At 35.3% G+C, this 72,089-nt stretch overlaps 3 protein-coding genes, 1 long non-coding RNA gene and 1 pseudogene across 4 annotated transcripts; 1 reads left to right on the top strand and 4 right to left on the bottom strand.

The window, feature by feature from the left end:
• Window positions 1-21,832: 21,832 nt before the first annotated feature.
• LOC145799431 (uncharacterized) lies at window positions 21,833-22,423 on the bottom strand. Its single transcript, XM_082889012.1, has one exon. The coding sequence runs from the start codon at window positions 22,421-22,423 to the stop codon at window positions 21,833-21,835; it is 591 nt and encodes a 196-aa protein (XP_082745138.1).
• A 9,936-nt stretch (window positions 22,424-32,359) lies between these two features.
• On the top strand, window positions 32,360-33,132 carry LOC145799091 (uncharacterized). The gene is made up of 4 exons (XR_014341093.1): window positions 32,360-32,399; window positions 32,523-32,774; window positions 32,890-33,029; window positions 33,110-33,132. It is a non-coding gene; the product is annotated as an uncharacterized LOC145799091 (long non-coding RNA).
• A 1,120-nt stretch (window positions 33,133-34,252) lies between these two features.
• LOC145798595 (uncharacterized) lies at window positions 34,253-37,155 on the bottom strand. Its single transcript, XM_082886818.1, has 2 exons — window positions 36,005-37,155; window positions 34,253-35,431 (listed from the first exon to the last, which is right to left on the bottom strand). The coding sequence occupies exons 1-2, from the start codon at window positions 37,092-37,094 to the stop codon at window positions 34,380-34,382; spliced, it is 2,142 nt and encodes a 713-aa protein (XP_082742944.1). The 5' UTR covers window positions 37,095-37,155; the 3' UTR covers window positions 34,253-34,379.
• A 6,033-nt stretch (window positions 37,156-43,188) lies between these two features.
• LOC145799430 (L-type lectin-domain containing receptor kinase S.4 pseudogene) lies at window positions 43,189-45,687 on the bottom strand (annotated as a pseudogene).
• Window positions 45,419-49,665, bottom strand: LOC114317877 (G-type lectin S-receptor-like serine/threonine-protein kinase SD1-1). The gene is made up of 7 exons (XM_028264665.2): window positions 49,161-49,665; window positions 47,673-47,813; window positions 47,209-47,366; window positions 46,871-47,081; window positions 46,439-46,676; window positions 46,189-46,339; window positions 45,419-46,081 (listed from the first exon to the last, which is right to left on the bottom strand). Exons 2-7 carry the CDS (start codon window positions 47,773-47,775, stop codon window positions 45,773-45,775), a joined length of 1,170 nt encoding a protein of 389 aa, XP_028120466.2. The 5' UTR covers window positions 47,776-47,813; window positions 49,161-49,665; the 3' UTR covers window positions 45,419-45,772.
• Window positions 49,666-72,089: the final 22,424 nt, after the last annotated feature.

Genomic DNA, 72,089 nt, shown 5'->3' with positions numbered 1-72,089 from the left:
TTTGTAAAACTGATGAGCCTTAAATGTGTGAGTTATATACACATTTATGAGGTAATTTCTCATTCAACCATTTTTCTCCAACAATAATTAGTGAAATTCAGTTTACATATATATCAAACAAAATCTAAAATTATAATACAAAATAAAAATTGAACCAACTGTATCAGTTAAATATTATTTTTATTGCATAATTAGGCCTAGTTTGGGAACTTTAAAAAAAGTCAAAAAGTTAACAAGTTATCACTATTTACCCAAAAAAAATATAAAAAAAATTAATATACATAATATTAAAATACAAATCAACTTCACGCCACTCTAGATACTGACGTGAAAGCAAAGGCAGTGAAAGAGAAAAAAAATTACATGTGTATATTCACTAAGTTGGATGGTAAAGTTGGGCCCGTGGGGCCCCACCATGGGTCATGTTTTGATAATCTGAACCATTAATATGTAGAACTCGTCTAGTACTATATGCATGTAAAAAATCACATCTATCGGATATCGCTAACTACATAATCAAATCAATTTTGTATAAAAAATAGATAGTGCTATAGTTAACAGTTGACAAAAAAAATAACACGATCAGATAGCTATCGATATTCAATCAACGTGATTTTTTACAAGCATATAGTACTTGAAGAGTTCTATACATTGACGGTTTCGATTAGAAAAATAGGACCCGTGATGGGCCCTCACGGGCCGAACAATACCATCAAATTAAAGCCCGAAAAAAGAGGCAACTTTTCTCATCTTCTACCCAGCCGACTGCACTGCCCAACCTGTACAGCCTACTTCACTAGCTTCTCCTACATACTTATTTATATAATTTTTTAATACACATTTTTTTTTTATAAAAAGTCAAAAAGTTAACACAAACATCTATATTTTTTTCTCAACTTTTTAGTCCAAAACGACAAAAAGTATACTTATTTAGAATAACCCAAACAACCCCTTAAATGTATATTACCTATTAAGTATAATTTAGCTTATGTATTGTATTGTTTTCAAGAGAAAATTGACTAATTCATTTAATTAATTATTTATTTATTTATGACGTAGTTTTGGCTGTTTAGAAAACTTCTAGATAAGTCTAATTTTTCCTTCTTTTTTTTTTAATCTTTAGTAACATTTTTTCAAAGTTATGTCAATTTTTCTTTTTCTTTTTTTTATATTTTTGTTTAATCTTGTGTAGACAAATCTAAAAAGTACAAATTTTGTGAAACGTTCCAAAAAAATATATATTTAAAAGCAAAAATAAGCCAAAAATATTTTTGGCTTAATTTTGTCTAGAACCCAGGAGTGGGTGACATTGTGGTCAAGGCTTGAGGTTTAAGCCCCAAGGTCACAGGTTCAATTCTTTTCCCTTTGGATCAATCTTCTAGGCGAAGCACAGTTGGTTAGGAGGTTGAACCTCAAGTTGTCTAATCAGCACTTGGTGTGGGTTAAATGCTCCCTCGCTGTGCGAGTCCTGATTTAAGTGGAGCTTGTCTTGGGAGGTCGGGGCAAGTTCCCAGGTATAGTCTCCTCACTCGGAACGGCTAACAGGACATCCTGGTGATCTGTGCAAGGGGCGCTGCCTTGGACCTGCGAGAGGATAGAAAGGATTTTCCTGTAACAAAAAAAAAAATTTGACTAGAAATCTAAAGTTTTTTGAAAATTTAAAAAAAAGAAAGAAAAAAAAAAAAGAGAAGAAACTCGCTAAAGACGAAAATAAGCAAATGAAAAAAGCACCCAAAAAAAATAAGCAAATGAAAAAAGGCACAACAACAACAACAAAACAAATAAATAAATAATTTTAAAAAAAAAAGAAAGAAAGAAGCAAACCCCAAACATCCAACAACTTCAACTTCAAAAAATAAATAAATAAATAAATAAAATTATTCCGTTGCATTGGATTGTAGTATAGTTAGATAAATTGTTTAGGTTTGGGTTTTTGATGACTTCTTTTGTTAGCTTATTTTCGTCTCTAGTAAATATTTTTGTTAAAAAAATTAAAAAATTTTAAACTTTTAGATTTTACTAGACAAGATGAATAAAAAAAAATTAAAAAATCTAGAAAAGACAAAAATAAGTAAAAAAAATAATTTTTTTTGGACTTATTTTAACTATTTTAGTTTTTTTTTAAAAAAAATTAGACTCGTCTACATAAGATGAACCAAAAAAGTAAAAAAAAAAAAAAATCACATAATTTAAAAAAAACAATTACTAAAAACAAAACAAAAAAAAAAATCAGGAAAAGCGGTGACTTATTTCTAACTTTCAAAAATGATTGAAATTATCTGGGCCCTAACTTATATTAAAATTCGGGCCCATGGCAGGACACCTATCCTTAGGGCCCACCCTGATTAAAAACTAGGAAAAAGTGGTGAATAGTTTAATGCCTAGATCCTTTTCGAATAATATTAGGTATCATAAAAAAAAAAGTATTATGAAATATATCATGAATATTTTTTATCTTTTAATTAGTATGAAATGTTTTATTGTATATATAATTCAAAGATAGAAAACCTTTCATTATCATCTTTATAATATTTTTTTTTATGACCCCTAGTATTACTCATTGTTTTGTGGTGAAGGTCCAAACTTGCACCTTTGTTGGCTAGGATTGTAAATGAACAAAGTTGTTCGTGAACAGGTTTGAACTCAACTCGGTAAGAGCTTATACGAACTCGGTTCGTTAATTTTCTTTTTTTTACGTTTGAGCTTGAGCTCGTTAAATTTTTAATAAATAAGCCAAAACATTCTAAATCTTAGCTCATAAACTCGGCTCGTTAGCTGACTCGTTTAATATTTATTATTTATATATTAAATAATATAAAAAAATAAGATAAATATGTTATTTATATATTTAAAAAATATAAATGTAAATAATAATTAACTATAGATAGTACATTTATATAATAATGGTAGTATATATTATTTTGATAAAATATTGACTTTTTTTAGAATGTTTATATATATTGTATATATAATTGTATAATCAAAATTTTAATTATAACTTTAGTCTCATACGGAAGTATGAATTTATAAATTCTTGGGCTCGTTAAAACTCGTGAATAAACTCGAACTCGAGTCAAACCTAAGTCAACTCGGTTTAAGCTCGGTTCGTTAAATTTTTATTGAGCTCAAACTCGAGTTCGAATTCGTTAAAATCTTAATAAACAACCCAAACATACTTCGGCTCGACTCGTTTGCAACCCTAGCTATAAGACACACATCAATTAAGTCCAAATATATGTCTATCAATTAGTTATCTTCTTAACATATCACTAAATTTAAAAAGTAAGTCCAACTTTTGGACTTGAATAGTAGACTATTTTTGATATATTCGCCTCTTAAACTATAAAAACATACCAATAGACTCTTACACAAAACTATAAAAACATACCAATAGACTATTTTTGTATTGTATTAGAAAATGGTTATTTACACAAAGAATTCCTAAATTATTGACAATTATCATTTTAACTCTTAAACTATAAAAATGTACAAATAGACTCCTTAAATTATTGAGAAGTATCATTTTGACCTCATAAATTATAAAAGTGTATAAATTGATCTCTTAAACTATAAAAACATACCAATTGAACCCTCTAATGAAAGGGGTCAAAGTGAAATATGTCAATAGTTTAGGTGATCCATTTCTATGTTTCTATAATTTAAGGGACAAAATGATATTTCACAATAATTTATGAGGTTTATTTATATGTTTGTATAGTTAAAAGGGTTAAAATAATACTTTTCAATAGTTTAGAGAGTTTCCATATAAATAACTTTTTTAGAAAACTCTAAAATGTCATAACTCTAACGACATAAATTCATTTTTTTAAGATATTTAAAATAATATCTATATTAAATATGGAATTCCAATTAAAAATTCAACAGAAAAGACCTATCTATCTAATTTTCAAATTAATTTTAGGCAAGCTAAGGCAAGGAAGCTATGTATTTGATATCCTCCAAAGTATGATTCAGCATATTAGAACTGGAATTTCGCCATCACGTGGACCAAATGACATGGTTTTTGATCTCGTGTTTCATGATTTATGCAAAAAAGAATAAATTGAGAGCCAAAATAGTCTCTCTTTTTTGGTGAACTTTACAATGCAAAATCACTTTGGAAATTTTAAATGAATGGATCTAAAAATTAAAAAAAAAAAAAAATACATGAAATCAAGTTACGATCAGTTGAAGTTTCAACACCATATATATAAATATAATTCAATCTCCATTTTTTAATTTCTAAAATAGACTCATATATGTTTGTATCCCATTTTTAAACTTAAAAAATATTTAAAAACGCACGAATAGCACATATTGCACAAATAGTGCACAGATAATGCGCGCGCACACACATATATATATTTTTTATTTTTCAATTTAATAGCAGACAAATATTTTTATTTATCCTCATTTTTAATTTTAAAGTGTTTTAAATGTATACAAATAGATCTATCTTTCTTCATTTTTTTTAATTTAAAAATGTACAAATTATACAAACTTTAATACACCAATCAAGAAATCAATCCTAAATTAATTACAAAAAAGATGAAATTTTTTAGATAAATGATAAAAGTACCCCTTTTCTTCTCTCAATCCTTCTCCCTCTTTTTTTTTTTTTTTATCATTTTTAATTTAAAAGTGATTTAAAAGTGCATAGATAAACCCTTATATGTCCCAATTTTATTTTATTTATTTAAAATGCACAAATAGACCCTATCTATTGCCATTTTTTTAAAATTTAAAGCATCAAGAGACACAATGCCAAGGGATATGAGGGTACATCAAAGCATCACGAGATGCAACACCAATGGGCATGGAGAAACATCAAAATGCTAAGAGACGTCAAACCAAGGGAGGGGCGTGGAGACACAATGTTGAGGGGAGGCCAAATACAACAAAACATCAAGTGATGCAATATCAAGAGAGGTGTAGAGACACATCAAGTATCAAGAGATCCAATTAAGAGAGAGAATTTTTATCTTCTTACTAAAGATGTAACCATGGCCACAAAAATTGGTGGTTAGGGGAGAAAACAAAATAATCTTTATATTTTGTATTAAGGCTGCAAAATGATCTAAACTATTTAAGTCGACTCCTGTTCGGCTCATTAAAAGTTTATTTGATTGACTCGTTATGTAAGCAGGCCAATTTTTAACATATTTCAAAGATCGTTAAGTTTTCAAGTCAAATTTTAATGACTTATTACCAAGCTCGATAAGCATATATACACTACAAAAAACTAAACCACTTGCGTTTGACTCATTTTCAACTTGTTAAAAACTTGTTCGTGATTAACTTGTTTTTAAAACCAAAACACGTTTTGAAACTCGTTAAGTCTTTTAGTCAAACTTAAACAATCTACTACTCGACTTGACTTGACCTATTTGCACCACACATTGTGATTTCTTTTGTTGGTGTGAACACAAATTACGAACGAATAGACTAGTATCTATTAATGACTAACCTAAATGTTGTAACAATCTTCTATGTAAATAAAATAAATTGAAATAATTCAAACAAAATAAATAAATAACATACCGAATTTATTTATCGAACCAAATTAAAAATAAAAGACCAAGTCGAGTTTGTGACACTCTGTCCTTAAGACAGATTCGCCCCACTACGGTGCTTACGGTTGAGTGGCGTCTATCTCCCAGGATACAATGATCTTCACAAATTGTAGTAGCACTCCAAACAATTTGTTCAGTGAACCAAACTTGTGTTCTAACTCTCTGAAATTTATTCTAAAACTAAAATGAAGAATAATGCACAAAATAAATACTGGACAGCAAAGAGACAATTTTTCAGACTATTTTCGGACCCCCAAAATTGCTGAAAATGGTTTGAATTTATAAGCATTCCAAACTGACCCGAACAGGTGCTAAATGGAAGTGAACATGTGTGAAACTATTTTGAACAGATTTGATTCAAAAAACCAAACAGATCTGCAAACGTTTGAACAGATTGGCAGTTAGGAAACTGTCCATATTTGAACATGAAACTGCCTGGACAGTTTAGAAATGAATCTGTCCGAAAAAACAGATTGAAAAACTAGACTGAAATTGGACAGAAATATTATATTCATAAAAGAATTAATTTTGGAAAAAATTCAAATGAATTTGCTCCGAAAAATTAATATAAGAACCGACCCACAACCCACACCCGCGCCCGACACAGCGGCGGCGGCGCGCACGTGTAGTGGTTTGGGCTAAAGTTCACTTTTTTCATAACTCCTCCCTTTTACAAACTTGGGGTGCCCCTTGGAGCCCAACCCAAGTATTTTAGGCTAGAGCTTATAAACACAAATAAACTCTCCTAAAGTTTCAATGTGGGACAACCCTTTCCAAAGAAACCTACATTTACTTCCTTAAATTTCCTATTCTACAAACTCGAAAATGACGTCATATTCCCATTCACTCATAAATGGTTTTGACGAACCGTCTTCACCGTGTGACTTGCCACGCGACAAGGAACACTTCACCTCTTCAGACCCGCCCCAAAAGACGTTCGGGGCCCACTCAATTTTGGGCTCAAAGTTCGCCTAAAATATGCCTATATAAACCAATTTTTCCAACAATCCCCCACGTGAATGGAATTTGATGGAGAGAAAATGCAACAACATGATCTAAATACAGAGGGTACAGAAATTGGAAATATTCTGCAAAGGATAGGTAGTTTTTGGCTTTGAACCTTCCCTTGTGAGACACTATCGGATTTACTAGCTAACCAGTGAACATGATGTCTTGAACTGTTCAGCCGTTTGTGTAAACCAAGACAATAGAACTCACACAATATATCCCCAAACACAGTTTAGTTCTCACTATTGTGTTCATTTTTGCCCTGAACAACCTGGTTTTTCATGAGTGTTCTAGAGAATTGTAACCCTTCACAATTCTCATAGAACTGGCCCAGTTCACACTCATATAGGCGATTCTTATGAAGAGTATCCTGTCATACTCCACTAGGTTTACCTAGATATAAGAATCATTAAAAGTATTACTTAACCTAAAACGCTGCAAACATCACTATTTCATCATAGAAATGGATAGGAGTTATACTCTCCAGTGATCTTTCTGAGTCATTCACAACTCGGTTGTCCCTTTGAACCTAGATCTTGGGATCTCCAGTCAACTAGGTTGGGTTGCCGTTGTGGTAACTCTTATTTAATAGGCTTTAGTCTCATTCCCCTCGATGAATTCTCAACTAACTCTCTTGTTAACCCTTTGGTTAGTGGATCCGCTATGTTGTCTTTAGACTTCACATAATCAATGGAAATAATTCCATTAGAGAGTAGTTGTCTTAGGGTATTATGTCGACGACGAATATGTCGAGACTTACCGTTATACATATGACTCTGTGCTCTACCTATTGTAGATTGACTATCGCAATGTATGCATATAGCAGGCACCAGTTTTGGCCATATTGGAATATCTTCAAGGAAGTGACGAAGCCATTCTGTTTCTTTCCCTGCTTTGTCTAAAGCTATGAATTCTGATTCCATAGTAGATCTAGCAATACAAGTCTGTTTGGAAGATTTCCAAGATATAGCCGCACCACCAAGAGTAAAGACATACCCACAGGTGGACTTCTAGTCTCTAGTATCCGATATCCAATTTGCATCACAGTATCTTTCAAGTACTGCTAGATATCTAGTAAAATTCAACCCAATATTACGAGTAAATCGAAGATATCTTAGAACCCTTATAATTGCTTTCTAATGTTCTACTTCTGGGTTACTCGTATATTTATTTAATTTATACATTAAGCTTCCAATAATTTGGGCATACTTTAATTGAGAAATACTTTCCTGTACATTTTTAGAAAGATACAAATTAACATCTACAGGTGTTCTAGCAAGATGATCATCATCTTTGCTGAATTTGTCAAGTATTTTCTCAATGTAATGAGATTGTGACAAAGCATATCCTTCTGATATTTTAGTAATTTTTATACCAAGAATTATATCAGCAATGCCCATGTCCTTCATGTCAAAATGTTTATTCAACATTTTCTTGGTACTTTTAATCATGTCATTATAACTACCTATGATGAGCATATCATCTACATAAAGACATACAATGACATAACCTTTGTCTGTGTTTTTAATATAAACACATTTGTCACACTCATTAATTTTAAATCCATTTGACATCATTGCCTTGTCAATTTTCTCATGCCATTGCTTTGGTACCTGTTTTAAACCATATAATGATTTAACCAATTTACACACTTTCTTTTCTTTTCTTGGAACAGAAAAACCTTCTGGTTGTTTCATGTAAATTTCTTCATTTAACTCACCATTTAAGAAAGCGGTTTTCACATCCATTTGATGAATTTCTAGATTGTATAAAGATGCAATGACAATTAGCATTCTAATAGATGTTATTCTAGTAACCGGTGAGTATGTGTCAAAGTAATCTAGACCTTCTTTTTGTCTAAATCCTTTAACTACAAGTCTTGCCTTGTATTTGTCAATTGATCCATCCGCTTTCAATTTTGTTTTGAAAATCCACTTGTACCCAAGAGGTTTACAACCTGGTGGCAAATCTACCAATTCCCAAGTGTGATTTTGTAAGATGGATTCAATTTCACTATTGATAGCTTCTTTCCATAAAGGAGTTTCAGGATTGGACATAGCCTCTTTAAAAGTTAAAGGCATATTTTCTAACAAAAAGGTTAGGAAATCTGGACCAAAAGATTTTGAGGTTCTAGCACGTTTACTACGCCTAGGATCTTCTTCCTCATTTTGATCCTGACTAGTAATAGTATCATGAGATCTCTTATTGTTACTAGTCTCTTGTCTAGTTTTATTTGGAAATACATGTTCAAAGAATGATGCATTCCGAGACTCAATAATAGTATTTACATGCATTTCGGTATGTTCTGATTTATGAATCAAAAACCCATATGCACTACTATTCTTAGCATAACCAATGAAAATGCAATCAATGGTCTTAGGACCTATCTTAGTCTTTTTAGGAGTAGGAATAGCCACTTTAGCCAAACACCCCCACACTTTTAAGTATTTGTAGGATGGTACTCTACCATGCCACATTTCATAAGGTTTTTGATTCACTTTCTTTCGGGGTACTTTATTTAAAATATAATTAGCAGAAAGTATTGCTTCCCCCCCACAAGTTCTGAGGTAATCCAAAATTTATTAACATGGCATTCATCATATCTTTTAAAGTCTTATTTTTCCTTTCAGCAATTCCATTTTGCTGAGGTGAGTAAGGAGCGGTGGTTTGATGAATTATTCCATGTTCTTTACAAAATTCACCAAAAGGTGATTCATATTCACCACCTCTATCACTTCTTAGTTTTTTGATTTTCTTACCAAGTTGATTTCCAACTTCATTCTTATATTGAATGAAAGTTTCCAAAGCTTCATCCTTGGTTCGAATTAAATAAACATAACTAGTATAGTCATCTATAAAAGTGATAAAATACTTTTTCCCACCTCTAGTTTGAATTGATTTAAAATCACAAATGTCACTATAAATTAATTCAAGTGGTTCCGTACTTCTTTCAATTGAATGAAAATGAGTTTTAGATAATTTTGTCTCAACACAAATTTCACATTTATGATTTGAATCAATGTCAAATTTAGTTAAACATTCCATATTAATTAATGTACGCAAAGATCCATAATTAACATGTCCTAGTCTACCATGTCATAAATTTGAAGACTCAAGCAAGTAAGAAGAAGATGTATTTTAATTAATGACTGACGGTACAACGATCATTACATTCATCTTGAAAAGGCCATCAGAGATGTAACATTTTTCTACATATATCCCGTTTTTGGTAAGTACAAACTTTTCACTTTCAAAAAACTAGCCTAAACCCATTCTTACTCAACAAAGATCCGAAAACTAAATTCTTGTGAATGTCCGGTACATGCAGCACATTATTGAGAGTGAGTTCCTTTCTTGATGTCATCTTTAGTACAATCTTTCCTTGTCCTTCAACTTTGGAAGTTGAGGAGTTGCACATAAAAAGTTGTTCACCATTGTCCACTTTAGAATAAGATGTGAACATCTTTTTATCGGCACAGATATAGCGAGTAGCACCAGTGTCCACCCACCATTCTTTAGGATTTCCGACAAGATTTGCCTCGGAAACAACTGTAGAAAGATTTATGACATCTACACTATTGAAAATTTCATCCATTTCGGTCATTTTGGCTTTAGCAACCTTCTTACTTGATCTTCCTTTGCCTTTACGTTTGTAACGGCGATCTTTGGCCCGATGTCCCTTTTTGTTACAAATGTAACACATGCCATTAAACTTGTATTTCTTAGTTTCCCCTCCTTTAGATAGCATTCTCTTCTGCCATCTTTTAAAAACAGTTCTTAAGAACCTCTCTGGTTTTTCACCATGATTCACTGGCACAGTCCCAACATAAGGAGAGGTTGGCGTAATGGCAATCACCATACCAGTACAGGTTTGAACATAAGTTTGACCAGTTTTAGTAGCCATAAATTCAAAATTATAAAATAAAATTATAATTAAAATTTTATACTGCACAAAAAACTAAAACCAAAAACCACAGAATTTTAAATTCTGTAAAAATAAAGAAAACAAGAATTGTAACTTTTATTTCCAATTAATTTGAAAATAAAATAAAATTTTATTTAAACAAATTAAACCAAAACTACAGAAATAAATTCTGTTAAAATAAAAGAAACAAAACAAAATGTAACTTTTATTTTCAATTAATTTGGAAATAAAATAAAATAAAATTTTATTTAACCAAATTAATTCCACACAGAAAACTCATCCAAATTCACAGAATTAAATTCTGTAAAAATAAAAGAAACAAGAATGTAACTTGTATTTTCCAATTAATTTAGAAATAAAATAAAATTTTATTTAACCAAATTAATTCCACACAGAAAATTAAATTTCTGTCACACTTCAATAATTAAAATACTGAAACAGAATTTTAATTAATGAAAACTCGTAAAATAATTTTTAAAAACCAAAATTAATTTTCTGACAAAATTCTACAAAAATATATTCTGAATTGTTAATGACACCAGTATCATACTACTAGTTGTCAAAGAAAATAGACAGTATATTACTACTATCTGTCAAATAGCATATAATCACTATTTGTTTTTCCAACCAGAATATTATTTTGTAAATCCACAGAAAATAATTTTCTTAAAAGAAGAAATAGAAAAGGAAACAAACGAAAAATTCTGTAAACAGAATAATTCGAATCTGTCTTAAGATTGTTGAAACAATCTTCTGTGTAAATGAAATAAATTGAAATAATTCAAACAAAATAAATAAATAACATACCGAATTTATTTATCGAACCGAATTAAAAATAAAAGACCAAGTCGAGTGTGTGACACTCTGTCCTTAAGACAGATTCGCCCCGCTACGGTGCTTATGGTTGAGTGGCGTCTATCTCGCAAGATACAATGATCTTCACAAATTGTAGTAGCACTCCAAACAATTTGTTCGGCGAACCAAACTTGTGTTCTAACTCTCTGAAATTTATTCTAAAACTAAAATGAAGAATAATGCACAAAATAAATACTGGACAGCAAAGAGACAATTTTTCAGACAATTTTCAGACCCCCAAAATTGCTGAAAATGGTATGAATTTATAGGCATTCCAAACTGACCCGAACAGGTGCTAAATGGAAGTGAACAGGTATGAAACTATTTTGAACAGATTTGATTGCAAACGTTTGAACAGATTGGCAGTTAGGAAACTGTCTAGATTTGAACATGAAACTGCCTGGACAGTTTAGAAACGAATCTGTCCGAAAAAACAGATTGAAAAACTGGACTGAAATTGGACTGAAATATTATATTCATAAAAGAATTAATTTTGGAAAAAATTCAAATGAATTTTCTCCAAAAAATTAATATAAGAACCGACCCACAACCCACACCCGCGCTCGGCACAGCGGCGGCGCGCACGTGTGGTGGTTTGGGCTAAGGTTCACTTTTTCCATAACTCCTCCCTTCTACAAACTTGGGGTGCCCTTTGAGACCCAACCGAAGTATTGTAGGTTAGAGCTTATAAACACAAATAAACTCTCCTAAAGTTTCAATTTGGGACAACCCTTTCTAAAGAAACCCATATTTACTTCCTTAAATTTCCTATTCCACGAACCCGAAAACGACGTCATGTTCCCATTCACTCATAAATGGTTTTGACGAATCGTCTTCACCGTGTGACTTGCCACGTGGCAAGGAACACTTCACCTCTTCAGACCCGCCCCAAAAGACGTTTGGGGCCCACTCAATTTTGGGCTCAAAGTTGGCTCAAAATATGCCTATATAAACCAATTTTTCCAACAGTAAACAGATAGACTAGTTCTCGCTCTTTACTTGTCTAGACTTAACATTTTGTTTTTGTTTTTCTTGTTTTCATTTTTTTTGTTTTAAAAAAATAAAACAATGAAAAGTTTGAAAATAAATAAATAAATTTTATTTATTTTTGTGCAAAAATAAATTTTAAAATCAAAAATAATTTTTTAGAATTTACTAAAAAGTGAATTGTTTTTAGAAAATTTTCTCAACACTGTTTTTTAAAACAATTGGCCAAATAGGAAGGGCTACTAGGTTTGGCTGAAATTTCCCAGTTTTGTATTTTCTTCAAGTAGTGTGTTGCTACTTTGTAGTATAAAAAAGTTATGAGTGGTTTGGGTATGACTTATTTATTGACTTTTTTGTTTATTACAAATAGACGGATAAAAAAGTAAAGAGTTAATGTGATAGATATAAGTCAATAAGTTAATAAACAACTTATTTAGCTTGTTGCCAAACTTCTATGAGAACTTTTATCTTCTTACTAAAGATGTAACCATGCCACAAAAAATTGTGGTGGGTGTCTTAGGGAATAAAACAAATAATCTTTATACACAACAACAAATTATACTTTTGGCGACTAAATTTTTAATCGCCAAAAGTCATTTTTTTAGTCGCCAAATATTTTTACCGACTAAAATTCTTGGTCACCCATTTGGTTGTTGACAGATTGTTGGCAAAAGAATTGGCAACTAATTTTTTTTAATTGTCGAAAGTTGCCAATTAGCGACTAAAAATTTTGTCGCTCAAAAGAAAATATTTAGTCGTAAAAAAAAAAATCATTTTCAGCTTTTTAGCTACCAATTTTTTAGTCGCTAAAAACTTCACTCCTTTTTGGCTATCAATTTTTTAGTCGCCAAAAACATAGCTCTTTTGTTTGGCTACCAATTTTTTAGTCGCTAAAATCATGATACTTCCTTTCAACTACTAATTTTTTAGTAACCAAAAACCTTTTCTTTTTTTTTGGCTACTAACTATTTAGTCGCTAATAAGTTTCCTTTTTATTTTTTGGCTACTAAATATTTAGTTTCCAAAAGCTCTATTTATTAATTTTTTTTAAATGCACAAATTGAATATTTTTCATGAATTTCTAAATTAAATGCATTCCATTATCAATGCAACCTGTAACCTGTACATATACAGAATAATACATCTATCAATTATAATCTAAATTTATTATCAATAATACCCATTTCATTATCAACTATCCAAAAACTTTAACTTGTAACATCTTATTCCAAGTATCATATAAATCCATTCCAACCAAGTATAATCCATCTAAATTAAATATTACATACAGAAACAATGTATTTCCAAAACAGAGAATTGTACAAAAATAGATGTCTTCCATATACAGAATAAATGTTCTTCGTACACAAAAATAAATATCCGCAATAGCCCACGCAAAAGCAATCTGTTAAAAAAAAAAAAAAACTATTAGCACTTATTCAATAAAATTGACATTTCAAATTATAACAATTATAAAATTAATAATTCTGATATATTATACTCTAGAAATTATAACAATTATGACAAGCCCAAATGAAGTCAAAAAAATCATATTTTTCTTCTCTTTCTGAAACAGTTGACGATAACACTAAACAGTAATTATAAAGGTGCACATTTAATTATTAATATATATGTAGCAATGTATTTAATTCTTCCAAGAAAACATTTGGGGGGAAACATTGTATTAAACGAATTTGTTGATTGTGCATTGTCATTCCAAAATGGTATCCATGAATGTCTCATCAAGTGCAACGATCTTATGCGTAATTTCAAAAGGATATTCCACAATATAACCATTATTCTCAAGTTTGGTCCTATTTGCCAACCAAAAAAAATATTTGTAATAGAAAAGAGGAAAAATTTATGGAGAGGTAGCAGAAGTTGAGGGGTTCAGCATTAAAATGGGCCTCAATGCATGATTAACATGTTCAGGAAGCAGCTGAAACTGAAAACCACTAGTACAAGGCTCACCAGGAACCAAAAATTTACAGAGAACCGACAGTAGATGATATAAGCTGAAGAATTCATAGAGCACCAAAAAAGAGAAGATGCATTAACATAAAGTAAATCCCATAGCCTAGCAGAAACACAAAGATGTTTGAACAAAGACTCAACATTACAACTAGGTCAAAGTACCTTGTAAACCAATTGAAAGCAAGCGAGGGGTATATGTAAGGATTCCCTACACATGATTAAGACTCAATTGTAAACAACATGACATGAATGCAATCTGTACAAAACTTTACAACTGTGAAGAAAGTCATCAAAATCAAAATCACTGGATATTGAATTAGCAAACTACTGGTGCATGTCTGATAAACTTGAAGAAAAATACCACAATGAACAATTAAATATGTAAATTAGAGAACAGACAATGTTATACCCATTACACAAGAGAACAGACAATGGTAAAGAAGGAAGGAAAATAATTGCCTACAATGTATCAGAGAGGCATGGCCCTAAACAGAGCTGAATGGTAGAAGATGATTCTGTAACCCCAAGGACTTGGAATTGAGGCTTTATCAAATTGAATAATGCAACCTCACCAACATAATAACAGTGCAAGAAAGGATAAAGAAATCCACCATGTGTATAGCCAACAAAATTAAATAATCAACCTAGAAATTTATTTTAATTTTCAAATAAATGTACCAATTTATGCAAATGCTCCCGTAGATTGCAAGAACATAATGTCAAAATTCCCACCTGTTGTGTTTCACCAGTACGGTATAGCACATCCATATTAAGACTTTGATTTTTAAAGACTGCATCACTCTGAGGGTCCTCAGCCAATCCAAGCAATTCATCCTTCAATATTACACACAGCCAGTCAATATTTTATTTAATATTGTATTTGCAAGAAAAACAACACGACATAATAATTGTAGCAAAATATGTAAACACGTGTCTACATAACTTCAACATGTAAATCAAGATTTGATGCAACATATCTAACAAGAACCACAGACCAGTTTATAAGTTTAACATAGAGGAAAGACTTGCTGCCTCCTAATAGCCAGAAGGGCAAGAGAAAAATATTTGAGAGCCTCATGTGTAGTGTAGAGAATGTGAATGAAAGGATAAACATAAGGAAAAATCAATCCCATTACATCGCAAGCAAAAAAGGAAAATGCATATGTTATTTATGAAGCAATTAGTCTAATTATAATGGAATGCCAAACCCACTATTAAGCCCTTCACAAATCTCAAAATACCCCTCCTGCTAAGAAGATTCTGAAGCATAGAAGGATGCAAGGTCCAAAAATGATGGCAAATGTTGACAGATCTTAAACATGTTACACAATATGAGAGTGTCTTTAGGCCTTCCATCACTAGCCCTTGTTGGATTCAAGCAGCAGCGGTTTCATTCAATATTTCATTGGTAATAGAAGCATTGATGTGCCAATTGAGTAGGAGAGGAAGTTGGTCCAAGAAAGCATAGAGCTTTGCATGGGCTACAGGGTTGAGAAAATGGCTGCAAGAAATGATATCACAAACCCATAACAAGTTCTTGTGAGGAATATCATCTCGCAGGGCTTCGAAGGACAAATGGGAGAAAACGACAAGCAAGGTCTGAGCCCTATATTGCTGGTAAGCAGTTGGAGGAACTAAAGCTTGATAAGAAGCGAAGTGTTGTCTCTCGAAGAGAGTGAGCCTTAATTCCTCAATCCAATTTGGATTGGAGGGCAGCAAAGGCGCAATGGGAGCCTCTCTGAATGAAGATGGGAATTCAGGTTTGTTCACACACTCAAGCCAATCAGAGGAGCAAAGTTTTGTTTTTTTGGCTAGGAGTGCAGGACTGATTCCTAAGGCTTTATCAGGGTGTGGAGCCCTTCGTACCATTCAAGACGGCAAAGTAGAAGTGTACCATGCTGAAAGCAAGTTGTCCTCAAGGTTGCGTAGACGGTTGAAAGGAACGTATGGGTACACTACAGAGCTGCGTATGGAAGGGTAGACTGCAAGAGGGTCATCGAATTCAAGAAATCGATGATGAATGTGCTCCCTCGCCTGAGGTTGAGTAGGAGTAGGCTAAGCTCCCCAGGTAGAAGCTTTAGAAGAAGAAGAAGAGGAAGCAGTAGCCTCATCCTTTGCAGAAGATTTTATAGTAGAAAAAGAGCTTCCAATATCTATTATTACAAAACCTTGGTCTAGAGAATTGTGAACAGTAGGTTCTTGGTCCAAAGGTCGATGATTTGCAAAAGCTTTCATGACTTGAATAAATAGAGGTAGATAGGTGTGGCTAATAAATGCATGAAAGTTCTTTCGAGGACGAACATCATTATCTAACAACTCGTCGTATGCTTGATCTATGTAAGAAAATGTTTTCTTGGCCATGATAACTATATTAGCCTTTTCGAATGCTTAGATAGTGGGAAATGTTCAAGGCATAGAAAAAAATTTAATGCAGTACAAATACTGCAATAATGGACATTGGTTGCATTTCTAAGAAGATGCAAAGCCCATGCACGTCCTAAGATGTGGGTAAAGTGCCTTGATCTACTAATATCACAAAGTATTGGATATATTAGTGTCGGGGGTAATGTTGGTTGTATAATTTGTAAACGCCAATCATAATTCAACACGTGGCACGAAGAGGGCCATTTAGGGAGTTAATACAAGTTGCCAACCAAAGTCAGACAGGTGTCAGTCCGTATTGATAATAATGGATCTGCATAGCACTGGAACAATCGAGGGATACAAAGTGATGTGGCCTAATGGTTACTCACAAAGTTTAAATTCAAAATCATGAGGGAAGCCTAACTACAAAAATGGCGCAGTGGGACTGACTGTGAGAGAGCATGTTCAGCAATCATGGGAGGACATTTCGACGGTTAAAAGCCCACTTCGACAGTAACCATTGAAAAGTATAAATAGCAGAGAAGGCCCACCCTAGAATGAAGGACCCCAGACTCAATCAAAAAATCAATTTATGTACTTCTTCGTTTTTTCCTTCCAATTTTTATAGTTCTTTACATTTCTACACTTCAATTCCAGTACGACACTTCATTTCTTAGGAGTAATTTCAAGTAACTTGTTGCTGTAAACCTCTACAAGATTGGATCAAATCATTGTAAGTTTTTCATTTTTACTTAATGAAATTCAGATTTTGAAATTGTTCTTCACTTGCTATTTACTAAATTCTCCTAAACAAGCCACCAGTAAAAGTCTTCTTCATTGAAGCTGAGAGAACTAAAACACAATCGTCTGATAATTGGGTGACAATCAATATTCTGTACGAACTAATTGATCCTTGTTGGCATGCTTAAAATTACATTATTAACTTTCGAAAGCCAAAAAACCAACAGTGGCATTGCTAACTTGGTGGAGTTTTAAATTTGCTGACTAATCTAATATATATAATTTAAGTCATTTTTAAATTTTCTCTTTATCCTTAATTTGGCAGGTAAATTAAGATTAGAATGGTCACGATGTACAACACAACTTATGTCACATCCAGGTTTTTAAAACATATTTGAAATGAAAGTACTTGCTTGGTTAGTGACAAGTGGATAGCCTGAAAGCATTGAAAAATCAATGTAATTTACTTATTCAAATATCATTTATGAATAATCCTTGGTAGCTCGAGAAACGTTTGGCCCAAATTGGCTCGAATACCCAAAATGACGTCATTTTGGATTTTTTTTTTTTTTTTGCCTTTCCCTCTTCTAGAGCTGAAAACAAATGGAGGAAACAGAGGGAGGAAGAGAGAGAAGGGATAAGAAGAGAAAGAGAGAGGAAGAGAGAAGAAGGAGGCAGAATAGAGAGAGCACCATCACCGGCGCCATCACCGACACCGCCATCCTCTGTGTATACATAGATCTACAGATCTATATACCTACCTCTCTCTCTCTCTCTCTCTCTCTCTCGGTGTGTGTGTCTCTCTCTCTATGTATCTGTGTGTGTTAATGATGATAATGATGATGTGTTGTTGATGATTGGTAGTGGGTTTGATTTTTGGTTTTGATTATTGAGTTTAATTTTTGGGTTTGATTGGTAGATTGCTTCAATTTTGTGATGGGTTGTGATGGGTTTGGTAGGTTTTAGAGAAAGAAAGTAGAAGAAGAAGAATATGAAAGAGGTTTTAGGTTTGTGTGGAGGATGATGATGAGGTGTTGATGATGATGATGATTTGTTGTTGATGATTGGTAGTGGGTGTAGACACCCCATTTTTGACCGACTTTAAGACTCAGACGTCATCGATTGAGCACTCGGTGATTGCGCATGTTGTGCTCGTTCTGAGGTTTCGGAGTTTTGGCTGAGAGCCTTACCCGCGGACCTCCGGACCCTTTTGTGCTTTGCCTCGGTTTTCGAATCAGGTTCTATTTTCTCTTCCCAAAGGGAGGGAGATGTCTCGTTGACCATCTCTCAGTGGCCATAGGCTACTTTTCGTGATCGTAGGCCACTTTTCCCGTTTGGAGACCAGTTTTCGATTTTCAGAGCTGTCGGCCGCGCGCCTTAGTTCGGGACCGCTTAACTTTCACCGTTTGCTCCGGTTTTTGGTACACACCTTGTTTTCTCTCTGTAGAGGGACACTGTGGCCCGGGAGACCGCCTTCGTGGTCGCACGCCACTTTCGATCCTTAACAGTCAGTTTTCGGGGCACCCAACTGCGCGTTTTGGCCCCCGAACCCTCGTTTTGCATCTGTCTTGGTTCATTTTTGGCATGGACCTTGTTTTCATTGTTTGGGAGGTGGTACGAGGGTAGGAGGCCACCTTTTCTTCTTGGAGACCACTTTTCCCCGCCGACCGATTTTTCTTGTCAGGTAGCTGGTCTCCTTGACTTTTGAGCCACAATTGCTGGTCTCCCAGCACACCACTAGCTTGCATTGAGTGAGGAGACCACCCCTAGAGGCTGCTGACCAACTTTTGGAGCTTGAACCTTTTGACCCTGGTCGGCCGACCAGGGTAGGTGGTCGGCCGACCACTTGAACTGGTCAGCCTACTTCCCCATTTTCTGTCTCTGTGAGTGTGTGCCAGCTGTGCCAGTTGGAGCCAAAACCATGCTAAAATGGTGGCCCAAAGCATAATGCATGTTAAGGCTATAGGGAGGATTGCACTACAAGGGTATGAAACATGCAAGAGGCAATCAAACCGACCCAAAACAGAGGTATGTCATGTTAAAATAACATCAAAAACATGCTGAGATAGAACCAAAATAGGCTAGCATGATTGATCAAAGCATTGAGCACACAAGGCTAAATGGCAAGATTACACTACAAGTGTAAAAAGCATGCATGAAGTGACTCAACCAAGCCAAAACAGAGTTATGCCGTGCTGAAATAATGCCAAAAACAAGCTGAGAACAAGCCAACACATGCTAGAAAAACATGCTCAAACATGAGGCCATCAATACAAGCAACCAAGACACAAGGAGAGAGGATGACCCCCTCCTATTTTGGACCTCAAAACACACTTTCTACCACTGAAAATCCACTGGATTTTAGTGGCTAAAAGGCCAAACAAAAATGACCTCAAAGGCCTAAAGAGATGGCACAAATCAAAGCTAAACAAGCCATCTAACGGGTTAGACCACCCCTAACTCAAACAAAGCCTCAAACAACCATTTTAAGCACTTGAAAATAGAACTTTTTACAGTTGAAAGTTAAGCCAAAAGAAGCATGCAAAGATGGCTAGATAAACAACTAAAACAAAGCTTTAAAGAGGATAAAGACTCACTCTTAAAGAACCACAGCAAAACAGCAACTTCTGAGGCAAAAACCAAGCTTTTGAGCTTCAAACAAACCTCCAAGAATCTTAGTTCAAGAGTGAAGGTGTTTCATTAGGTGTTTAGTGCAAAAGTGTGAACAAAACTCACTTTAAGGCACAAAATGGAACAAATATATATATATATATAGAGAGAGAGAGAGAGAGAGAAATCAAGATAGAGATAGATATGTTTAGCCCTAAGCAAATTTCTGAACCTTGAACAAGAGGGAGGAGGCTCTCTTATATAGAATTTCATGCCTCAAGCTTGTTAAACAAGCTAGAGGCTTGAACCAATCCCTTCATACACGTGTATGGAGGATGCCTTCTGTGCCCAACAACTGGCATAGTTGGCAAGGAAAATATCTGCAGAAAATGCAGAAAAGCTGCCGACCAGTTGAAGTGGTCGACCGACCACTCCTCCTAGTCGACCGACCACAAAAAGTGGTCTACAGGGAATAAAACTGGTCAGCAAGGGAGGAAGAGGGTCTGCAGGGAGAGTAGAAGGTGATGGCAGGCTGCCGACCACTTTAGGTGGTCCACAAACCACCCACCCTAGCTGGCCGACCACCAAAAGTGGCCTACAGGGGAGAAAAAGTGGTCTACAGGGGAAAAAACTAGTCTACACCCTTGTTCCACCCTCCAGGCAAAGGGTAACAAGGTTTGGTTCAAAAACAAACCAAAAGGAAGAAAGACAAGAGTCCGCAAGGCGAGGCACTCAGCCGGAAGCCCCGAAAACTAGTCTACGGGTACAAAAAGTGGCCTACGAGAGGGAAAGGTAGTCTATGGCTACAAAAAGTGGCCTACAGGCCTCTGTCTCCCTCTAGGAAAAGGCAGCAAGGCATGGTTCAAAAACCAGGCCAAGAGGAGAAAGTTAAGAGGTCCCGAGACAAGGCGCTCAGCCGAAGGCTCCGGAAACTCAAAACGAGCACAAACATGCATAATTATCGAGCGCTCAATCGATGACGTCTGAGTCTTAAGGTCGGTCAAAAATGGGGTGTCTATACTACCACAATATTAGAGATCCACCTTGGATAGTGCACTTTTCTGATGGCTCCTACCTCCAGCAGGTTTCCTACTATCTCCGCGTGGTGGAGTGTCGATCTACGAGTGCGCTGTATGATTGGTCTGGCGTTTGGGTGGACATTAAGTTGGTGGCAGATGAACTTAGGTTCTATGCCAGGCATGTCATATGGTGTCCAGGCGAACACTTCGATATTTGATATTAAGAATTCCATTAACTCAGTTCTCTCAGTGCTGGACAAAGACGAGCCTAGCAAAAAGAAATTTTCTGGGTCCTTTTCATCTACCCTTACCTCAACCAAGTCCTCCACTGTCTTCTGCTCTGCTGCTTTGCCCACGTCCGCAAACTGTTCATTGCTTTCTGGCTCTTCCACCATTTATACATACCCTTTTGCACCCCGACTGCCATTTACTATGACGAAGCACTATTTCGACATAATTTGGTCTCCCAAGACTTCTTCAATTACTCCGGCTTCGTTGGGGAACCACAATTCTTGATGGTATGTTGATGCTACCGATCGCATGGCGTGCAACCATGTTCTCCCTAGGATTATGTTGTAAGTGGAAGAGACCTTCAATACCTAGAATTCCACCTATTTCGTTACAGTTCCTGCCTTGACTGGGAGGATTATCTTGCCTACTGGCCATTCTGGCATTGAGTTGAAACCGGCAAGTGGAGATGTCGCAGGTACCAGGTCTTTGTCCTTCAACTTCAGTTGCTTGAAGGTTTCATAGTACATTATCTCGCATGAGCTTCCTTAGTCGATCAGAATCCGCTTGATATCAAAATTCGCGTCATTGTGAGGGCAGTGTAACCTTGCTAAGTCTCTGTCTGAAAAGGATATGACGTTCGTGGCCTCTATTCTCCTTTTTTTGACAGTAAATTGTGCACTTAATACCTCTCTCAAGTGCTCAGTCTTTTTTATCATTCCCCTGAGCTCATACACCCGCTTGGGTTCGATGATCCCATGTATAACATTGATTACGCCTTGGGGTGGACCATCGACCGGCATTCCGTTGGGTTTATTGGGGTCCTGTGGGGCTGGTGGTGTTCCTCCTTCAATATACTGGTCCAAGTGTCCAGCAACCACTAACTCTTCCAGATGCTGCCTCAGGGGTGTGCAGTTCTCAGTTCGATGCCCCTTCTCATCATGGAAGGTGCAACGGGACCTCTCGTCATAGCCCCTTTGTGCTTCTCCCAGTTTGGCAAGCCACCGAACGAAAGGTTCATTACGTATCTCACTGAGAATCCGGTAGATAGGTTTATTGAACACGGTAGTGATGGCAGTGCGGACTCTTAACTTCCTTTTTTTCTGGGTCCTCTTTGTTGGCTCGCCTGCCTCGCCCATTTCTCCTAGGTTATTCTACTGTGTTAACTTTTGCTGTAGTCTTTTTATCTGGCAATGCTGTTGTGTCGGATTTTGCTTTAGCACGGGCCCTGTCTTCCTCTACTCGGACATGTTGATGTACCTTCACCATTAGGGCCTCCATTGTGAGGGGTGGCATCATTGTTATTAAGTCCCTTAGTTTGTTGCTGACTGGTAGACCCCGTTTGTATTGCGCAATGGCGAGGTTTGTAGGGTAATCCCCAATCTGGTTGAAGGTCTCCCAATAGCGACTGTTGTAAGACATCAATGTCTCCCTTTCGCCCATGTCAATGGAGAGTAGCTGATCGATCTTCACCGGTGTTTTGGTATTCGTCCTGAATCTGGTCACGAACGCTTCTGCCAATTGTGCCCATGAGGCGATGCTGCCCTCGGGCAGCCTTTCAAACCAGGTTAGACCTAGGTCACCAAGGCTGGATGGGAATAGCATGCACATTAGAGCTTCATTCCGCTGCTATACTGCCATAACTTGGCGAAAGTGGCTTAAGTGCATGTAGGGGTCTGACTTCCCTTCATAAATAGTGAATTTAGGCTGATGGAAGCCCGAAGGTAGTGCTGCGTTCTCTATTGCCAGAATGAACGGCGAGCTTTGTAACCTTGCTAATACTTGATCCGCTGGTTCGTAAGCAAGGCGCGGCATTGGCATCCCTACCTCGACACTCCCATGTGTCCTAGGGGCCAATCGCTGTAGTGCTAAAATTCTGTGAGGGTCACGGGCCCTGGGATCCTCCTTTCGTCGGGCCCTTTGTTCAAGCACTGTCCGTAAGTCCGCTAACCTAGGCAACTCCGTGTGCCTAAATGTTGTCTGGTGTGTGTAGGAGGGGCGATAGGTGCTTCCCTCCGTATATGACCTTTCAGTCCTCGTTCTCTCAGACCTAGAGCGGCAAGTCCTGGAAGTCCTTGATTGAGTGTCGCCTGTTTTAAGGCTCCTACTTTCTGCTAGCAATGGCGTGGCATGTCTGTTACAATCCTCTGAGCGGCGAGGGGGCGTGTTACCTTTGCGCCCCTCTTCCGTCGTCACCCCTTTCCCTTTTATCTGGCGCTTCAATGTCTCCATGTCTGCTGCCATCCTCCTTATTAACTCGTCTTGCTCCCTCACGCGATCCTCCAAAACTTGAGGATCCAGCCTTCGCCTTTGTCTTTCAGGACTTTGAGAGCGACGGGGGCTAGTGCCCCGTCTCTCCCTCGTGTCCCTCCGGGAGTTTCGTCGCTGGGGTTCTAAGTCCGCCATCAGAAGGATAGAGGGTAAACCTTCGCGCCTCTCACCTCCCTCCGGGGTTTGTTCGTCGATAGCAGATTGCGGCAAATCTTCATTGCGCGCCATTGGTTTCAGCTGGAGAGGAAAACTCGATCAAAAGGTTTTGTTCTTTCAGTAATTCCCACAGACGGCGCCAATTGTACGAGCACAAAATAATTCTTCTCGTATAATCCTATTGATCCAGTTTGCACTCCTCCAAACGTCGTCGCTTTGTCACCTGAAAACACGAACGTGAACTAACTGGCGGGTGTGTGCCAGAAACCCCTCTGATGCCTAAGTCAGCCACTAGACAATAAACAATAAGCTCTGTGTATTCTAGAGTAAGATTTGGGATACCTGTACATAGGTCCTGTCATGAGCTTTTATAGATTCTGTGTGGCACAATCCTAGTAGGACTCTTTATTCCTCAATGTAGAGTCCTCCTAGGAATTATACTTCTGAAAGATAATTCTTATCCTTCAACACCCTCTTCACTGCTTTAACTAAGTAAAATGGTTTTACTACGGTTGCATGATTACACAACCGAGCTGACACCGCTATACTTAAGCGGCAGTCTCAACCGGGCTTCTCCTAGCTCGGTCCTACCTTGCTCTTACAATTCAGCTCAGCGCGTCCACAAGTGACGCCCTAGCTCGGTTACTACTCAACTATACCTCGGACCGGAGTATATGAACCGAGCTATCTGCAGCCGTCTCTTCGACCGAGGTAATTGTCACTACACTTAGATCGAGCTAATAAAACTAGGTCCAATTTGTGAAATTCTTTTTACTACGGCCCACGAATCGGTCCACTGCAATGATTGGGCCTAGCTCGGCCCTAAGTGCACTTATAAACTTCCTCTCATATCTTGAAGCATCTCCGCATACAAAAATTATTCCTTGAAGACAACCATCTTTTTTAAATTAAGGTTTCGTTTGGCAAGTGATTTTTTTAGTTAAAAAGTCACTAAAAAAACTAAAAAGCCAACAACCCATACCAAAAAGTCAAAAATTTCATTTTCTCACTACTTTTTGCAAATCTTTTCATAAAAAGTCAAAAAGTAATCACAAACATATTAATTTTTTTTACATCACATTTTAGTTAAAAAGCCAAAAATTTATTTTAAAAGCTTGTTCCCAAACGAGACTGGCCAAGTCAAGCCATGATAAGACAACTATGCATTTGGTATCATTCAAATTATGATTCATGACATTTGAACTGAAAATTTCCCATGATGTGAACTAAATGACATAGGCCAAGTCAAGCCATGATAAGACAACTATGTATTTGGTATCATTCAAATTATGATTCATCACATTTGAACTGAAAATTTCCCATGATGTGAACTAAATGACATAATTTCTCCATCTTGAATCCCAAGAGAGCATTTGTCATTCCCAACTAGGCCTGATCTAACATCGGGCCTAATCTAATCATTCTAAACATAATCTCTTAACTTAATAAATATAAGTTATTAAATTTTTTGGATAAATTATAAATACATTCTATGAGATTTGCTTAAAATACAGATTGTCTCTTATAATTTGAAAAATTGTAAATATCTCATTTCTAATTTTTTTTATTTAACAAAATTAACTAAAATAATAAAATTCCAAACTACTTTCCTATATAATAATAAAATTACTTAAATTATTAATTGAAATAAATTTTCGACATCATTAAACACTATTAATTGATAATTTATTTATACAAGAGACTATTTGTTATGAAATTAAAAATTTCAAGGAACGGGATGTAGTTTTCAAAACTACAAAAACAATTTGTATTTTTAATAAACCTAAAACTACAAAAAATAATTTGTATTTTTAATAAACTTTAAGGGGTATATTTGTAATTTATCTAATTTTTTGTTTGCTTGATTTGAATGGTGAGGTGCACCATTCCTAGTGTGTGTGAGCATACACACTAGCATCTTTTCCACAATTTCTTTGTTAAGTAAATATTCTATATGAGTATTTATTAACTTAATAATTGCCCTCATGTTTTCAATACAGGAGAAGTTACAAAACCAAGAGAGATTTTTTTTTTTTTTTTGAAAACTAAACCCACCCACCCAACCCCCCCCCCCCCCCACCACAAACCATTCACTATGTTTGGGTTTACTTTTCAAAAATTATTTTTCAAAAAATTTTACTTTCTTATTTTTCATATTTTTTTATTTTTATTGATTTTTTTAATATTTTAAGCAATTTTTAAAATTTTTAGACATACCTAACTTAGATGTATCTAAAAAGTAAAAAATTTGTGAAAAAAATCTTTTAAAAATTGACTAAATATCCAAAATACAAAAAAAATATGAGAATTTAATACATTTTTTATATTTTTATGTATTTATTAATTTTTTAAAATATTTTTTCATATTTTTTTTACTTTTTAGATACATCTAATTAAGGTGCATCTAAAAAATAAAAAAAAATGTTTAAAATTTAAAAAATATTCACTAAAAACAAAAAAAAAAACACAAAAACCAAAAAACTTAATTTTAAAAAAAACTTAATTCAAAAAACTCAAACCAAACTATTTTAAAAATCCCCAACAATACAATCAAGTACAAGTTAGTGGTGCCACAATTTTTACTGCAATGTTTTCCTGAACCTTGGGTTCTTGGCATTTTTGTGTGTACAATGTACATTCTACATGATAGAAATTAAGTAGATTTGATAATCATAGTAGTCTATTTTATTATCAAATAAATTAATAAAAAAATATAATTTAAAAAATATATTATAAAATATAAATATGATAAAATTATATGACTATAATTATTAAATCATTCTAATATTTTTCATAAATCATACACACACATGGGCTTAAAAAATGAATGAGCCTAATTATTAAAATAAAAATCACTTAACTGGCCCATTAAGTAATCTAAAGAGAAACCCTTACTTTTGTAATAAACCTTTATGCCATAAATCTTTATACTGTCTTTGCTTTAGCGATTTAGGGAGTAATTTGTAAAAAGAAAGGAAAAAAAATAGATAAAATATAAATAAAATATATATAAAATACTTTTCACACTTTTTTCATTTACTTTTTAAATTGGGGATTTTTTTTAAGGTCCCTAATAATAACAATTTAGAGGATAAAGGACACACAAAAAGATAGTGATGCCTCACGTCCCTGAAACAACTTGGCGCGCGTTTTTAATTATTTTGTGGACCAAAATACCCTCGCCAAAATCAACACAGAACCAAACTCATTCCGACGTCTCAGTTACATTCCAAACATCCAGCATCTTCACGAATAGGAGAACAGCAGAATTAGGGTTTCAACATCATCTGCACCATCGACATTACAGCTTCGTTATCTTCTCCAAAAATCATTCCCATTCCTTCCTCTCAAATTTCTCTGACCTAGGTTAAAGCTTCGTTTTCACTGCTCATCATCATCTCAGTCCATCTTCGTCACGTCGCATCTTCATCGCGGGCCATATCAGCTCATCATTCAAGTTTCATCCTAACTCTGGTCAGTTTTTCTACAATACAACTAGATTTTCTCTGGAAACACAGTTAATAGCATTTTATAATAACCTTTCATAAGTTAGGGTTTCAATTTCGTAATAAAAAGCTACCTGAATTTGAAAAAATTTATTTCTGTGTATTTTGAACTTATTCTTCAACATGTTTGTGTGATTTTATCTGTAAATTTCTCTGGCATTTGAATTTCTCTGATTTTTGATTAATGTAATTTTCTTCTTTCAATTTTCTCTGGCATGTTTATTTTCACAACAATTTTTTGTGTTTTTATCTTATTCTTGAACATGTGTCTGTAATTCTGTCTATAAATTTTCCTGCTCCGTAAATTTCTCTGTAATATGTATTTTTAATTGCATTGTCTATCTTAATCTAGAATGTCTATTGCTTTCTTGCCTCTGTCTTAAGTTTCTCTGGTATTTATAATTTTCTCTGACCACATCGCATCACTTTCCTCCCTTGTGTCTTTGTCATTTTAAATTTTCTCTGGAATTTTAATATTGTGGACTGGAATGAATGTTTCTTCTTGGAATTTTCTCTGCCATATGTACTTTGAGAAAAAGTTATTTCTCTGAATTTTGATCTTATTCTTGAATATGTTTCTGTCATTTTGTCTCTGAATTTCTCTGCTTTGTAAATTTCTCTGGAATATGTATCCTTCTCTGCAATGTCAATTACACTCTTGCCTCTGTCTTAAGTTTCTCTGGTATTTATAATTTTCTGTGACCACATCACATCACTTTCCTCCCTTGTGTCTTTGTCATTTTAAATTTTCTCTGGAATTTTAATATTGTGGACTGGAATGAATGTTTCTTCTTGAAATTTTCTCTGCCATATGTACTTTGAGAAAAAATTATTTCTCTGAATTTTGATCTTATTCTTGAATATGTTTCTGTCATTTTGTCTCTGAATTTCTCTGCTTTGTAAATTTCTCTGGAATATGTATCATTCTCTGCAATGTCAATTACACTCTTGCCCCTGTCTAAGTTTCTCTGGTATTTATAATTTTCTCTGACCACATCGCACCACTTTCCTCCATTGAGTGTCTCTATCATGGTTAATTTTCTCTGCTTGTGTATGTAAATTTTTCTTGCATTTTAATATTATGAATTGAAATTTTCTCTGGAATCGAAATTTCCTCAAGAATGTGTAATTTTCTCCAGAATGTGCATTTTTCTCTGGTATGTTTATTTTGTTCAATTCTTGATTTCAATATGGTGTACTTCTCAGTGCCATGTTTACATTACTTTGTTTATTTTATCTTTGCTAATTGTGGAATGCAAATTTTCTTTCACTTGCCATGTTTACTTTTTTCTATCATTCATTTTCTCTGGTATGTTTACTTCTATATGTAATTTAAACAATTATTGAAAATTTCTCTCCCATGTTTATGATGCTGTGTTGATTTTCTCTAACATGTCAAATTTTCTGTAATTTTCCCTTATCTGTAATTTTCTCTGGCATCTCCAATTTTCTCCCTTATCTGTAATTTTCTCTGACATTTCCATTTTTCTCTGGGATTTAATGTTGACATCTCTATGCTTTAATCATTGTCTAGAAATGGCAAAACGTAAAGGCAGCGAAACACCGGAAACACCAAGCAAAAAACAGAAACTGTCTCAGTCTTCTTATGGACTAGGATCAAAAACCAGCAGCAAAACACTAGAAACACCAAGGAAGCAAGAACAACTCTCTCAGTCCTCTTATCATCTAAGATCAAAAACCAGCACTAAAACACCACAAACTCCTTCCCAAAACACACAAGTCCAAGCTGATGAAGCAACTAGCATCCAGATGAGTACCCCAACTTCAAAAGACTCAAGCTCAAGGGGGAAAAAACCTGTTAAACTCCACAGAAAGAGAGCTCACTACAGCATTTAATTCCGATCCAACCTCTCATCTGTTGTCTCCTTCTTTCAAACACTTAAATTCAGTTCAAAACATCTTCTAGAGCTTCAAAAGACCCCATTCTGGTATTTGATCCAAGCTCTAACCACTGGAAGGATGGATCCAAAGAAATCTAGGAAATCCGATGATGATGTAGTTGCCATAATCCAATGTTACAATGAAAAAACAAAAGCATTCACAGTTGGGAAGAAGAACCTGACCTTTACAACAAATGACATGACCTTGATTTTTGGTTTGGAAGGAGGTAAAGGAGCCATGTCATTAAGATACTCTAAAAAGCCAAAATCTGCATTCCTCAGGAGAAGATTCCAAAAGGACACAAGGCTCACTGGTCCTGTTCTTAAAAATGCCTTGGTCAAAGCAATGAAAGGCAAGCAACCAACTGACTTCAAAGATGTAGCAATCATTGTTACATTGTACTTGTGTCTCACCCTATTTTTTGCAACAAGTGGGAATTCAATAGGTTGGGTTTTTATAAAGTATGTGGAACCTCTTGAATCAATGAAACAGTATGATTGGCCGGAAGCAATCACATCAACATTGATTGATTCTATTATGGCATTGCACAGAACTCCAGAAAAAGTTACGGGGTGTGTCATTGCATTGCTGGTAAGTATAATATCCATTCAAATTTGCAGTTATCATACTTACAAATTTGTGCGTTTACAAAATTTTATTTACTTTCATTTTCATCACAGTATTGGCTATGTGAACATGCAACTATCATTGACTCAGAAGACAGTAACACAACAGACTTCCCAAGATGTGCCAAGTGGAACCTTCAAACCTTGACGAAACAGCTGCAGGAGACACCAGTCCACTCTCTTGCACCTCGACATGTTAGATTCCTATTGCTACTGAAATCTCAGTGAAATTTCAAAATTTCTCTGACCACTGCTTTGTTTCCCTCCTTGTGCATTGATTGATTAAGATTAATTTTCTCTGAAATATCAATTTCTGTTTTCTTCTTTGTTAACCACTGGTCTATTTCTGCCATTGTAATCAATTTTCTCTGCCATCCAAATTTCTCTGACCACAATTGTAACACATTAACTTATATGCCCTGATTCATTTTCTCTAATATCTGAATTATGTTCTTTGTTACATAATTTTCTCTGGCCCATCAAATTTTATCTCCTTGTGTGTAATTTTCTCTGCCCATAACTGGTGTGCCTTGCATCTTTGATAAACACTGTTTATTTCTACCCTTCTAATGAATTTTCACTGGAATTCAAATTTCTCTGACACAAATATAGTAAAACATTAACTTATAAACATTGTTTATTTCACTGTTTCATAATTTTCTCTGCCCCATAAAATTAACTCCATGTCTCTAATTTTCTCTGGCCCAATACAATTTTCTCTGAAGTTTGTTTCCAATTAGTATCATTTAGATGAATTTTATTTTCCTTATTTGAATTTTTTCTCTCAGTGAATTTTGTAACATTTCTCTAATAAAAGAGTCTCCTGTTACAGATTGATAACAAGCAGCTAGTCAAAAACCCATCTGAGGAGTTCTGTCTTGGCAAAAAGACGAAGAAAGAATTAAAAAAGGCAATTGTCATATTCAATGAGGCATTACAAGATCCATCTGAAGATGGAGGGAATGAACAAAAAGAAGGCAACACAGAAGAATACGAAGCCAGCAATGGACAAGAACATCAAGCAAGCAGCACAGAAGAAGAAACCACCAAAGAAAGTGAAGAAATAGAACCAGAAGACAAAGAACAAAATGAACAGAAAGAAGAAGACAGTGAACAAGAAGATGAAGATGAAGATGAACAAGAAGAAGAGAACAAGGATGAAAGTGATGAAGAAGAAAATAATGAGCCGATGGACCAACAACATGATGGCATTTGTGGCTCAACAATGCATCAGCCTGAAGAATTTGAGGAATCAAAGGATGCCCAAATTGCTGATCTACGTCAAAGACTGAAGGCACTGTCTCAATCTAAAAAAGAAGAAGACAGAAATTGGATGGAATTACTTGCTGAAAAGGATATTTCAATAAGAATCCTGACATCACATAACTCAGAACTTCAAGAAAAAGAAAACACAATCCGAATGAAACTAAGGATGTTGGAGGTTGAAAAAGCAGACGATGCAAAAACAATTCAACAGTTGAGGTGTTCAAATTCGGAGCTTGAAACTGAAAATGCCAAATTGCATGAACAAGTTCAAGAACTATATGTCCAACTAGCAACACAACCATACCGAACACCAACACAACTTCAACCACAAGGTCAGTGAAAATCTTGAGCCACAAAAAGTTATGTCCTTGTGCCATCATAACTCAGAGAAATTTCTATTTATTATAATTTTCTCTATCATTGCTAATTTTCTCTGGAAGTTATATCTCTCTCAACACATTAGTTATATTTCTACTGCTCATTTCATTTCTCTGTATATTTTCTTATTCCATTTTTGGGGCTTGTTTGATTTTCACTGTGTATAGTTGGAATGCAACTGGAACAACAACCAACAACCCAACAAGAGCAAATGCCACACAAACAACAACCGAAACAAAAGAAGAAACTCTATGGTAACTGCAAAATATTGAATTAAATAAATTTACATATTGAAATATCATCTGTTGCTTCAGAGAAATTTCACTTTTCCTAATATTTTCACTGCCTACAGTCAAAAAAGAACCTTAATGATAAAAAATTTAAAGGCAAAAGAAAGGAAGGAAAAGCAGCATGATCCAGAATTCCAATATCCGAAAGTTGCGAAAGTGACTAGAGCTTCAAAACAAGCTGCAAAACAAGTTGAGCAAAGCACGAAGGACAAAGAAGTGCTTGATGCTGATGCATACGTCTTGCCTCAACCTATAAACATCACAAAATCTTGGGTCTTTCCACAAACTCTTCCCATTTCAAGATTGATAAAAGATCATATAAAAGACATCTTGCAGCACATATCAAATGTGTCTGGGCTTGAGTAAGTACAACAAACAAAATAGAACATAACAAACAACAAATTACAAACTTATGTTGCATTAACAACAATTCAATCCCTTCTTTGTCATCTTGTAGAGCTTTAATTTGGACAAGTGAGTTGAATATCATTACCTTTGAAGACATTGAAAACCTCATAAAGCAAAAAGAAATTGCCAACAATGTAAGTCTTTCCCTTTCATCAACATTTCTCTGCAATGTTCCATCAGCCTTTATAAAACAATATTACAATTATAAATCATATTTTTCAGGTCATTGATGGCTATGGAGAGATCCTTTTGGCTGACCAAATCAGAGAGAAACAACAACAAACCTCATTTTTTTTCACATCCATGTGCTTAGTATGTTACTACTATTTTATTTGATTTTCTCTGGAATTTACTTTATACTTTCTCTTCTTAATATACTTCTTGAAGTCAGTTGTGTCACTAACAAAACCATTTTTTGATTTTCTCTGAGCACAGAATTTCATCAACATGACAGAAAATCAAAGTTTTCGAGTGTCCTTATTTGACAAGCATATTGAAACAGCATGGAGGAACTATAGGTTCCTCCATTTCCCAATAAATACTGGAGGTAATGAGAAGTCCACACATGGAAATCACTGGACCTTGCTTGTCCTGGACAAACAAGACAATTTATGGAGGTTCTACAACTCACTGAGGCCAAGGAGGGATGATGCAGAAGACAAATATGTCAAAGATGCAAAACAATTGGTAACGAGTGCAAATTTCTCTGATCCATCATCATCTTTATGTGATGATAATTTTCATAGAATCCCATTGACTTGTCCGTAAATTTCTCTGTTATATAAAAATTATTTTTTTGCAGCAAGATTACGTGGAGAATTTTTTGAAAGCTTGTCTTGAAAGAGACGCTCAATCACAACCCTCTTTCAAATTAATTAACTCACAAAACACAAGTTATGACTTTGAGTATGTCAACAATGCTCCACAACAAGAAAGCGATTCGTAAGTTTCATACATCTATAAATAAGATAATTTCAGTTGCATGTTTCTTAAAACTAACCATACCTATAATTTGTATGCAGTCTGGATTGTGGCCTCTTTGTCTGTTATATAATGAAACAATATAGCAAGCATGAACCTATCAAATCCAAATTGTCCACACAAGAGATAAGGTTGATGAGGGCAGAACTCATAGAGAGATTTGTGACCGAAGTTGGCCGGTCATGGACTGAACCAATTGAAATACCCCCAGAAGAACCACAAATGTAATAGTGAAACTAGTGAAAAGAAGACAATGTACATATCCACACAGAGAAAATTGTCTCACATATATGTATATATCCTTTCTTGTTGATACATTGAAGGAATGATGATCCTTGACGTATATGTATATATCCTTTCTTGACTAATCTAAATTTCATTTTTTTTTATTTTATTTCGACTAATGTAAATTTCAACAATTGTCTGCCAGAGAAAATTGTCTGCAGAAATTTCTCTGGTATAAACTACCAGAAATTCACAGAGAAATTTAACTTGTATCGTCCCAATGGGATGCCTATATGATCATGTAATCTGTAAAACTTTGTGTTGGTACAAAACAATCATCAAACTCAACAAAACACAAAGCACACAGTAATTTTATCTGCCACTGGAAAATTTCATTGCATGAATTTCAAATTTCAGAACACAATGCCCATATAGTTTTCTCTGATGGTGAAAAATTTCTCTGGATGAAAATTTCTCTGGCTTTGACACAAATTTCTGAGTTCAAGTGAGTCCAGAGAAATTCTTCCCCTGGTCCAGAGAAATTCTCAACTCAGAGAAATTCTCAACTCAGAGAAATTCCAAAAGAGCTTGATTTTGTTTCTTGGTTGTACAATAATTTTTTGAATGCTCTGTCTGCTGTGCACATTTCTTGAAATGACTGATATGAAGCTACCAGAAATTTACAGATAAATTTAACTCATATCTCACCAAAGAAGGTGCCTATATGATCATTCAATCTCTAATGCACTGTGTTAGTACAAAACAATTATCAAATTGAAAAAACACAATCCACACAGTACTTTAGTCTGCCATTGTCAAATTTATGTGGATGAATATGAAGCTTCAAAACACAACACACAGAATTTTCTCTGCCATAGGAAAATTTCTCTGGATGAATTTGACAGGTACTACAAACCCACTGCCTATAGTATATATCAACAAACACACTTTAACTGATATTGAAAAATTTCTCTGGATGAATTTGATTGATATTATTATATACACTGTCCAAAAAATAAATTTCACAAAACAAAATACACAAAGTAATCATCAAATGTATTATTCCATCAATAAAATGTATAATCCTCAACTATTTAACAAAGGTTCCTTGCATGTCCTCTTATTATGGTGACCAATACTCTCACAACGACTACACTTAATCACCCTTTTAAACTCTCCAGTAGAAGCAATTCTGTTCTTCTTCGGCCTCCCAGCAGGTCTCTTGCTCAATGGAGGTAAAATCATAACATCTTCAATGCTACACACAGGTTTATCAACAGTTGGAACTGGGCCAATCGAAAAGGAGTATGCTTGACGATACATATCAGCATGAAAAAATGGTTCAACAAATGAATTCAAATTCTTTCCACTCCTAAAAATTGCAGCAACAGCATGTTGACATGGATACCCATTTATTTCCCATTTTCGACATGAACAAGTTCTCAACCCAAGATCAACCATAACCGAAGGAAAACAATGCACTTCAAAGACATTATCAGATGATAAACTCACATTCCATGTCCTCCCGTCCAAAAAAGACTTCTCCAACACACTATCCATACGAGGACACAAAATTTTATTCCATTTACTAGAGAGCAGCCTCCTATCAGACCTCATATTCATGATTTGCAACCGTATCATGTCCACCAAATTTGTTATTGGCAAGTGCCGAGCTTCTCGTATCCATGAATTGAATGACTCAGCAACATTTGAATACACCTCACCATAACGTTTCCCTGCAAAATATGCATCACTCCAATTTTCATATGGTAAACTTCTCAAGAAAACACTCACAATGTCTCCTCCCTCACTTTTTAACTCATTTAACTTGAAATGAAATGATGCCTTTGTTGGAGCATATGCACATTCTGAAAACTTGAACACAATCGTCTCCCTAACCAATTTTGTGTTTCCACATGACAACTTATCCCTCAAATTTCTCTTTAGATGTTCCAGACAAAATCCATGAAAGCAGTTAGGGAAAAACCTAGCAATTCCCTCCACAATTCCACAATGTCGATCTGATATGAAACTTATCACCCTTTCTGATCCTAATACTCCATATAAATGTTCAAGAAACCAACACCAATTGTCTTTATTCTCAACATCAACAACAGCAAAAGCTACAGGAAAAAAACCTACAAAACAAATAGGAACAAGCATATTAGGTACACACATGCAGAGAAAAATATAACAATAAACAACCAGAGAAGTTTGACACTGCCAACATCCAGAGAAAATTTACACATTGGCAACATCCAGAGAAAATTGAATAAGTGACCAGCTACAGAGAAAATTCACACAATCATAATATACAGAGAAAATTCACTTAGTGACCACCTACAAAACAATAGAGAAAAATAGAACAATAAAACAACCAGAGAAGTTTGACACTGCCAACATCCAGAGAAAATTCACACATTGGCAACATCCAAAGAAAATTAACTTAGTGACCAGCTACAGAGAAAATTCACACAATCATAATATACAGAGAAAATTCACTTAGTGACTACCTACAGATACAATTCACACAATGACAACATCCAGAGAAAATTCATACACTGACAAAAATCCATTGAAAATTCTCACAGTGGCCACAACAATAGAAAATCCACACAGTGGCCAAAACCAGAGAAAATTCACATTCACTCAATTCCTACATGTATAGAAAATTCACATATTTAGATAAAAATAGATATATTTACAATTACCTTCATTCCCATCTTTCCCCGTTGCAGCAAGCATAACTCCTTTGTATCGTCCTTTCAAAAATGTTCCATCAAGAAAAAGCAATGACCGACAATATTTGAAACCAGCAATGCATGCATGAAAAGCCACAAACACTCTTTTGAAACGCTTGTTATCTTCAAAATCTAACTCAAAACGACTCCCTAGATTGTTCTTCAATGCCTCATCAAAATACCACCGTAATTGATCAAATGACAAACAAGAATCCCCATATGTACTACATTTTGCTTTTTCAACACTCAACCAACCACAGTTATAACTAATTGAGACCCCATACTTGTCTTTCATTTCTTTCACAACATCCACTGGACGAGTTAAAGGTTTTGCACTTACCTCTTCAAGTATCAGCCCAGAAACCAAGCTGGAAGTCATCCTCGAATGTTTACTCGTACGAACCGCCACACCACACGTATGTTCATTGTTCAAAGTCCTTATGTAGAAGAACCCATTTGTTTTTTCAACAGAAGCATGTACACGCCACATACATCCCCTTGATTCCTTATATGCACATTCTGCCGTAACCCTCAGCTTGTCATTTTTAACATACGTAAACTGAAAACCAACCTCAATAGCATACTTGCATAAAAAAGTACGGAACTCAACCACACCACCCTCAAACTTTTGTCCAACACTCGTAATATTATTCCGCCAACTAGCCGACAATAACACCTTTTCTTGGTGAGAACAAAACTTAGAGAGTGAATTCCTTTCAACATCCACCAGCCTATCACACTCACCATCCACAACATCTACCCAATTAGACCCCACTTCATCCTCTTCATCAGAAGTACTACATCTACTAACTGAAACATCAACTATATCAACACCGCGTGCACAAACAACCCTCAACATATTCAGAAAATCAATATTATTTCGAACCATACAATTCGGATGGCCCAAAATAGAATATGAAATACACATAGTCTCAGGTTTCAAATTCTCCCATGTTTTACACAAAATGCCAACCAATTCCTCAAAATTCAATTCGCATGAAACATTAATGACAATAGTATCATTCCCATATTTGCACAGCAACAACACTGCACTGTCCATTGAAACTGAAACAAAAAACAACAAAAAAAATCACAGAAACACTTCACAATAACAACATAAATGTCCAGAGAAATTTCTAAAAATTATAATTTTCTCTGAGCTTAAAATAAAACTCCAAAGACATCTACAAACTGATATTCACCTTCAAGATGATAAAAAACAAAATCATAGAAACTTAATGAATCACAGAGAAATTTACTGCTAACAATTAAACACAATTATAGAAAAAAAAATCACATAGAATACAAGTCCAGAGAAATACTTTTCTCTGAACTACAAACTGAAAGTGAGTAACAAACTTACAATTTTCTCTGAACTACAAATACAAGTATAGAGAAATTTATGAACTTACATTCACTTTCTCATATTCTATCTCCATTACAAACTTCTAATAATATGTCCATATGCACTTATAATTTCCTCTGGACTACACAAACAATAGTGCAGAAAATGAAATTTCTCTGGTTTGAAAAAACATAGAACACAACTATAATTCATCAGCATGTTGATAAAAAACAGAGCACCAAAAATGAACTCTAAACATCAAAATCACCTACACTGTCAACACTATCTGAAATTGATCAAAAAACAAAGAATGAAAAATTAATTCCAAAAATAAAAATCAACTCTATCAAGCTGGCCTCTCTCTAAACAAAAATCAAAATACATTTGGAATCTAAATCGAAAACAAACCTAATTCAACTCAACTCAAAAACCTACGCGATCAACACACTGTCAACACTCTTTCAAATTGATTAAAAAACAAATAATAAAAAATTAATTCCAAAAATAAAAATCAACTCTATCAAGCTGGCCTCTCTCTACACAAAAATTCAAAACAAATATCAAAATGCATGTGCTATCTCCATCGAAAACAAACCTGATTCAACTCCACTGAAAATCTACGCGATCAATACACTATCACACCACTGAAATCTCCGATGAAATCTCCAACAAAATCTACACGATCGTAGCAATCTTTCTCGTCAACTCCACTGAAATCTCCGACGAAATCTCCACCATAAAATCTCCACTGAAATCTCCGACGAAAACTCCGACAAAATCTCCACTTCAAATTCGGTTTCCAAAATGTATCAGTTAAGTCAACCATATAATATTCAAACAAATTTATGTTATAAAGGAAGGGTAATTTAGGTACTTTATAACCTAAAATAAATTTGAGGGACCTTAGCCATCAAAACATATTATAAAGGACCTCTCCTCATATCAAAAGTAAATGAGGGACTTTAGGCCAATTTTCCCTTTTAAATTTCTATTCAAATTTACGAACCAAATACAACCTTAGCACCATGAAACATAGTATCATGTTGAGAAAGATTAATTTTTAGGAAAGTTCCAGCGAATGAATCTGATTGAAAAGAAAAAAAAAAAAAAAAAACAAAAATCCTAGTTAGAGATCTTAAAGACTGCATATTTAGAATACATTGGTCATAAAACTAGATACAGAAGGTTTTTAGTCTTTAAAATATGTGTTTTTTTTGTAACTTTAGGCCTCGTTTGGGAACAGGTTTTTTTTAGTAACTTTTTGACTTTTTAGCTAAAATGTAATATAAAAAAAACTAGTATGTTTTGGATGAATTTTTGACTTTTTACGAAAAGATTTGCAAAAGTAGAGAGAAAAGGGAATCTTTAACTTTTTGGTATGAGTTGTTGGCTTTTTGATTTTTTTTAGTAACTTTTTGATTTTTTGACTAAAATAACCATTTGCCAAACGAGGCCTTAGTCATTTAAGTTTTAATTTTGTTAATTTGGTCTTTAAAGTTTTCAATTTCAATCAATTTAGTCCAATTCCAAACGAACGGTCTAAATTGTTAACAAAATTGTAATAAAATACACACATGATCCTTAAAGTATGTGTTTTGTGTTACTTTAATCTCTAAAGTTTTTAATTTTATCAATTTGACCCTAAAAACTTGATAAAAAAATGAAACATAACGTTATTGAAGAACAAAATTGTTAAAATTGATGCTTTATGGATCAAAATGACACAAAATACATATTTCAACGACTGTATGTGCATTTTATTACCATTTCATTAATGATTTAAATAATTGTTTAGAATTGGATCAATTTGACTAATATTGATAACTTTGAACACTAAAATGACAAAATTAAAACTTCAGAGATTAAAATGACAAAAAAATGCATATATGGGTGGCCAAGATTTATTTTAAAATGAGTCCTACTGATGAATTGTGTAAAATTTTATTCATTTTTCTATTTTGTATTCAATTTAGGTGTTCGTTGTAGAAATTATCGAATTTTCTTGCAATTTCTAAACCAGGAAAAACTCGTGGACGAGGTTTCCTAGAAATAACTTGTGAAGATAGGTTTTGTTTAGTTTAGTTTTGCGATTCTGTTTTTTAATTAATAATTAATAGTTTAGTTTTGAGATTCTGTTTTTTAATAGTTTAGTTTAAAAAAAATTAATAATTAATTCCACGAAAGTAATAATAAGGGAGCTTTTTTGATAAATCTTATTTCTAAGAGTTTTATTTCATCCAATCCATATTCTTTTTGACTATTCCATTAGGTCCTATTTGAGGTAAAAAGACCAAAATACTCTTTTCATCTACTTATGTTCCATTTAGTCCATATTATTTTCTTATGTTTCAATAAGTCCTATGGGTGACATAATTACCAAAATACCCCTAATGTGAATGTTCACATCGTCAATGTGAATGTTCACACCGTTAATGTGAATATTCCTATTTGAGGTAAAAAGACCAAAATACCCTTTTCATCTACTTATGTTCCACTTAGTCCACAATATTTCCTTATGTTTCAATAAGTCCTATGGGTGACATAATTACCAAAATACCCCTAATATGAATGTTCGCACTATCAATGTGAATGTTCCTATTTGAGGTAAGAAAACCAAAATACCCTTTTCATCTACTTATGTTTCATTTAGTCCACATTATTTTCTTATGTTTCAATAAGTCCTATGGGTGACATAATTATCAAAATACCCCTAATGTGAATGTTCACATCGTCAATGTGAATGTTCACACCGTCAATGTGAATGTTCCTATTTGAGGTAAGAAGACTAAAATACCCTTTTCATCTACTTATATTCCATTTAGTCCACATTATTTTCTTATGTTTCAATAAGTCCTATGAGTGACATAATTATCAAAATATCTCTAATGTGAATGTTCACATCTTATGGGTGACATAATTATCAAAATACCCCTAATGTGAATGTTGACATCGTCAATGTGAATGTTTACACTATCAATGTAAATGTTCACACCGTCAATGTGAATGTTCATATCGTCAATGTGTAGCGGCTCGGCCCAGCCGGGGCCGGGGCCAACCCATGTAAAGCCTCGTGGGTGCTTGCCAAAATTCGGGTCGGGCCGGACCGGTCCACGGGCCAAAAAATTAGGCCTAGGCCCTAGCCCTGGCACAAAGGTATTCAGATTTTGGGTATCCCGGTGGGTCGAGCTAAGGGGCTTGGGCCTAGACTTGGGCTTGGGTCGGGCTTGGGTGAGCCTCGCTATTTTTTTTAATTCTTTTTAATTTTTTCTCCTAAAATTTTATTATTTTCCATAAAAAAGACACCGGGCCTCTGGCGGGCCGGGCCTCGAGCCGAGCCTTAAATGGGCCTTATGCGGGCCGAGCTTGAAAGTGATGGCCCAGGTTCTAGCCCAAGTTCTCGGGCTGGGCTCGGGTCCGGGCCCAAACAAGCTTGCCCCGGGCCGCGGGAGGGCTTCGGGTGGCCCACGGGCTGCGGGCCAATTTTACACTCCTATCAATGTGAATATTAACATGTCAATGTGAATATTCACATTGTCAACAGGTCGAACCCGCTCCGGGTCGCGGGCCAATTTTACACTCCTATCAATGTTAATGTTAACATGACAATGTGAATATTTACATTGTAAACGGGCAGGGCCCGCGGGTGGATTTCGGGCCGCCTACGGGCAGCGGGTCAATTTTACACTTCTATCAACGTGAATGCTAATATGTTAATGTGAATATTCACATTGTCAACGGGTCGGGCCGGGCCCGTCCCGGGCAGCCCACGGGCCGCGAGGGGGTTTCGGGCCGCCCACGGGCCGCGGGCCAATTTTACACTTCTATCAATGTGAATGTTAACATGTCAATGTGAATATTCACATTGTCAACAAACCGGGCCCGACCCGGCCTAGGGGGGAGCTTCGGACCACCCACGGGCCAATTTTACATTCTTATCAATGTAAATATTAAAATATGAATATTTACAGCCTACTCCGCCCCGGGCAACGGGAGGGCTTCGAGCCGCCCACGGGTCGCGGACCAATTTTACACTCCTATCAATGTGAATGTTAACATGTTAATGTGAATATTCATATTGTAAACGGGCCGGGCCGGACCCGCTGGCTGGTTTCGGGCTACCCACGGGCCGCGAGCCAATTTTACACTCCTATCAATGTGAATGTTAATATGTCAATGTAAATATTCACATTGTAAACGGACCGGGCCCACGGGCGGGTTTCAGGCCGCGGGTCAATTTTACACTCCTATCAACGTGAATGTTAATATGTTAATGTGAATATTCACATTGTCAATGGGTCGGGCCGGGCCCTCCCCGGGCAACCCACGGGCCGCGGGCCAATTTTACACTTCTATCAATGTGAATATTAACACGTCAATGTGAATATTCCCATTGTCAACGGACCGGGCCCGCCTCAGCTCAGGGGCGAGTTTCGGACTGCCTACGGGCCACGGGCCAATTTTACATTCTTACCAATATGAATGTTAAAATATGAATATTTACAGCCCGCCCCGCCCCGCCTCGCCCCAGGCAATGGGCGGGCTTCGAGCTGCCCACGGGCCGCGGGCCAATTTTACATTCCTATCAATATGAATGTTAACATGTCAATGTGAATATTCACATTGTAAACGGGCCGGGCCGGGCCCGCGGGGGGGTTTCGGGCTGCCCACGGGCCACGGGTCAATTTTACACTCCTATCAACGTGAATGTTAATATGTTAATGTGAATATTCACATTGTCAACGGGCCGGGCCGGGCCCGTCCCAGGCAGCCCAGGGGCCATGGGCGGGTTTCGGGCCGCCGGCCAATTTTACACTTCTATCAATGTGAATGTTAATATGCCAATGCGAATGTTAATATGTCAATGTGAATATTCACATTGTCAACGGACTGGGCCCGTCCCGGCCTGGGGGCGATCTTCAGACCGTCCACGGGTCACGGGCCAATTTTATATTCTTACCAATGTGAATGTTAAAATATGAATATTTACATCATAAAATTGCTAACCGTTCAAAAAATATTTGTAAGGGTATCAAAATTAAATATAAGGGCATAAGAGTCTAAAAAAAGAGTGTAAATCAAGAAAAAGGACTTTATGGAATAAAACTATACATACATGGGACTAAATGGGTTAATAAATTTCTTCATGGACTTTTTGAGTTAAAACACTTCTAAATGGGATTTATCAATAAAAATTCCTAATAATAAATAAACAAAATTCATAATTTTCATACGGTTTTACTTTTGGGGTTTTTTTTTTAAGGTCCTTGATATTATGATTTTATAGCATAAAGGACATCAAATATTTTTATGATGTCTAAGGTCCATCAACAATATTTTCATAATGTCTAAGGTCCCTCAACCTTGATCTAGAGAAATTTCAGTCCAGAGAAAATTGGTCCAGAGAAATTTTAGTCCAGAGAAAATTGGTGCAGAGAAATTTCAGTCCAGAGAAAATTGGTGCAGAGAAATTTCAGTCCAGAGAAAATTGGTCCAGAGAAATTTCAGTCCAAATTTCTCTGGAAAATCTAATTATTCTCAGAAAATTTTCAGATCTGCTGCTACTTTTAGCATGCAAAATGCCCATGATTTTGTTTGGTATTGATTAGTACTCTTTCTCTCTTGCAGTTTTTTCCCCTTGTCTTAAGTTTATGTCCAGAGAAAATTGGTTCAGAAAAAATTAGTCCAGAGAAAATTCATATCACAGAGAAATTTGGTTTAGAATTTCTCTGGACTTTCCAGAGAAATTTTAAAAATTTCTCTGATTTGAGAAAGGAAGGGAAAATTAGAATAGAATGGTTGAGAAGTTAGGTCAAAATTCACGAAGTCTTTGCATCTGAAATCTGAATAGATGAGGGTTTCTGTGCTGTGAGGAGTTTGTTTCTCGGCCAAATCCCCCAAACCCAAGTGGGCCGATATTGACCTCCCAATCTTCAACTATGTTCGCGTTCTTGATCTTTATGATGAGATAAAACGCGATTCCAATTGCACATACAATGACAGCAGCAGTAGATACAGAAACCCCAGTGATTAAGGCCTTGTTGTGGCTCTTTTCCCAAATAGAAGGAAGTGAAGATAAATTGAGAGACTGAGCTTGTCCATTGATCTTGAAGCTCCACCCTTGTATGTAATGATAGCTTGCAAGCTGCCCTGTAGAAGCAGAGAAGCCCACGTACATGGCGTCGTAGTCGTAGTCTTCGAAAATCCGAGAGAGATTGATCGGATATGACAAAATTGGAGATTTGGGTTTTGTCGAAGAGAGTGAAAGCGTGACATTCACTTCTTTTCTGGTGGAGTCGTAGTCGATCCAAGCCTGAATTGTTTTCCCACTCATGAGATTTAATTCTTTTGGGGCCGAATTGCCTTGGACAAAGCAGCTAGCATTAACAGACGCATTCGATGTTAAGCCATTGATGTCGATACCAACATGATTGTTACTGATGTCTTTGTAGTCGATGTCTTGTACGGTGTCGAATTCGACAGCAAACAAATGGTTAGAGAACTTGCCATTGTTGGTCTCATTGAAAAGACCCAAGTACCGACTCGAAAGAGCTCCGTGAAAATCATTTGTGGGAGAGATGGTAAAAGCCAAACCATGGCCACCAGTGCCTGTGAATTTTGGAATGATAGCGAAAGCAAAGGCGGTAGAGAAAGAGAAAACAGTTCCTCTGGTTGTGGAGTTCTTGAACTTGATAGGAGTTGGATAGAACGCGTGACCGATCAACCCGTTAGAGTCGTTGGTCAGCTTGAGGACGCCATTCTTCTCAATTTCTGCAGCATCGGTTAGGGTTAGGTTGTTCTTGTCAAGTATCTTAAACCCTTGAGATGGGCAGTGGTGGTGGTGGTGGTTGTTTTTGTTGGTGGTGGTCCATTGACGTGTGAGCAGAAAAGAGAGAGAGAGAGGAGAGACAAAGGCAATTTTTTCTCATATATGTTTAGGGACCTTAGATATCAAAAAATAATTTTGTGGATCTCTTCCATTACGAAAAGTGGAAGAGGGACCCTAGACCGATTTTCCCTTTACTTTTTTGGAGGAGAAAATAATTTCTAAAAATTAAAAATATCTTTTTAGTATTTATTTTTTGTCAAATAGAAAAAAAGTCAGAAAATTGCTAAACATCTTGTTTGGTTTGATTTTCAAATAGGTTTTTTGTTTTTTAAAAAAATAAAAATAAATTAAAAGGCAGTTTGGTTAATAAAATGAAGAAATTAAAAAATTGAAAACTTATCATTTTCATGCAATTTTTTATTTTAGTTTTTGGGAAGAAAATAATTTTTAAATTTTTTTTAAAATATCTTTTTATTTTATTTTTGTCAAGTTGATTTCTATTTTTAAAACAACTTAAAATTTATTTCAAAAAAAGAAATCAATAGCTCAAATTTATTTCATATGTGGACCCCACACTTCATCAATTCAATCTCCACCACACAAACACATTGGGGATAAGTTCGGGGTCCTTCCTAGCATTTTTCTTTTTAAAAATAGAAAACGGATTTTGAAAACAAAAGCAAACAGAATGAAATAGTTTTTTGTTTTTGTTTTTTTAATTGGAAAAGAATGAAATAGTTAAGTCACTAAAAACTCATGAATTTGAACATCACAAGTATTGCAAAGATAAGCATTACACTGAACTTGTGTGACAGTTTTCAACTGAATTCTCCTTTCAATCATGCTAATCTTATGCAATTGTTTTTTTCATTGATTAATGCATGTTCTAAAATGGAAGTTCATTCATTTTCTTTTAGTTCAGCAGTCATAAAATAAAATAAAATAAAAATAAATATATACAGACAGAACCTAGTTGGCTGTTTCAAACAACCATTAGAATAAGTTGTCTTAAAGCAAAGATCATCAATAGCATAGCCACGAATTCTCAAATCTCTTTGTCCTTTGTCGTAATGTATTCACAATCACAGTTCCATAATATGATAAGAATCTCAAGACATAAAAATCTTAATACAGTCGTATAGTTAGAAAGTGCATTGAGACAGAAATTCAAGCCCAATAGCATACTCGAAAGAAAGAAGTAGATAATGCAAGGTAGACAATACATGTGATATTTATAGTAACAATAACACAAATATTTATAGATTCACTACAAAGGGAGTTCAGCAAATTCAAGAATTTTTTCCAACGGAAACAAAATTTCTACTAGGACTTGTAACATAGTGAGGGGGGAAAGTAGTAGCAAAGCTATACTGACACCATACTGGTGTTCTTTTAAATGAAACCTCTATACATGAGAAGCCTTGCATATTTTGACTTTTTGACTTATTTAATCAAAAAGTAACTTTTTCGACTGCATCCCATATACCGAGTTGTTTACAAAGCCATGCTCAAAATTATAATGCTTTGTACAGAGCAGATGTAGAAACAAGTTGAAGTAATACTCCTCCTATCGTCCGGCCAACTCTGTAATGGTCAGATCATTAGCAGTACTAGAAGTATGTCGACTTGACGATGATTCATTCTTTACGGAAAAGCTTTCCACACAAAAACCTGGTTCTTTAGGTTGGGATAGCTCTGCGCTTTCATTACTTAACATAAATACCACGGATGACATTGTTGGCCGGTCTTCTGGACGTTGTTGAACACATAAAAGGCCCACTTGAATACATCTTACCACTTCTTTTGCCGAAAATGAGCCCTCCAATTCTTTATCCATTAGTTTCAGAGGACTCTCTTCATTCCACAGTTTCCATGCCTAGACAAATTGGAATTCAGTCTCTTTTAGTAATAGCATTGGAAGCTTAAAAGATAGAAATTTTAGCTTTAAAAAGGGGGTGCAATAGCATTTAATGGTGTACTTACATGCCCTATAAGATTGAGGTCATGTTCATGGTGACAAAATCCCCAATTCTTCTTGCCACTTATTATCTCCAACACTAAAACACCAAAGCTAAAGACATCTGACTTCACTGAAAAATGACCACTCATTGCATATTCTGGAGACATATAACCACTACATGCCAAAATAATTAGTCTAACATTAGTAAATAAATAGACATATTTAAAAACATATATATATATATTTTCTAATGTATGCACTATAATCACTTACTATGTACCCATTACTCTCTTTGTCTTTTCCTCTATCTGCTCTCCTCCAAAAATTCTTGCTATGCCAAAGTCAGAAATTTTGGGGTCCATGTCGTTGTCTAGTAAAATGTTACTTGCTTTGAGATCCCTGTGAATGATTCTCAATCTTGAGTCCTCGTGAAGATAAAGTAGTCCACGTGCAATTCCAATAATGATGTTGAAGCGCTTTTTCCAAGGTAGCAGTTTTCTTCCAGTTTGATCTGGACATGACAACAGCAAGGTCTAATTAAAACTGTTTTTCGTCAATACCTCATCGCAATTAATGTTTTCTGCAGTAACCAAACAAGGAAAATTGATGTCCTCTGCATTTTCATTTCATTTCCCTCACCAAACCCATGAATCAAACAAAAACTTGGTAGATTTTGGCAATAATGAGATTTAGATAAAAAATTACCGAATATGAAGTTGTCCAAGCTTTTGTTCTGTAGGAACTCATAAATTAGCATCCTTTCTTCTCCTTGAATGCAACATCCCAGGAGCCTAACAAGGTTGCGGTGTTGAAGTTTTGCAATCAAAATAACTTCGTTCTTAAACTCCTTGATGCCTTGACCAGAACTCTGCGAGAGCCTCTTCACTGCTATTTCTTGTCCATTAGACAACTCACCCTACAAATTATTATGCAAATTGGAAAGGTTTTTCATTGGAAATTGCCTAGGATATAAAGCAAGAAAAAAGAGAAACAATACTAATTGATTTTTTAGCTTAAAAAAGGGTAGTATAATGAAGAATTACCTTATAAACAGAACCAAAACCACCTTCGCCTATCTTATTTCCGGAAGAAAATTTGTCAGTTGCAGCAAAAACCGTACTCAGATCAAAAGTTGGTAATTCAAGTTCATCACCCTGATTTCCTTTTTCAGAATCTTTGCAGACACTATTTTCCTGTCGAGCTGTTACATATGGGAATTAGTCGGACAAAGACAAGAAAATGGCAATAGTTTAATATCCCAACAAATAAGAAACCAGTGAAACCAAATGATGTTTCAGAAAATTGAAATGTAAAAATGTGTCTAGCTTAGTGATCTCTATGGTATGATCGAGGATGGAATCGCAAAAAGGCACTATAAAGGTTTCTTTTTTTCTTTTTTTTTTTTTTCATCAAGATGTCACTCAATAATCAGCTGGATGCAAGAGACTTGAGCTGTTAGATCAAGGAAAAAAAAAAAATGATGGTAAAAATGGTAGAGCTGTTTTACCTTTAATTGTTGCCTTCCTCAATTGACAAATATAAAAGCCAGTCAAAGCAGAGACAATCATCCCAACAACAGTAGCTAACACGACGATGATGATCGATGCCATTTTCCTTTTCCTCTTAGCACTACTACCAGCACTTGTTCCTGGCCACTCAACAAAGTTGATAAAAAAGGTTATTATGTTTCATGGTTTTCTTGCACTACATTTTCATGCTCACTTTAATATTTTCACTAATGGATCTTTTGTTATGTCGCCATAAAATCAAAAATCACAGCATAGAAGTGGTCCCAAGTAGAAGGGAAAATTCTAACAAGCCATTTTAGAGAAGTCCAACAGGATTAAGACATCACCTGATAGGGAAAATTCAAACTATCAATTATATGGAAAATTCACACCTATACACTTTCTGTGACCTCAAGGTCTAAAATGCCGGCCATAACCCCAGCTGCCAATAAATTAGGCTCAATATGACTATGGTTAACCCATTTCTTAGCAAACATGCGGAGGTGCCTACCATGATGATATGTGTCAATGTTTTGTCCGGAAATGATTAACCATCGAGTCATACCACCAAGTCATTCCTTGTGGTCATATAAGGTCCATATACATGGTATGACTCACTGGTGTCTCTTGCATCACAGTTTTTTCTTCCACACCATTTTGTGCGGTTTAATTCAAGTTACCCTTCAATCTATGTTTCTTCTTCATTTGCTATCACTTTCACGACCCCACCAATAATACACTGTCAAGCTCTGTTTTTGGATCTTGGATGTTTGGTTCAGTTTTCACATTTTTTTTTTTAAATTTTTTTTTCAAAAATACCAAAACTAATTTGGTGAAAAAAATTGAAAAAGTAAAAAAAAATCATCATTTATATTTTATTTATTTATTTATTTATTTTTAAATTTAGAAAACAGATTTCCACAAACTCCTTCCATTTTTATTTTCCTTCCACAAAATCCCTCAGAAAATCCAAGTTCCGAACATAGCCTCAAACAACCACCAACACCACTACCACTACCTAAAAACCAAACCTAACATAACAAACCAAAATGAGAATATGTGAATATACAATAACTCGTATAATTCAAGCCAAAAGCAAGAACTGCACATTCAGTATATAGAGTGAAAACTAATAACTGTGAAACCACACTTGGCATTCAAACAAATGATCAATATAATCAAACAAATCTCCAAAAAAAAATTAAAATTAAAAACCATAGCTCCAATTTAATACACGTACATCAATCAAACAAACAAACAAACAACCTAAATGCAAACCCAATAAATACCACATTGGAAGTCCTCAAAAGCAAAATTAAAAAGTTTATTTTGAGTTGTAGAACCATAAACTACCCAATTTATCAATCAATACCCTCAACATATATATATATATATATAACAAACATATAAAAAACATATAAAAAACTCCATATTATGTGAACCTATACTTATAGAAAGAAGCAGCAAGGCAGAAGAAGGAAACCCACCACAGAAAGTGCTGTATTTATGGCAACAAAGAAATGAACAACATCATCATAGACCCTTGAGCTTCACTAGAGGGTTTCCAATGGTGAAAGGTTAGATATGAAAACCCAGTTGTGTGAGAGATATGTGGGTGGGTGGTTGGAGAGTGGTGTTGAAGGGTGGTGGATATCCCAGGAAGTGGAGTTTGTGGAAAAAAGGAGCGCCAAAGGGTAGAAGAAAACACAACAGATTATTATAAAAATAAAAAAATAATAATAAATAATAAATAAAACATAGAAAAGTAGGTAGAATGGAAAATAGAAAGCCACTGGACAGTCAAGATTAGTCTGCTATGATGATAACATTGCGATTATTAGCGACAATGATTAAGATTGTTATATGTTAAAAATTATATAAAAATAATTAATCAATGTTCAATGTTCACTGAGTGTTGATTAACAAAGACTAATAAAAAAAAATTGGAAGCAAGTTCTATCGTAGTCACTGAATTGTTTTGTTTGGATTTATGAGAGTCATCATAAATTCCGCCTTAACTTTGACGTTGGATTTATGTGTGTTTGTGTGTTTTGATATTTGAATTCGAATATATAGATTTTTGAAAGTTCAAAATTTTAAAATTTTGAAAAATCTGTAAAATCTGAAGAACCGGAGTATGAAAAATTGAGATTTCTCTAAAATTTTTAGATTATAGGCCTGATTCAATGTTTTCCAAAGTAAACATCGATTGATTCAAGGATTATAGGCCTGATTCAAAGCTCAAAGTTCCATCGATTTTTCAGAGTAAACATCAAATTTCATTTGATAGAACTAGAGTAAAATTTTACTCTGGTTCTATTGCTCTGTTTTTTTCATTTGACAGAATCAGAGTAAAATTTTACTTTTAGCTTCAGAGTCTTACAGTTTACTTATTTTTCAGAGTAAAATTTTACTTTTATACAGAATAAAATTTTACTTTCATACAGAATAAAATTTTACTCTGAAATACATAGTGAAAATGTCTTAATATGAAAGCTGATAGATATGAGGGTAATATAATAAAAGAAACAAATTTTAAAATATCAGGGAGTTTTGAAAGTACTTATATAATTCTTATCCTTTTGAAAGAGAAATTAGATAGTGAGGGGGCTATGACCAAATCCCCCATAAATAAATTGATCAAATATTTGTATTTAAGTAATTTTGTTAAATATGCCACACAAAAAATAAAAAATGAACAAGTATGATTGTGAAATAGATCATCGATTTTTTTTAAAGACAAAACTAATAAAATTATGTAGTTGTGATTATCACATTAATTTGATTTTTTTTTATAAGGTCCTAATAATAAGGCTATCAATAAGACACATAATGTCAAAATATTTATAATGCAATACACTTTTCACATATCTCAAAATAGTTTTACACATTTTAATACACTTTTTATAAATTTTAATAAATTTTTTTTATATATTTTTCAACACTAATCAAAGGTTATAAAATAGAATGATCGAATTATCAAAATAGAACTGGTGTAAACTCTCCGGTCCTAAACACTTTGATTCAATCCACAGTAGACTTGAGAAAATCTGAATTTCATATAAATTATAATAAATATAAGAAAGGATAAAGGGTAGAATAGTATTTGCATCTCAAATCCTTCAATCACGGATTCTATTTTCTATTTTTATATTACATTTCATTCATTATGTATATAATTAGAAAATCTTAAAAGACAGCCTATATATGGCTGTCATTAATGATAAAGAAATATGGAAAAAATATATTAAAATGGACAAAATATATATGTAAAAATATATAAAATTATTTTGAAATATTTAAAAAGTATATTAAAATAATAAATTTATATACTTCTCATTTACATATGTTTCAAAAATTATTAAATGTTATTTAAAACCTATTTAATAAGTCATATTAAATTGTGAAATAATGAGAAAAAGAGAAATTTTATTTTATTTTATTTTTTTGTTTTAAAAGATCGGAAAGATATCTTCGTTGCAAAACGATAAAACATTAGATCAATCTGATACAAAAGTATCATAAGATCTCAAAAGGATATAAAAGTCTCCATAGAAGGAAGGATCCAAGCCTCCATAGAGGAGAAAAAAAGGTCTCCCACAAGAGAGGAAAACAAACCTCCATACAGAAAAGATTGTTTCATCAACAAACCAAAACAGAAAAAAAAATCAAATCCAAGTTGCCACCGAACTCATCCAAAACTCCACTACTCCGCAACCTTCAACTTGGAATCTAATGACCCCACATTTGCTGGTCAAGATAACACATTGAGGTTGAGGTGGTCGTCGAGCGTGAAACAAATGCGTTATTATCTAACATCAACTTTCGGACTGTGAGAAGATCTAAAGTTAGATCTTAAAGTTTTTGGCTCAATGATGAAGAAGGTAAGGCGGTGATGGCCGAATTGGTAAGATAAATATTAGATCAAATCTGGAGAAGGATCGAGGAAAGGAAGAGGAAAGGGAGATCGGAAAAGTGTGGGAACCACCGCCATCTCCCTCTACCCTAGGAGGAAAATCTAGAGATAAAATAGAGTTTTAGGGTTTAAGGAGGATAAATTCAAAAGAAATTCTATGTTATTATTTCACTAAATTTTAACTGGTGAAGTTTATTACGACCTGTTTTAGGAAGTAGATTAAAAGTTGACTTTTTGATTTTTTTTTTCGTTTTAAAAACATTCAAAAAAATAGAGAGGTGATGTGACTCAAAAAATTTTAAAAATTAAAAACTAACTTTTAACTATATTGTCAAAATAAGCCTACATTTCTCAGTAAAAAGTTACAACGAGGTCGTGCTTACCTATACTTGGGTTGCATATTTTTTAAGAGTCTTGATTTGTGTGATCAATTTTTATGTTTTTTTCTCAGGTAAATTACAAATACACCTCTTGAAATTTACTTAAAATATAGATTGTCTCTTATGATTTGAAAAATTACAAATACTCCTTTGCCAGAATTTTTTATTTAACAGAATTAACTAAAAAAATAAAATTCATAATTGTTCTCTTATATAATAATAAAATTATTTAAATTATTAATTGAAATATATTTTTAATATCATTAAAAACTGTTAATTGACTTGATGATTTATTAATAAAATGAGTAATTTGTTATGAAATTAAAAATCTCAGGAGTGAAATGTAATTTCTAGAATTATAAAGGGTGATTTGTATTTTAATTAAATTTCAAAAGTTGTATATGTAATTTATCCATGGGTGTTATTCATTGTATCAAGTTATTTATTTGTTCTCATTATGAATTATTTCTCATAATAATTATTGGTCTTCTAATATGTGTTGCAGAAATATGATTTTCATATTTATAATTTGTAACTATCATGTTATTAATTGGTTACAAAATAAATAAATAATGATCATAGATTGACGCACTACCATTTGATTAAGAATGTGTTATTAAGGGTGTAAATTCGGCCCGGTTTGGCCCACATACTATAAAATTAGGCCCAAGTCCAGGCTTAAGATATTTGGGCCTTGAACAAGCCGGTGGGCCTAGGTTTGGGTTTAGATAGGGCTTGAACATTTTATTTTATTTTTTCCCATAAAAAATGGCACTGAGCCTCGGGTGGGTAGGGCCTCAGGGCGGGCTTTGAGTGGACCTTGAGCGGACTGATAGGTCGGGCCAAATGGGGTCAAGTCGTGCTTCAAAATGATGATCCAAGCCCAAGCCCAGGGTCCCGAGCCAGGCTCGAGCACGGGCCTATTTAGACCTGGCCTACCCCAACTCGTAGACGAGTTTCGAACCACCCACAAGACACGGACCATTTTTACACTCCTACGTGTTATGGTCAAAAGATCTACATATCAATGATCAAGACTCTCTTGTTTTGACATAATTTGACATTTGACTATAATTGATGAAGATCATCTGATCGAGTTTAATACAATTTATGTAAATTGTTCATAACTTTTTTTTTATTATTTAAAATTATATGTTAAAATATTGAGTAAGAATAACGATATGTACTATATTCAAATTACGACATTTATAGGGTTAATTATTACAAATATCGTAACTAAATCATTTTAAGCCATAACTTGAAAAGATATGAGTCATAACCAAATACCATAAACGATTTAACTAAATGTATAACAAATTCATAACCAACACCATAATAAGTCATAATAAAGAACACAAAAATCATAATTGGATCATATGATATACACCCAAAAATGTGTGTATTATAGAATTTTCCTAAAATATTTGGTACAATTTTTACTTATATCTTATAAGATAAAAATAATTTAAATAAAAAGTAAACTTAATCAGGGAATTTAGCCAGAAGTCCCATACTAAAAAAATATGTATCGAAAAATTCCATGAATTTTCTTGTAGACTATTAAGTCACATTGGATTTGAAAATATACACCGTGATATCCTTTTATTTTATTTTCTAGAGATTTCAAATGTGTGTATGCTTTATTTGTGCACTATTGTCTTATTAAATTTTTATCAAATGTATCATTCTTAGAATGTGATAATGTGACATAATTTTAATGTGTACATTATTGTGGGGACATATTTTGTGAATGACAACACGTGGCCAAGGTGACATCGAAGTGTCAGCCAAGGTACCACATGTTTTGGTCCTGACGCTGAGGTTATCTGCGGAGGTACCGGAATCCGAGATGAGCAAATAAGAGACAGAAGTCCTAGAACTGGGGAGGACCTTAGTGTGGATAAAGATAAATCTCTTGGGGATTTTATCTCTATCCGGCTGGGAGTTCTAGATGAGCATTGAGCCAAAGTCCATCGAAGCTAGGCTTCTACAGAGATCAGGTTAGTGTTGGCTATAAAAGTAAGGCACTCTCGTAGGTCTAAGGTACGCTATTTGTATCCTGGTTAGTGAGTTAAGTACTATTTGCTATCTTTGAGAGATAACTGAGTACTGACTTGATCGTTGAAGTATCCCCGGGTGGACGAACCACCACCCGAGTCTTATCTTTTCTATAACAGGTTGTTAGGGTGTGATCTATTTTGCCTATGCTTTCCTATTGAGTTCCTGTTTGGCAATGTGATCAGAAATCAACGCCCACAATTTGACGTCGTTTGTGGGAAACGTAAAGAGAATAGATGGCCAACGACGGGCAAAAAGAAAAGATTGGGGGTGACATCCCTAGTGGGAGTGGTAAAAATGCGGATCCTAACGTTGAGGAGAACAACTGTAATGAAGAACCTCGGGATAAGAATCCCGAAGAAAAGGACGTCAGCCAAGAGGGAGATGTACCGAAGAAAGCATGTCAAGGCGGGTATTACAACGAAAACAACCTCTAGGTACGGAAAGATAGATACCTGAGGAGGGACGGCGAGATGAAAGGAATGAAAAACAAGTTGGCAGACCTACAATCGATTGTCAACTTCAAGATGCAGAACTACATCATGCAGCCACCGTTTCCATTGAAAGGCACGTCGATTCTAGCGGCCAAGAACGATGTCCAGAAGGGGACAAAAAGCAATCCTTGTAGTCCTCCAGCATAACAGGGCAAAGGAGCATTCGTATCAATCCTTGCAGTCCCCTAGCATAGCAAGGCAAAGGAGCATTCGCATCAGCTTTCATGGGATGTCGGGCAAAGAGAATCGATGAGAGAAGAGGAGAGTCTCATAAGACACATCGTGCCAAGGAAACTTACGTCAAGGAACATCGGCATGTTCAAATGAAGGACCTTTGGTTTGACATGATGAATGAAGGGATGTCCAAGAAGACTCATAACGACACTGGGAGCAGCGCACCAAAAAGGCTAAAATCCGTTGACAGCCGAGCTCCTGGATTAACTAAGGAGGATTTGAGGGATTACCTCCAAAGGAAGCAACAAGATGTTGAGGTAACATCTCCGATCAAGCCGAAAATGCCGTTCTCAGTAGAATTGGATAAGTTTGAGGCCCCAAAAAGGTTCCACATACCGAGATTCCAAATATACGACGGTAAGTTCGATCCTAACTTTCACGTCGGCTTATATTTGAACTCAATGGCACTGTATACCGGGAACGAACCGTTGCTCTGTAAGGTGTTCCCCTCATCCTTTGGGGAAATCGCATCAGATTAGTTTCACAAGTTGTCGAAAGGAACTGTGAAAAGTTGGGAAGGCCTGGCCAAGATGTTTCTGGCCAGGTTTGTTACAAACAAACTGCAGCCGTTGAGGGTAGACTTCCTGATGGCTCTGAGAATTGGCGAGGATAAAAGCCTCAAGGCTTATGCCAAAAGGTATTTTGAGGTGTTTAACCGAATACCAGGGTGTAACCAAGAGTTAGCGGTCGTATCTTTTAAGAACAGCCTGAACAATGACTGCTTACTTTGAAAGTCACTGGCAAAAACGTTGCTAAAAAGTATGGAGGAACTCATGGCCAGGATTGAGAAATATGCGAGAGCTGAAGAAGATACGCCAAGGACAAGGGTGTCAAAACAAGAAAAGAGAAACGGCTCGCCGAAGCGAGGCCGAAGTAATATTGGATATAACAGACAAGAGACAAGACTGAGGGTTGCACAGGCAATCACCACCGTATTCCGGATTTCGATTTATAAAGTTCTGGAAAGAGCCAAAAACTAGCCATATTATAGAGCGCCAGAAAAGATTCCTGGCAAATTCATGGGAAGAAACCTGGAAAAGCACTGTGTTTATCACAATAAAGATGAACACCTGATACAGGGTTGCAGAGCCTTAAAAGCGCATTTGGAAGATTTGGTGAGACAAGGTCACTTAAGGGACCTAGTAGATGAGCAAGCAAGGCTGCTCTAGGCACTAAGGCACCGGCAGCACCACCTCCACCAGCACCGCGACCACAAGCAGACGGACCTCGAGTGATCAACGTGATTCATTCAAAGGTCAATGAAAAGGAGGTACGTGGGGAGACTCAGAGGGTAAAACACTTACAACATGTGTATCAGGTCCAGCAAAAGAGGCTTAGGGCAGACGAGTACCAGGGACCAGTGGTGTCCTTTACTGAAACTGACCTAGACATGGTGCAGCATCTGCACAACGATGCTTTGGTGGTATCCCTCAAGATTGGAGAATGCCATGTAAGGCACATTATGATTGATCAAGGCAACTCTTGTGACATCATGTATGTCAGATGTTACAAGGAGCTCAGCCTTCACCAAGATGACCTGAAGCAGTCTAACAGTCCAATAGTTGGGTTCAATGGAACACTGACATGGCCCCTGGGAGCAATAAGTTTGGAGGTACAGGCAGACACCAAGAAGGTAAGTACAGAGTCCACAGTAATTGACACCCTCTCCCCTTGCAATGTTATCTTGGAAAGGCCATGGTTGCACACAATGAGGGTTGTTCCCTCAACACTGCACCAGCTGTTGCGGTTCCCAACAGAGCATGGAATTACGAAGGTCAGAGGGGATCAGGTGCAGGCAAAGAATTGCTCCATGGCAACAATGAAATGCACCTGAAACATACAAGAAGCAGAAACAGTAGAGATTGAGGACGGGGACATTGAGGTCCTGGATAACGTCAACAAAGAGCCGATCGATAAAAGCGAGGAAGCCTTGAAGAAAATTCTGGTTCAGCAAGGGAATGAAGAGCGCTTCTTCCTCCTCGGCTCAGGCTTGGCCGAGAAGGAGGAAAGAGAGTCAGAAGCATTCTAGCGAGCAAACATAGAGGTGTTTTCCTGGACGCCATACAAGATGCCTGGCATTGATCTCGAGATTACTTGTCACAGACTAAATGTAGACAGGTCGGTCAAACCAAGGTTTTAAAAATCAGACCGGACCGGCCGGTTCGACTGGTTGAACCGTCGACCGGTCGGGGTTCCGGTCCGGACATACCCTCTGAACTGGCCAAAACTCAAAACCGACGTATTTAGTGAGAACCGGAAAAATCGGCAGTTGAACTGGCGAACTGGGTTGTCCGGGTTCGCCGGGTTGCCAAAACTCAAAACCGGTTCGCCGGGTTGTCCGGCTCAATTTTTTTTTTTTTTTTTATAGTTTTTCTTTCTTTTTTATTTTCTTTCTTTCTTTCTTATTATATATATATATATATAATATAAAAATATAAGAAAATTTTAATTTGAAACTCTTTTTCAAGGGTCTCCTCTTGTGAGGAATCCCATTAAGAGCATGATGAAATTATTGTGAAAGTCTTCACCTATTTATAAGAAAAAAATTCTTTCAAAAAGACTCAAGAAATCCATGTGGGATTCAATCAAATGTATTGGAGGGAATATTGAAATTTTGATATCCCTCCAAAATTTTTGCTCTCCTTTCAATCAAATTATTTGAATTAAAATCATATGGAAGGAATATTAAATATTTGATTTCATCTTCCAAAATTGAAATTTATAATATTTTACAATATATTATTATATTTTTCAGTAAAAAAAATATTAGGACAAATATTTAAGATAATTTAATATTTTTAATATTTTTAATTTATAATTTTATTACTTATATTTTTATTTAAATATAATTTTAATATATTTATTACGTTATGGTTCGACTCCGGTTCGACCCAACGGTTGAACCGGTAACCCGTCCACCCAATCCCTTTTCCGGTTCGCTCACGGGTCTGGTTTTTAAAACATTGGGTCAAACCTGTCATTCAGTGAGCAAGGAGGTCGACGTTGGTCCATGTGGAGGCAGCCGAAGAAAAAGTGGATAAGTTGTTGGAGGCCAGAGCCATTCGCGAGGCAAATTACCCCGCTTGGTTGTCAAACACAGTTGTTGTGAAAAAGAAGAATATGAAGTAGAGAGTCTACATGGACTTCACTAGCCTGAATAAGGCTTGTCCGAAAGACAGTTTTCCACTCCCCAAGATCGATCAATTAGTGGATGCCATTTTAGAGCATGGAAGGATGAGCTTCCTAGACGCTTACAGGGGATACCATCCGATAGCAATGTACCCCCTGATAAGGGAAAGACTGCATTTATCACCCCAAAAGGGTTGTATTGCTACAGAGTGATGCCTTTCAGGGTTGAAAAATACAAGAGCAACCTACTAAAGGTTGGTGACTAACATGTTCAGACATCTGATTGGCAAAACAATGGAAGTATACATTAATGATATGGTCGTGAAGACCAAAGAACTTGAGAATCATCTGGCCAACTTGAAGGTAGTTTTCGACATCCTTAGAACATATTGGTTCCGACTCAATGCTTCGAAATGTGCATTTGGAGTTAGGTATGGTAAGTTCTTGGAATACTTGGTTACTAGAAGGGGCATTGAGGCAAGCCCAGATCAAATCAAATCTTGGACTTGAAAAGCCCAATGTTGGCAAAACATCTGCAGAACAGGAAGGGCTATAGCCCTCAATAGGTTTATAAGTAGAAGTTTAGACAAATGTCAACCATTTTTCAGTTTATTAAAGAAGGCCACAGATTTTTTGTGGACAGATGAGTGTGAAGTCGCCTTGGCCGACTTGAAGAAGTACCTGACAATAGCTCCAGTTCTGTCAAATCCAGTACCTGGAGAGGAGCTATTCTTATACTTGGTGGTTTCGGAGCATGCAGTGAGTCCAGTGGTAATCAGAAAAGAGAATGGAGAACAAAAGGCAGTACACTATGTTAGTAAAACCCTAGCAGGTGTAGAGACCAGGTATTTACCCTTGGAGAAATTGACATTGGCCTTAATGATGGCCTCTAAGAAGTTGAACCATTATTTACAAGCCCGCAAGATTGTGGTATTGACTGAGCATCCCTTGAAGTCCCTACTACAATAGGGAGATCTGACGGGCAGGATAGCCAGATAGGCAGTAGTATTGGGCCAATACAACTTGAAATTTAGGCCTAGAACAACAATTACAGACCAGGTTCTGGCCGACTTTGTGGTCGAGTTCACACGTGGAGCCATCCCACGTCAAGCTCCGGTGAGCCGTGGCTTAGAATGTCCAGAGGAACAAGAAGAGATCCAATTGGGAATGAAAAACCCCACAGCAGAGTAGAAGAAAGAAGAGAAACTCAAGCCCTCTAATATTTACATCGGTGACTTCTTTCGCCTGTTTGTTGATGGGAGTTCAAATCGTCAAGGAGCGGGGCAGGAGTGGTGTTGGTATCTCTAGATGAGCGAATGTTAGAGCAATCTATATGTTTGGGGTTCAAAGCCTCAAATAATGAAGCAGAATATGAAGCATTGATCGCAAGATTGAAATTGGCAGCAGCAATAGAAGCTGGCGAGGTGGTAGTCTTCTGTGACTCCCAGCTCATTGTGAACCAGGAAATAGGTGAATATGCAGCCCGAGATAAAAGAATGATAGCTTATGTCAAAGAGGTTGTTAGACTGTTAGCCTTGTTTTAGAACCACCGATTACAGCAGGTTAACCGAGATGACAACAACCATGCCGATGCCTTGGCTAACCTGGCTAGTGCAATGAAGTCAAGGGAGGCAAGGACAATAATGGTTGACTATTTGTCAGGCCCAAGTGTGAAACCACTGATCACAGAACAAAACAATGTGTGTGGAGATGGACCCAAGTTGGATGGATACATTAGTAATGTTCCTTAGAGATGGGAAGCTGCCAGATGATCGCAAAGAAACACACAAGACTAGACTGAAGTCGGCTAGGTTTAGCCTGACAGCAAAAGGACATTTCTGCAGAAGGTCTTTTTTCGGTCCCCTTTTGAGATGTGTGCATCCCTCCCAAGTTGAAGACTTCTTGTATGAAATATATGAAGGAGTATGTGAAAGCCATACTGGGGGCAGATCACTTGTCCATAGGGCTATTACTTAGGGGTATTGGTGGCCCTACATGCAGAAGGATGGTGAGGACTATATTAGAAAATGCGAGAAGTGTCCAAGGTTCGTACATTTGATACATCAACCAACAGCAGATTTGAACCCAGTGTTCAAGCCTTGGCCATTTGCCCAATAGGGCATGAATTTGGTTGGACAACTAACCCAAGCAACTGGACAAATGAAGTTTCTGCTAGTAGCAACTGATTATTTCACAAAGTGGGTAGAAGTTGAACCCCTTGCAACGATTCGAGATATTGATGTAAAGAACTTCATATGGAAGAACATCATCACCAGGTTTGGGATCCTAAGGGCAATAATAGCAGACAATGGTACACAATTTGACAATAAGCTAATCAAAAACTTCTGTGCAAAGTACAAAATCAAGAACTATTACTCTACTCCAAGTTTCCCTCAAAATAATGGTCAAGCAGAAACATCAAATAAGACTATCTTAGATGGGATCAAAATGGGGCTGGCGGCAGCAAAGGGAAAATGGATGGAAGAGTTGCCCAATGTATTTTGGGCATATCAGACCATGCCGAAAAGATCAACTAGAGAATCTCCATTTACCATGGCTTATGGCACAGAAGCAGCCATCCCACTGGAAGTCAGCATCCCAGGGATCAGAACCCAAGGAGTAGAGAATGGGACTAACGAGGCATTCCTTGCCCGAGATCTAGACCTACTGGAAGAAAGAAGAAAGAAAGCAGCAATTCGGCTGGGGGCATACCAGCAGCAGCTTACTAGAGCTTACAATAAAAAGGTTAACCCAAGAGAGTTTCAAGTTGGGACCTCGTTCTGAGAAAGGTTGTCGGCAACAAAAAGGATCCCAAAGAAAGAAAACTTGACCAAAATTGGGAAGGGCCTTATAGAATTATCTCGGTCGCCGGCAATGGGGCATATCGACTTGAAGATAGTGATAGCAAAGAGTTACCAAGACCCTAGAACACTTGCAACTTGAAGTTTTTCTATTATTAGATTTTTGTTTTTTGAAATTTATGTTGTTAGTTGAAGTAATAATAAAATTTTAGCTTGATTTTGAAATTTGTGTAATTGGACTAACCAGTCCTTTGGCGATGTTTCTGATTGAAACATGATGAATAACTTAAACTTATTATATGGCAAAGTTCAATTATACTTGCATATAATAGAGTTAAACTAAGTTGGCAATGTTTCTGATTGAAACATGACGAATAACTTATACTTATTATATGGCAGAGTTGAATTATACTTGCATATAATAGAGTTGAACTAAGTTGGCGATGTTTCTAATTGAAACAATACGAATAACTAAGACTTATTATATGACAAAGTTGAATTATACTTGCATATAATAGAGTTGAACTAAGTTGAATTGAAACTAGACTTGCCATGTTGGCAGGATTAAACTTAGAATAAAACTAAGTGCATTTCAATTAGGTTAACAGAGAAACTAAGGTTGAGAACCTTGGCTAGTCTTTGTTTGAATCTGACTTCGGCGAAAGATTATACGTGCTTAATGTGAACATAAGTGAAACTTAGGTTCACGTTAGCGGGCAGAGAGCTGAAGAATGATGAATAAGCTTTAAATTTAAAGTGTTTTGGGACTTGTTGAAATTTTATGAACAAAATTTACAAGTCAGAATGGGCTTAACACTTGTTGAAATTTCAGAAAAATTTACAAGTTAAAATTAACCGAGGTTATATTGGAAAAAGTATCCGAGATACATAATTGCCAAGATGGCCAACCAGGTTGCCATTCTTGGAAAGGGTAGAAGGAAGAAGTCTTGATAGAAGATAACATTTGAAAGTAAAAGAGCAATACTGAATAACACTTGTAAAAATATTTTGATATTTTTAAGTGTTAGCCGAGGAAAACATATATGATTTATATCCGAGGTATTATATCCCGGGTCATTATACAGCTAAGTTATACTTTGAAGGAATGCAAAAATATTCTAAGTATGGAAGCAAGAAAGGCATGAAATAAAGCAATAAAACATACACGAGATAAACATGCAACACTTGGAAGAAAAGAGAAGACTTGCATTCAGAAAAAAGACACTTTGGCCTGGCAAAAGATTACTTGTTCAAAATCACAAAAAGGGCGCTTCGGCCAAATTGTAAGCTAAATATTGTTCAGACAAAATAGAAGTACGAAGTAAAGATGAAATATCCTAAGTACTAGGACTGGTCTCTGATTTGTCAACCTCGGCAAGCAGTGTTGCATTCTTTTTGGCCGCTATCTTGGCGTCAATTTCTAGCAAAGTCTGATCCAGACTCCTTTCGGCGCACTGGACCTCGGTCTTAGAGGTGGTTGGTTTGGGTGAGACGCCCTTAGAAACCAAGTCATCCTCCTCATCTTGAGTCAAGTCTATTTGCTCGTTGAGGGTGGGAGACTTGGGATCAGTGGCAGCCTCTTCCTCCACTTCATCAGCTTCACCATTCTCGGCATCGTCTTCGTTGGCTTCATCGCCAGAGCCCTTGGGCTCTGGAGGGAAAGGCACTTAAAGCTAATTGATGTCTCGGAGGTTGGAGTCCATTGGAACAAGTAATTTGTTGAGCGCCGCCGTCCAACGAAGGAAATAACCTTGGTTGCATGCCAGGTTGACTTACTGTTTGTACTGGTCACGGACAGCGGCTATCCCTTCTTCATAAGCCTTTTCATCGGCCACTCTCACCTCGGCCTCCTTAGAGTCTAGGGCCTCTTGAAGCTTGGCCTCTAAGTTAGTTGCCTTGGCCTTGGCAGCTTCAAGTTCGGCTCTAGCGGCCTTGGCTTCATCATTGGCCATTTTGGCTTTTTCCTTGGCCAAATCTTGAGCAGCTTTGGAAGTCTTAGCCTGATCCAACAAAGCTCGATTGTTGGCCTCGGCGTGATTGAGAGAGGATAGAAGTTTGGCAACTTTCTTGGTCTTCCTTGCCAACTCCTTTATTGTCATCTCGGTCTTGACAACGTATGAATGAGCATGCTGGATGGCCTGCAAGAAGTAAAACAGATTAGTGAAATTTGACTAAGTATAGAAAGATTACAGAGTAAAAAAGAGACTTACCAAGACCGAGTGTTACATTATGAGGGTGAAGTTTTCATATTCATGTAGTTTGGCCATGCGGTTCATATCTTCTGGCAGAAGAACAGCCATTGACAGGGCTGCGCTGACTTCAAGATTCATTGCGTTGTCGCTGGCTGTCAAAGGTCTATCATCCACCATGACCTCAAGAGCCTAGGTCATATTGCGAGGGAAGCTTTGGCTACCCTCAGGTTGCTCAGACTTTGGCTTTTTGGATGGTTGGGAGTCGGATGCATCGACCTTGGCTGGCCTTTTCTCAGCAGCCGTTTGACTTTTCTCTACCTCGACCAATTTGGAGATTGGCACAGTGTCCTCAGAATCAATCTGAGTCACTGTGGCCTTAGCCTTGGCCTTCTTCATTCTTTTCGGCTTCAGCTTTGGATGAGATGGGGAGGACGAGGATTGCACCGTCACAACCCCAAGGATATTGGCGAGAAGGTCTTCAACAATTGCTAGTTTTTTATCCATTTCGTCGGTAAGGAAGGCAACTATTACTTTGGTGCTGAAGTGTATTGCTAGAAAGGCAGTTAAAGGATTGGCTGGGTCGTAAATTGATGCCTTAGAAGGTCGGCGTTTGTGGCTGCGAGTTTTGCCAGCAGGAGCAGAAATTGGAACTCGGCGTCGGCGTTGGCGCTGAAATGGAGGAATTAGTTGAGGGGCTGAGGTAGATGGTTGATCAGCTGGGTCAGAAGTAGAGGCTTAGTCTGCCCTTGTAGATGAAGTTATTGGTGGAGTCATAACAGAATGGGAAGTCTTACTTTAGCAAGGGACTTGGGCAAAGTCGACTTGTAGGTTGGTATGTAGTTCAGTAGAAGAGGCACCTTGCGTTTCTGCACAGGGAGATCCAATAGCCTCTTTAGATCTCGGCTGGAAACGAATGATTGCTGAAATCCCTTTGCCGGCTAAGGAAGAACTGCAGAAAACAGAAGAGCGAACATTAAAAGAGATGAACAAACTAGCAAGCCTTAACAAAAATGAAATTTCAGTATGAGTAACTAAGTCTTACCATTACCCTCTTTAAAAACTGTTCGGCTCAGAGAATAGTGGTGGAGGTCGTCATCAGGTGAAAACTCCCAGTTGCCCGAGACGATGAAGTAATCATCTCCAGCACCCTTGTTGGAGTCTGGGAGGTTGGCTATTAGTTTGAAGGCGGTGGATTTGGGCTTGAGGTAGTATACGTAGCCTTTTTCAGATTTAAGGCCACACATGGTGTAGCAGAATTGGATGTCAGCTAATCCTAGCTTTTTCTCGGTGTGCTAGTTTAATTATGCCATTTATGACCTTATAGAAGTTTATGGCGAGTTGCATGGAGTTAAGTTTGTAGTAATTGAGAACTTCTCGAAAAAGAGTATCAAGGGGAAACCGAAGGCCACATTCAATGAATGCAACAATAGGAAAGGACATGGAGTCTCCGTTAGGCATGATGAAGTTCTCCTCCCCAGCTAACCTCAAATGGACGCCGGCTGGGATGGAGAACTCTCTCCTAAAGTACTCAAGTTTTTATGGGTTGTCTACCCTCCACCTGAACATTCCCATGATGTCGGATTAGTAACAGTTGGGACAAGATATGGGAAAGAATGAGTGGAATAGGTTTGAATACCTCGGCTAAACCCTAAACTAGCAGCTTCTAGGTTTTTTCTCCGATCTAAGGGAGGTTTTGGTTCAGTTTTTCCTGAGTATGTGATTTCTCTATCAAAACTGAAGCCTAAATCTATATGGAAACACGAATCAATGGCAAGAATCTAGAAATAAGCAAGAAAAACAAAAGATGAACATGATTTTGAACCAATAAGGATTCAGAGACAAAACAACAATCAAGACTCAGACCAAACAGAAGTTTAACAAGAACAGTGCAAAAAACATTCAAGAAACACAATGACAGAGCTTTATTGAAGAACAAGAAACTGACTCATGATATCCAGAAATGTGAGAAAAACACAGAAAAACAGAGTGCAACTATTTAGTGGCAGCATAAGCAATATGAAGACGGCACAAAAGTGAAACAGCTTAAAACACAAGAACTGATTTACAAATGATTAAATATGACAATCGAAATGAGGAATTTAAGCAGCAAGATGTGAAAAACAAATTCATGAATGTATTACGCATACGAATAGTGTAAAGTTGGACCAAAAGAGAGAAAAGATTAGAAATTTACCATATGATGCCGAAAGCGGTAATGTCGGAATCAAAGAACTTGAACGGAATAGGGCAGTCGAAAGCTCGTCGGAGGAGATGATTGAAGCAGTTGCAGGAGCTTCGAAACACGAAAATGGAGGTTTGGGAAATTTTTAGAGAGAAAGGCTTTGAGCGGAGAGAGAGATTGTTTTTGCAAAAGTGAAGAGACGGAGAGAGAAGGAGAAGTTTTGTTAAAATGCAAAAAGGCGGCAAACCATAAATGATATGCCTTGGACGACGTGTCTGTCAGGCGGTGTGTGCAGAAGCGACTCGACCTGATGGTGCGTGTCAGGTACGAATCAATGAGAGAAGGACACGTGGATGAAAGGATTGAGAAAACCGTGCATGACAGCTCATGCGCAGATAGAACTCTGGGAGTTCTTGATTTAATGAAGCAAGAACCTCGGCTAGAGGAACGGTCCTGGTTAAGGAACTTGAAGAGCTTGGTTCTTAGTTCTTGACCGTTGATCAAGTGGACTACAGAGTCTTGGTTGTATGAAGCCGATGAGTGACGATCTCAGTCGTGGAGAATAAAGTAAATCTTAGTCGACATGCTATGTAGACAAATGATGTAGGTTCTATCACCTTAGGATGCCGAGGTAATAGAACCTAGGGGGTAGTTGTAGTGACATATTTTGTGAATGACAACACGTGACCAAGGTGACGCTGAAGTGTTAGCCGATGTGCTACTTGTCTTGGTCATGACGCCGAGGTTATCTGCAGAGATACTAGAATTCGAGATAAGCGGATAAGGGATATGAGTCCTAGAACTGGGGAGGACCTTAGCATGGATAAAGATAAAGCTCTTAAGGAGTTTATCTCTATCCGGCTAAGAGTCCTAGATGAGCATTGAGCCAAAGTCCATTGAAGCTAGGCTTCTACAAAGATCAGGTTAGTGTTGGCTATAAAAGTAAGGTACTCTCGTGGGTATAAGGTACGCTCTTTGTATCCTGGTTAATGAGTTAAGCATTATTTGCTATCTTTGAGAGATAACTGAGTACTGACTTGATCTTCGGAGTGTCCCCAGGTGGACGAACCACCACCGGAGTCTTATCTTTTCTGTGATAGGTTATTCAGGCGAGATCTATTCTGTCTGTGCTTTCCTGTTGAGTTCTTGTTTGGCAGTGTGGTTGGAAATCAGCACCTACAATTATTATCTTATTAAACTTTTGACAAATGTATCATTCTTCATAAAATGTGATAATGAGAGATTTGTGCATTATTATCTTATTAAGCTTTTACCAAATGTGTCATTATTAAAATATGACAATAAGATATTATTCTAATTTGTGTACTATTATTCTATTAAACTCTTGTTAAATATGTTATTTTTAAAATGTGATAATATTATTGTCTTATTACTTTTTTAAATGTGGGTATGCTTTATTTAGGAAATTTTAATATGAGATACGACTTAAAAGAGGTTATAAGAATATTTATGGGGTTAAATGGTCCATGTGTCATGGATATAAGATTTAGGAGTTGTTTTAGATTTTTAACTTTTTATAAAAATATTGTGCATAAAAATAAATAGTTGATTTGACTAAAAAAAAAATAAAAGATGAAAAAATGTACTTATATCATGTATCCCTTGTTATTAATTAGTGAAAAGTTAAGAAAAACATATTTTTAATTCCTATTTTATAATTATTAATTTTAATTTGTATAAGCATGTACAAACTGCTTTGTCGTCTTATTTTTTTTATTTTTTATTTTTTTTGTATTCTCTCATATTTTTGGGTGAAAAAAAAAAGGGGAAAATTGGTGAGTGGACTTTTTGGAAAATAATTATAGATAAATGAAAAAGTTTATAATTTTAGAAAAAATTATTTATAAATCGCATCTTAAGAAATGATGATCCATTTAGTCTTAACGATTTTTTTTTATAAACCAATTAATTCCATTGATTTTGAAAAGGAAGATTTAATATATTATTTGAAAATTAGATTTACGGTTATACCACTATTTCTATTATGTTTCATTCTCTTTTTTTTTTTTTTGTGCTAAGTAATGTATACAATCTATGAAAATTAAATTTGGGATGAATTTTTATGAGAATATTTTTATTTGAAAACATTTCAAAAAGAATATAAAAATAACTTGAAATAAGAGATTCTTCAAACATTCTAAAAGGATGTTGGATTCTTTAAACATTTCAAAACGAATATAAAAACTCTTTAGTAAGTTTTGAATAAATATATAACTTCAAACTGTAACAGTTCAATGTAATACTCAAACGTAACACTCCAAAAAAAAAAAAAAAATCTTAGCATACTTTTTTTCCAAATGTAACACTCCAAAAAAAAATTCCTTAATGTAACACTCCAATATAACACACAAAAAAAAAAATGAAAATAAAAAATCCTTAGTGAACTTTTCTCAAACATAACACTCTAATGTAACACTTTAAAAAAAATGTGGGATTCTTTAAACAATTTCAGAAGGATGTGGGTTTCTTCAAACCATTCGAAAAGGAATACAAAAAATTCTTAGTATACTTTGGCTTCGTTTGGGAAGTTGCTATTTTAGTAGGCTATTTTAGTTTTTGGCTATTTTAGTAGGCTAAAATTTGTGTGTTTGGGAAGATGATTGGATTTTTTTATGGTTGGATGTGATGTTTGTGAGAGAAAAAGTGAAATAATTATGGATTTGATGTGATATTTTGTCTTATTAGCTATTTTAATCCATTTTGTCTTTTTGTGAATTTTAGCCTAAACTAGGCTATTTTTTTTCTTGCCAACAAATTTATAATTTGAAATTGCGTTACGTTCGAAAAAAAGTATATTAAGAAATTTTTTAGTATTTTTGTGTACATTATATTAAAGTGTTACGTTTAGAATTACATTGATTGGAGTGTTACGTTTTAGAAAAGTACATTAAGAATTTTTTTTTTTTGTATATTATATTGGATTGTTACGTTTGGAAAAAGTATACTAAAGAGTTTTTTTAGACTATTACGTTGTTACGTTTGAGAAAAATGCACCAAGACATTTTTTTAGTTTGTTATATTAGAGTGTTACGTTATTAGAGTGTTACATTAGAGTATTAAATTTTTGTTCGTAATATGAAATTTATTCTAGAATGAGGGAAAATCTAAAACGTCTATAGTGCAAATTGCTTAAATGTATAATTTTACATTTGAGAAACTCACTTTATCCTTAAAATATTAAATCTAAAAATGTAAGTGATTCCCCTCTTGTATAATTTTTACTTTAATAAGACTTTTGGGTTAATAAAAAAAATAAAAAAAGGACTAAGCCTCAGTTTGGGAAGTGGGTTAACTTTTTGGTTTTTTTATTTTTTTGACTATTTGAGCCTGGGTTCAAAAGCTTTGTTTGGGAATGACTTTTTGGCTTTTTGATTTTTTTGACTTTTTTTGTGAGAGAAGAGTGTAATGATTATGGATTGAATGTGATGTTTTGTTTATTGTGACTCAAATAGTATATTCTGTCTTTTGTGACTCAAAGAGCCAAAAGAGTCCAAATGAACCCTTCCCAAACGACACCTAAATAATTTATATGATTATATTTTAGAATTTATTAATACTTCACCTTATTAATTTATAATTATTTTTGGAGATGCCAATTGATTTGATATTTTCTATATAAAAAATAATAATAAATAAGTGTAATGTGGTGCGCATGATGTTTTGCCGTCCAGGTACGCAAATTAAAGAATTCCCAACAAGAGTCATGAGGGGATTTTAATATCGTAGATCTACCCATTGGACTAACTTTATCATTGAGGCCCGTTTATTTTGGAGAATTAAAGGGAGGATTGAGATTAGAAGTGAGGTAAGATTTATTAATATTGTATTTATTTTGAGAGATAGAGAGAGAATTGATAGTGAGCTCCGGATTATGATGGGCCTTCTCAAGGGGATTCGGATGGGCCTCCAAGACTTGGTATTAGAAAAATAATCCAGCGAATTAGAAATTTTTTATTTTTATTTATTTTTTACGTGTCGGGCATTTTTTTTAACATTAATGTTTAATTTTTTTGTATTTTTTGTTAAGTAAAAATCATTATTTTGTTTGTTTTATTTTTTTCTGAAAATTTTTTATTTTATTTTTATTTTTTAAATTTTTTTTGCATGTTAGGCATTTTTTTAAAAACATTAATGTTTAATGTTTTTGTATTTTTTTTATTTGTTTTATTATTTTATATAAAAATAATTTAACAATTCCTATACTAACAACTATCATCAAAACAAATACAATTTTACTTAATCCCCTCATTATTAATCCCCTCATTACCAATAATTTCTATTCTACCTTTGAAAACAAACTCATCCTTGTAATATGAAAGCACATTTGATATAGCTGCCCAGTTTGCTCAGGAATCATGCTTTCTTAAAAATTTTATGGGTAAATTACAAATACACTTTTTGAGATTTGATTAAAATACAAATCGTTTTTTATAGTTGTAGAAATTACATTCTATTCCTGAGATTTCTAATTTCATAACAAATTAATCATTTTATTAATAAATCATCAAATTAATGAATAATTTTTAATGATATTGTAAATATGTTTCAATTAATAATTTAAGTAATTTTATTATTATATAAAAGAACAATTATAAATTTCTTTTTTTAATTAATTTTGTTAAATAAAAATTTTTAACAAGTACGTATTTGTAATTTTTTAAACTAGGGGGCAATTTTTTTTTTTTTTTTTGGTTGCAGGAAAATCCTCCCATTCTCCCGCAGGTCTAGGGCAGCGCCCCTTGTAGAGATCACCAAGGTGTCCTTTTGTCCGTTCTGAGTTAGGAGACTATAAGCTAAAAACTTGTCCCGATCTCCAAAGACAAGCTCCACTTTAGTCAGGACTCAAATAGCGGGGAAGCATTGCGCCCACACCAAGTGCTGTAATAGCAACAATTTGAGACTAATCTCTTAACTAACTACCCTACACCCAGAGATTGGCCCAAAAAATTTTAAACCTGGAACCTAGGATCTTAACCCCCAAGTCTTGACCAAGTTACCAAACACCCATGGGTTAGTAGGGGGCAATTTATACTCAGTAGGATGTGACCTCAGTAGGATGTCATAGTTGGTGGCAATTTATACTTTAAATAAAAGGGACAATTTAAAGGGGGCATTTATACTTTAAATAAATTTCAATGGGTACATTTATAATTTATTCAAATTTCAAAAAGGAATGTGACCTCAGTAGGATGTCATAATTGTTTCTTCAACTCCTAACACCTATTTGCAAGAGGTGAGTTCTTCAATTAGATTATTTGAGCCTCCGTTTGGGAAGTGGGTTGGCTTTTTGGTTTTTTGGCTTTTTTGACTATTTTAGCCTGGACTAAAAAGTTTGGTTTGGGAAGGGCTTTTTGGCTTTTTGGCTTTTTTGGCTTTTTTTGTGAGAGAAGAATGTAATGATTATGGGTTGGATGTGATGTTTTGTTTTTTGTGGCTAAAATAGCCTATTTTGTCTTTTGTGGCTAAAATAACCAAAAAAGCCCCGTTTAGCTCTTGCCAAACGGAGGCTGAGAGAGGCGTTGGTGGGGTTCAACTGTTCCCTTCCCAAAAGGGTCACAATTTAAAGATATGAATAATTCATCTTGCAAAATTTATTAATTATCTAATTTATATAAAAAAAATTGATTGATTAAACATCTGTAGTTAGATAAAATTGATTTCATTTTTCTTATAAAAATAGATAATAATTATAATTTTAAAAATAAATCATTTATTTTTTTAATGCAAATAGTGAACCGATCATGTCGTTAACCATGTTCGATTAAATATATTTTGTGCAAATTACACTCACCTTCCTTGAGATATAAAGAAAAAAATAGTTCCATATTTTTGGCATAATTACCCTCTCTTTTAGTAAGCTTAAAGTGACTGAAATTAATACAAAAAGTATAAAATCACAATAATAAATAATAAAAAAATAGATTTTAATATAAAAAAATATGGCATTATCATTTTTCTATTCATATATGACTAAGGAATTATTGATGAAAAAAGAATCTTAAGCAAATTAAAATTTAAAATAATTTAATGTAATTATATCAAAATTATAAAATTTCTTATATTTTTTTTCAAATCTCAATAATAATCAATCGGCTTGTTTGGTTCCATTTTTTCAAAAACACTTTTTAGAAAATTTCACTTTCTTATTTTTCGTGTTTTTTTTTATTTTTATTGAATTTTTTTTAATATTTTAAATAATTTTTTTTACTTTTTAGACACACATAACATAAATACACCTAAAAAGTAAAAAAAAATTGTAAAAAAAATCTTTTAGAAATTCACTAAATACCAAAAATATAAAAAAAAATACAAGAATTCAGTACATTTTTTATATTTTTATGTATTTATTAATTTTTTAAAATATTTTTTCGTAATTTTTTTACTTTTTTGATATATCTAAGTAAGGTACATCTAAAAAAGTAAAAAAAAAATATTTAAAATTTTAAAAATATTCACTAAAAATAAAAAAATTAAAAAATTTAATTCAAAAAATTCAAACCAAACATACTGTATATAATTTTTTTTTTTTTTCTTTTTCTTTCATAAATAAGCTGTTTCAAAAACCTTGCAAGATAAAGGATTTTGATCCGAGTCCCCAAACCTTTTGATTATTAAAAGTTGAACCTTTCTTTGCAAAAAGCTGTTGGGAATGTAATGTTGAGGGAGTGAAACAGGACTTCTTGACAGGAATGCGAAAAGGGTAAAAATTGAAGACCCAAAGTCATGTTTAGTCGGTCACCCACCACTTATATTCTAATTTTTTATTTCCCCTTCTTTACGTAACTGTCAATTAGTAATGATGGTGATGTATCTAGAAAATTTCTAGAAGAAATGATAGTGGAATGAAGTTTCCAAGCACGGCAAGATAGTGAAATTTATTCACCCAAAAAATACTGAAATTTAAGGTGAAGTTTGACATGTCTTGAAAAAAATAAAAAGATAAAAATTTATTATCTTATTTAAGTCATATTATCTTATTTAAGTCGCATTATTTTTTTAACACATCACT

Source organism: Camellia sinensis, chromosome 9, assembly GCF_055761805.1.
Source record: "Camellia sinensis isolate YWXY chromosome 9, ASM5576180v1, whole genome shotgun sequence".
Taxonomy (NCBI): Eukaryota; Viridiplantae; Streptophyta; class Magnoliopsida; order Ericales; family Theaceae; genus Camellia; species Camellia sinensis.
This window is presented reverse-complemented; position numbering and strand designations above follow the sequence as displayed.

Excerpts from the sequence above, each read along its gene's own strand:
- LOC145799431 (XM_082889012.1), bottom strand. The coding sequence starts at position 22,423 with ATGGGCGAGGCAGGCGAGCCAACAAAGAGGACCCAGAAAAAAAGGAAG.
- LOC145798595 (XM_082886818.1), bottom strand. The coding sequence starts at position 37,094 with ATGGACAGTGCAGTGTTGTTGCTGTGCAAATATGGGAATGATACTATT. Across the intron at positions 35,432-36,004 it reads GGGGAAAGATGGGAATGAAG|GTTTTTTTCCTGTAGCTTTT; the intron begins GTAATTGTAAAT and ends TTTGTTTTGTAG.
- LOC114317877 (XM_028264665.2), bottom strand. The coding sequence starts at position 47,775 with ATGGCATCGATCATCATCGTCGTGTTAGCTACTGTTGTTGGGATGATT. Across the intron at positions 47,367-47,672 it reads GAGGAAGGCAACAATTAAAG|CTCGACAGGAAAATAGTGTC; the intron begins GTAAAACAGCTC and ends CATATGTAACAG. Across the intron at positions 46,340-46,438 it reads AAGAGAGTAATGGGTACATA|TGGTTATATGTCTCCAGAAT; the intron begins GTAAGTGATTAT and ends TTTGGCATGTAG.